At 40.5% G+C, this 72,089-nt stretch overlaps 2 protein-coding genes across 3 annotated transcripts; one reads left to right on the forward strand and one right to left on the reverse strand.

Moving 5' to 3' along the window:
• Positions 1-574: 574 nt before the first annotated feature.
• LOC139203203 (guanine nucleotide-binding protein G(q) subunit alpha) lies at positions 575-26,580 on the reverse strand. 2 transcript variants are annotated; one of them, XM_070832885.1, is made up of 7 exons: positions 26,409-26,580; positions 9,979-10,163; positions 9,331-9,485; positions 8,080-8,208; positions 4,002-4,131; positions 1,393-1,546; positions 575-765 (listed from the first exon to the last, which is right to left on the reverse strand). In XM_070832885.1, exons 1-7 carry the CDS (start codon positions 26,542-26,544, stop codon positions 575-577), a joined length of 1,080 nt encoding a protein of 359 aa, XP_070688986.1. In that variant the 5' UTR covers positions 26,545-26,580. The 2 variants fall into 2 exon arrangements, with proteins under 2 accessions (XP_070688986.1, XP_070688987.1); XM_070832886.1 differs by lacking the exon at positions 8,080-8,208 and adding an exon at positions 8,789-8,917.
• Positions 26,581-34,540: 7,960 nt separating this feature from the next.
• On the forward strand, positions 34,541-47,978 carry LOC139203290 (guanine nucleotide-binding protein subunit alpha-14-like). Its single transcript, XM_070832985.1, has 8 exons — positions 34,541-34,828; positions 35,111-35,272; positions 37,651-37,835; positions 38,188-38,342; positions 40,407-40,535; positions 41,596-41,725; positions 42,984-43,137; positions 45,742-47,978. The coding sequence occupies exons 2-8, from the start codon at positions 35,122-35,124 to the stop codon at positions 45,945-45,947; spliced, it is 1,110 nt and encodes a 369-aa protein (XP_070689086.1). The 5' UTR covers positions 34,541-34,828; positions 35,111-35,121; the 3' UTR covers positions 45,948-47,978.
• The last annotated feature ends 24,111 nt before the right edge of the window (positions 47,979-72,089 follow it).

Here is a 72,089-nt window from a genome sequence, read left to right on the forward strand (position 1 = left end):
GCATGGGTTAAATAAGAAGAACGGGAGAGAGCCCTTTGTCCATTAAAGTGTAGTCTACCCAGAGGAGGCCCTCTACCCACCTCAAACACACAAGCACAGGAGATAATGTAGTGTAAAGAAAGGAAAAATGTGAGCCTCGCCCAGGGCCACGTGAGGACCAGGACAAGGCCGGGAGCAAACCAAAGCCCCAAGAGAGGAGGACAAATGGAGGGAGTGTTTCATGTGAGTGTGTTTCATGTGTGTTTGTACAAGAGGAGCAATTATTAGAACCACAAAACAGGTAACGATTCTTTTTAAAAAAATGGGCCAACCAGCAACCGAGAGCTAACTGGACAACAGGAGTAGAATGTGGATACTGTTGGTCTGGTGAAGTGTGAAGCGATGTTTAACTCTTTGAGCAGCAGTGTGTTTCATGCAGATGTGTGTGTATCTCTAGAAATGGATGCTGAATTGTGTGTGTGTGTGTGTGTGTGTGTGTGTGTGTGTGTACACGTGTGTGTGGGGCTGCAGGTCTCTTTTTTTTGCTCTCTCTCCCTCCCTCCTTCCCTCCTTCCTTCTCTTTCCGCTTCTCTCTTCACACCAGGTTGTATTCTTTGAGGTTGAGCTGCAGGATGGTGTCTTTGACGGCTGCAAAGACGAAGCGGATGTTCTCTGTGTCGGTGGCGCATGTGAAATGGGAGTAGATGATCTTGTCACTGTCTGGGTTCAAGTCCACAAACATCTTCAAGATGAACTCCCGACCCGCTTGGGCGTCCCGCTGGGGACCTGGGAGAAAATAGAAGAACATAATTATTTGCTTTGATGGAGCATCAACAACATTTATGGCTCGTTTGTATCATTTTATCAGCACCTAATTTCAGCACCTCTCTGTATGGGTTAAAATATGAGCATAACGTCAGTTAAATAGAAAAACTTGAGTCAAAAATATAGAGAGTGCCATGTTAAGTAAAGTTATCAAGCTGCATTGTAGTAAAGCATCACAACCACAGGGCGTCACTGTTCAATCAAAAATGTAGGTAAAAGGTTTGTGTCCAGATAAGGATATAGTGGCTGGGGGGGGCACACTCCCTGTACAAATAATGTTACGGATACTACTGATATGCAGCAACTTTCACTATAAAAATAGCAAACAGCTTTTCTAATGTTAACAATGGCGAAGAGCTTTTAAAAATGATCAGTTATTGGCTAAAAGTAGACTCAAAAAACTAAGAAAAAAGAAAAAACCCGACACAGCATGATCAATGGCTCTACTTGTCACCTCATTAATAGTTAAATAAATCCTCGAGCTGAATTCACTGCTGAGGCCCGACACTACACAACCATTCAGGGACCACAGACTGTATAAAATGTATGTTGTCAGTAAGATGTCTAATAGAAGACCAATCAAATCACCGTCAAACTCTGGGAAGTAGTCAACCAGGTGAGAATACATGATCTTCTCCTCCAGCAGGTCCTTCTTGTTGAGGAAGAGGATGACGGAGGAGTTTTGGAACCAGGGATATGTGATGATGGTCCTGAACAGAGCTTTACTCTCCTCCATACGATTCTAACAAGCCACAAACAAATGAACACAAGGTTAGGACGGATTCAGAAGACTCAATTAACTCTTGACTGTGAATATTAGGAACAAAAGTTTTACTATTTCTGGCCTATGCACAGATATTACTACTACTACTACTACTACTACTACTACTACTAGTACTACTACTGCTGCTGCCGCTGTTAAAAATAAAAATTGCAAAGCTAGACAATTGAAATTCAGGATTATCTATCTAAGTATCAAAAAGTTTTTAGACTAATATTCAATCACCAGCCCCTACACTGTGTAAAGCAGATAAACAGATCTGTCCAATAGAACAGTGATTTCCAGTGCATTTAACTTCCCTTTGGATAATATTTTTGTCACTTTCTGTTTTGGGTGGAAGGGTACAGGGATCTCAGGATTTGCCAAAACAGGACTTATTTCAAAAATAAACTGAAATAAAACAATCCAGTTGGCAGCAAAAATACTATCAGGGATAATAAAAATGCAGCCAAATAAAACATATATTCAGTTTCTCTTCAAACACAAATATACAGGAATAAAAGAGCAGTTAGTAAGTGTTTATTTACCTAAATCTGTAATAAGATGTTACTTTCTTATTATATGGTTGCTAACATTGCTAGCATAGCTTAGCTGTGATCAACAGGCAGTCAGTGAAGGCGGGTGCAGTCAAAAAGAAAAAAAAAAAAAAAAAGCATTGTCATCGTCATACTTGGACGCTGTGCGTTTACATGTCAAGTGCTTTTTCTAACACAAAACATTAGTTTAATAATAGTGATGGACTGTAGCTGGATGGCATCATGGTGTGAAAGCTGGAATGTGGCTGCTGTCAAACGTGACTTTTCTTCCTCTTTCTGATCTAGACTCCTTGCCAGCATTACTCCTACAGTTCAGTCTTGGCAAGTCATAATATGATCTGGACCAGACTTAACCCGATGATATCAAAGATGTTTGAAAACAATCTCGTCAGGCTCTGATTGGTCTGAAGGGTCAAAGTCTGTGTCTAGAGCCTGTCAGCACGACTGGATAATCTCTGCAGACCGTGATGCCCTAAACACTGCCTATCCTCGTCTCAGCTGTCAACCATTTAGAAACAGAGCTCAGTAACAGCATCAAAATTGTCTTTTGTGGCCCACCACCTGTGACCATGAACACATCACAAGCACGAAAAGCAAATAAACAGCTACCTGCAAAAATGAAAACATATTCCTGTCCTTGTGTGTTCAATAAGGCCCCACACCTGAGCAGGGCCGGTGAAGATAAAGCACAGCATATGTGCGTCGTTAACAAACAAACTGTTGACCATGAAGCTGTAGTGATGTGCAGCAGATATAGTGAGTAAAGCTGGCAGCTGGGTCTGGTTTATGAAACGCAGCTGTCATGTGACCAGGTCAGAGAAAGGGTTCGTTGTCAGGAGAGGAGCAGAGGGCATGCTGGGCCTGATCACATTAGCTTTATTAGTGATAATTCTATCTGAACACAGGAGAGACAGAGTCGACAACATGGATGAGCAAAATATCTGTGGAGCAAAGAGACAGAGGACCTCTTTTATGTTTGTTGTGAGAGCTTCATCAATATCACAACGGTCTGTGTCTGTGTGTGTGTGCATGACTCCAAATGACATTCATTTTCTCCAGTCTAAAAAATATATATTTCTACATAACTTTGACATATGGTGGCTCAACAGAATACATAAATCATAAAATTACAATTTTGTTATGTTAACGTTGCTTTAAACCTGCATCAATTGATTTTTCGACCATGCAGGGGCCACGCGACAAAGCTGTGAACACAATCCCTGACATATGACCTTATAAAGGTGATATGATGAACATGGAAGTAAACGGTTTATTAGGCATATAGCAGGCGTTTGAAGTTGTGTCTATGACTATGACTAATTTAAGCCCAATATTCACTCTGCGATTAACTATTGTGGTTTCCAGCGTCTCCTAAGAGAAATATCTGGCTCCTTAGCTGCTAAATGCTCCATTATGTTCCCCGGCTCATCGCCAACTTTATCGGTCTGTCTGTTTGGTGTCAAGCAGGTATCGCTAGTGTACAGGGGGTTTATCTGAGTTTTTTTCACTGAAAACAACTGCCTGCTGTGGGAAATGAGATTGATGAGAACGGTGAGAGTGAACCAAAACAATGAGCCGAGACCCTGAGCTGAGGGAAACTGTTGAGTCGGGTGATTATATTCTGAGGGATCGTCACCATGAGTGGTGCCTTTCACATCACTTCATTTGATCCACTGTCAGTGTAAAAACATTGGGTAGTGCAGCTTTAGCCATAAATATGTTCAGGTGAACTACATTTCATTTTGCCATTAATGGGAATTTAAGTTTGTCTTGTGGTGACATTTTTAGGACGAGATTTGAAGCCTCATTATGAATATTTAGTAATAAAATGTTGTGTGCATTCAAAAATTCGGAAGACCACGACTTTTTCTGCGTCTCACCTCGTTGTCGGACTCCACCAGGACCTGGTCGTACTCGCTGAGCGCCACCAGAAACATGATGGAGGTGACGTTCTCAAAGCAGTGGATCCACTTCCTCCTCTCTGACCTCTGACCCCCCACATCCACCATCCTGATTGGAAAGTGATGGGATGAGATGGAGGGCAAAAAGAATCGCATAAGAGAAAAAAGAAAATACAGTTAGCTTTTAACCTTCATTCTTTAGTTGTTTGACCTAATAACCCAAAACAAACAAGTTAATTCAATTACACTTAATGCATTACATTTAATTTAAATCATTTAAAATTCCATAACAGAGGAAACCCTGAAGTGATCTGGCTGAGGACAAGCCACCAGCCAAGGATCTGGGTCACTTCAGGGCAGGAATGTGATTTTCAAGTAGAAAATGTATCAGTGCAAAGAGGCATTCGTCTTGTAAATGGTCACCTAATTTTTCTTTTTCATTTAAACCAACTTTTGTATCCAGTGGTGGCAAATCAACTTATTTCAAGGCCAGTGAGTTCTGACCATTACTACTTCTTCAACTAATGAGTCTAGTGCAGTTCAAGCTGAACGCCCCTTTTGCACCGAGAATATAAAGAGAAGAAACGTGAACCAAGAATCTGCAGCCTGAATCACAGAGAGGACAGAGCAAACCTTCCCTCCGGTGAACCAAAATAACTACAAGGGAGTGTATGTGTGTGTACAAACAATCCCATCCTTCTTTCCCTTATCAGCAAAGTATGCAGAAGAGTCAATGTGGGAGACAGAAAGTGGTACAAAACATTTACTCGTTTAGAAGTGCCTATGTGATAACGGCAGTAAATGTGAGGGATATGGGAGGAGTACTGGAGTGGTTGAAGGAAACGAGAAAAACTTGAATATTTGAATATCGACTTCTTGGATAAGCTTGTTTTCTGATTCCCCCCATTCTAACTTATTTGTTTATTTGCATTTGTTTGGAAGAGTTTTCTCCTCAAATTAGTATTTAAGGAATGTAAAGGTATATTAATTAAAACAAATTAGACTGAAGACCTAATGCTGCTAGAAAAGAGGCAGAAAGGAGAGATTGTTTTATCTGTCCATTTAAACTAACTAAAATGCTACCAAAAATGATCAATGACAATCTGAATGACATTGGGTGAAATTTCCTGGAATAGCAACTTAAACTGACTTAACTGACGGGGCGCAGTGAAAAGCCAAACTGTGAAACTTTGATCGCACATCATAAAGGTGAACTAGGTGAGTCTGCCAGGAGGAGGGACGGCATTGATAAATGGAGTCCTCCAGAAGAGTCAGCCTAAAATAAAACTCTTTCACATCAGACGGCCTCCTTTTTTCCCCTAGCAAGGATGAGTGACCTACTTAGTAAGATAAGCTCTCCTATGCTGGATAAGCCAACTGAAATGACATTTTCTGTGACTTCAAAAGCCAATTAAAAGAGAGGGAAGCAGGCCTAATGAACATGTTTGTCTATGAAAGGCTTCCTTGTTGCAGCTACATCCCCATCAACTGCAAGCAGAGGCAGTATAGTCCCACATGTTCATGTTAGTACACACGGCTTTGAGGCTGGGGAACTTAACATCCTGCATCAAGTATCCTACATGTTCAGTTACAGGAATATGACAACACGTTCTCATAAACCATTAAATTAATGTTCTTCTTCCAATAAAACCTAACACCTCACATTTATTCCCACTTCATATTTATATTTTTGGTCTCCTGACACAAAACTGATCATTGAGAGCATGTGGTGATTCACCATCAGCAGCACAGCCAAGCAGAGTAGAGCCTATCGGCTAGCTGCAGCAGAGCTGCTGGGAACCTCTTCAGCACAACCTCATTGCAAGCAGAGTTATTTCTAGCCTTGCCAAGCGTAGGAGGGGGCTGACATGATGGCTTCCTATTGATTTGCACTCTTCTGTAATCGCTCTTGTTCCCTGGGTCCATTTCTATCTTCTCTCTTTTTTGCAAACGAATGAAGAAGGGAAGCAGCTCTATGTTTTGGTGGCAGGTCCTAAGACTGTCTCTGTGCCAAGTCTTGAAGGCTGTGTCTCTGGGCTGAGCAGCAAAAGTGAGAAGGAGTGCATGTAAGACTACTACCTTAATGAGCCTCTCACTTTCTAAATACATACAAACTTCTTAAGAGTAGAGCTTGGGCACTATGATGAGGCATCCATATAGTTCTCAATTACTCATTCTTCTAGTCCTGTTTTTATTTTACCAAACTGGGGACTGCAGTTAAAGTTAAAGTTATAGATGCATGTAGATGCCAGGACTGCATCTAACAATTATTGTGACCATTAATTATTCTGCTGATTAAATGTTTGGTCAACAAATTGTGAAATTGTGATGGACATTTTTCACTATTTTCCTACAGTTTTTTTAGTCAGTCTACAATCATATAAGACTAAAAGTAGCACATTCTGATACTGCAGATGTAACTAGTGAATGTATTTTTGCTTGAAAAAAATAAAAATAAAATAAAAATCGCTATATTATAACATCCAAGATTTTCATGAAATTAAATCCCAACTGTTACCATTTATTTGTCTACATTTTCTCTGCAATACTGATTCATTGCATTCACATTCAGTAACTGCCTCCATCTGTAATGGTTTGTCCTCTTAGTGATGGAGTCTACCATTCCCGCATGGGATTCAGGTCAGTCTGCCTATGTATGACGAATTCACAGGAAACGATGCATGCATGTGATCCAGCACAATTTTCTCTCAAGGGTGAAGTCTGAAATGCGAACTAAACCAAAAATCGATGCGCTTTCACATTAAAACGTTGAGCTGTCGCAACACGTTGTGACTGGGATTGTTTATAAAAGTAGTTTTTCCAGCGAATGAGAATAAATTTTTGCAATGGAGTAATGGAACAAGGATAAGCAGTGAGCTGTTGGATCAAGAGTTGCAGGCGACAGGATGTACATGTCCAACTCCTCAGCGAGGAGTAACTGACTCCTTTTACTGTGTCCTGGTGTTGTCTGGAAAACTACTCATACCATGCACTGCATGAAATCAGACCACGGTCACTCATAGCATGATGGAAAAATCCCAATTACTGATTTCTTCATGGAAACAGCATTAGTTTGTTTGATGGCACTGTAAACAGACAGACCATTTGGTCATGTGTCATATTTCTGACAGAGTAGCTGCTCAAGGAGTGTTTGCTGTAGTATTAAACCACACTTGCTGTTACCATGGTAACCATGGATACCCCCAAATCGACCATTTGTTCCATATCATAGTATACATGTTAGAAAATGACTGCTGAAAATATATGAAAATGGTGTAACTACACAATCCAGTACTACATTGTTCAGTTCTGAGTTCAGGATATTTTAGGCGAGGCTCAAATGATGGCCCGATGACATACTGGAACATACTTGCAGAGCATGACTCCTCTGCAAGTACTACATAGTACACAGTCTCAGCGTCGGAGGCCTCAGGAAAGTAGTGAACAGCGGCCGGCGACACTAACATAGCGTTACCAGTGTAGCCTCCTCATTGCTGTGAACCCCACTTCGATAACCAATGTATCGATGGCTTGTGCCAACTGCTCTATTGCTGCAGACGGATCTCTCTTGGAAAGATGTGTCCATGAGTTAAAGCAGCATCTTTGTTGGCACTATATTAGATATCATGGGCACTTCAGATAGCTTTAGCACCATTGCTAAGGCTGTTAGCAGGCCTACCAGCACAGTTGGCAGCTGCTAAAGTCACGCCTCCCAACTGCGAGCCGTTCATTCAAATTAGACTGTGTAGTTAACACTTTTATTATGGTGTGACAAACTCAAAACACGTACTTCTGATTGGTTTAAAATTAATTTTCTGTTCATCAACTAATTGATCAACTTCTCGGAAGTTGATCACAACAATGTACTCCAGGTAAGTGAATGGATTTGGGACAAACTTGTATTCAGACAAAATGGGAACATAAAACTTCTTTTAGTTGCAATATAAACATGTTGAATCAGACTTAATGTGGCCTTTTAGGTTTTAAAATGAAAGCAAATCACTAGTAAGGAACAATAGTGGGGTTAGTAAAAGTAGTAGTATAGTTCTCATTCTACCTGAAAATGATGCTTTGCAAGTCGAAAGGGTACTCTATGATCCCAGTTGTTGGGATTCGAACCCTAAGCACGTCCTGTTGGGTTGGCAGATAGGACGATTCAGCAATACGATCCAAATCACTTAGATAGCTAGAGACAGGAAGGACAACAAAAGACAGAGAGAGGGAGGAAAGAGAAAGTGAAGCATAACAGCAGATACAGCACACCCTCTCCAAAAGCAAGTGGATCGGTCCAGATGTAACCACAGAAAACCATTCCAAAGAGTCATGAGGGGATACGGTGACATTTTGTACCTCTACCCCCATATTTTCTCTTAGAAATTTAGCTTCAACCTTGATGGCAGCTCCCAAAGACAAAACATTCGTCAATTTCTTACTCTTCTCCCCCTCAAAAGTGCTTATTGTGAAGGTTTGGGGAAGCAGGAACTTGATTCCAAAAAGATGATTTAACACTCAAGAGGCCAACTTTGACTGCCTGGGTGAAAAATAAGAATGACTGCCTCTCTAGTGAGGCTTGACTAGAAGAGGGTTGGGGCCTGTTCTCGAGTCAGTCTTTGAGAGTGTACCATCAGGGATGTGTTAAAGTGCTGAGGCCTGCTGTGCAGCACAGGGTAAATGGAGATAGCGGCATCGACGGTTTCCAACTGGCTGGCCAACTGTCGAGCAGCTAGCCAACCAGTGACGTCATTGGCAGCACTTGACACCAGTACCTGAAGATAATATTCTCCAGGTCAAATGGGTACTCAATGATGCCGGTGGTGGGCACACGAACCCGCAGCACATCCTGCTGAGTGGGCACGTACCCCAATGATGCTATTCGTTCTAAATCGCTAAGGTAACTGTGGAAGGGGAGGGAACACACATGTAGGCTCAAAGAGCAGACACATAAAATTACACTCAAAACATTCATGCATAAGCTTTAATTTTCTGACTAGGGGCAAGACTAGTCTAAAATTGAATAATAAAATTAGCCCTGATATTAATAGCAGTCGTTTATAAACCTGCCAACATTTCCTCGACTCTCCCCTTCTGCCTGAACATCCTTTCCTTCTTCTGGTCCAATGCATATTAACAAAGGTAGAAAGCTGCTAAAAAAAAGGTCTACTAACATGTTGCATCTGAATTCATTACTCAGGTCTATACAATGGAAACTGTTGTTTAGTAATTTCATCACATGTTGCACAGTGATACTGCTCCTCCACATTACGTCAATTAACTGTCACTCTTGCAGATTGATAGATGGTAGACGTACTATTTGGTCGAGTCAGAGAGCTGGTACTCCCTCCTGCGATCATAGGCCTCCTGGATGCCAGGGTCAGCCCACAGCATCTTTATCGCATTGATGTACGGCTGATCAAATGATGAAATCTTCTCCACGTCCACCTCACGCACCACCTGGGCATTATTCTGGGAGAACAAAAGCCACAGCAAAAGCACACTTTTAACAACATGTGACATGAGTCAGTCTATTAAATGAGGCCACAGTTCAATCATTTTATTCTACTTTATCTCACCTTGCTGCTAGATTTATGATATAATGAATGTGGCTTGCATGAGATTAACTGGACACGTGTTGGACTGAGCAACCAAGCACTTGGATTACTGGCCACGCCGACAACTGGGGACAGGCATTTCTTAAGCAATTGAATGAAAATTCACACTAAGACAGTGAGTGGCTATAACATTATCAAACTCATGATAATTAGTTGTATTAAAAAAAAAAACAACAAAAAAAACATGTTCGTGTAATCCGTATTCCATGTAATCTTGACCAGCACAGCTCTGTCAGAAATTCAGGTGTATTATGTTAATAGCCTCAAATGTAGCCCTGAGGATGTGGATCCACATCTCCAATCTATCCAATGACAACAATATTTTCACTCACACCGGATGTACACACCTTGTTCTGTTCATACTTGTATGGGATCTTGAGGGTCTCAGTTGCACGGATCATGGCCTGCATTGAGGTGAAAATGTTCTGGTAGACCAGTTTGGTGAAGCCCTTCTTATCCTCATCTGTGTAGCCTGACCCATGGATTATTCTCATCTGCTTGATGAAGGTGCTCTTGCCACTCTCTCCAGTGCCTGAAAGGAAGACAGGGTGACACATGAGGTTAGCCAACACCTGAAAAACGGTCTTCAATGGATACAGGTTATTGCTGACAGTGTGATAGTTTTCTTCCCACCCTTGACATGGCCCCAGAACATAATATAAAATCATAGTATCCTACAGCGCTGACCTATAACTGACTTACGACTTATATAACTTCTTACGTGCAGACAAATGGAGAAAATTGAATAAAGTGTAATGTGAAACCTGCTAAATGAGGCAAACAGTGTCAGCAGGACAAGTGTGAGAGTAATGCATTAAAACATTTGTTTGAAAAATGGATCAATACCACAACAAAGAATAACTGTAATCCATCCACCCTTGTCTAAAAAAAAAAAAAAAATCAATTATAAATACAATTGATAGTATAATGTAGTAGCTGTATCACATTAATGTAGTCAGCCAATGTATTTCTGCTGCTCTAAGAGCAAACCCGACAGTAAAATAAACACAACTTATGGGTGCTTAACTGTTCTCAACAGCCGGAGTCAACAAAGCACCACTCTAACTTGGTCAAACTGTAGCCTTTTTATATAACTCATATTTCAGTGGTAATAAACTTGCCTGTCTTTGCAACAGGCTGACCTTGTTTGTCCACCTACACCCTGGTGCTGATATACAAGGCGTTGAAGGAATAAGCACTATTATGCCCCAAGGCAATGGTCAAGACCTCAGTGCCAACTCAGTCTCTGTGTTTTACCCATACAGGCGGTGTAGCTGAGCCAGCCATTCTTATCAAATTATCTTTTCATTCCATTAATAACAGTAAAATCTCCCCATCCTCTGTATGTGTATTCAAACACATGAGAAATATAACTGCTGCATAACTCTTTGGAAGAGACTCTAGATAAGAATTTAAACTTAAAGTTTAAAATGCATATGGACAAATATTTCTGGACCTAAGCACAGTCTAGCCATTGTCTTTTGTCATTTTGATTCTAGTGTCCTGAGACATGCAATGTAACCATTGTTTTCGCTGTTGTTCCCACAGAGGCTCCGCTGACAGTCCGGGTAAGTGGAGCAGGCCAGAGTAACCACATGAGGGCTGCACGGCTCACCTCAGCTCAACAATGAGCTGGGCAAACTGAGTTCACTCCTCCAGTTTTGTATGACAGTGACCATGCATATGCACACATGTATAAACAGAGAAAGACCCAGTCAAAGAGGAAACTTACGCACACGTGCTGACATAGAAATGCACAGAACCTCATGGATCCCTCTCACACACACCAACTCCACAGCAGGTTCTGTATCTTCATATGGAAATATTCAGTGAGCAAACTACCACTCTAGTCTCAGGAGACACCGGAGTCAGGATGGGAGCATCGGGCTTGTATACTGTGTTCATCAACCAAAGAGGCATTCAAAAGGCAGGTAGCAGTCTAACCCAAACCCAACCTCTTCCTTTCACTATGTAGCACTCTCTCCAGAGCTGTCGTCTTCTTTTCAACCCCATTCAGCCACCTATTTTCTTTCTCTACAAGCCTGCTCAAGCTCTCCACCACTCATCTCTCCATCGCACTTCTCACGGCATTCAAGTCTGAGTCACTGCAGTTTCAGCTAAACATACTCTCTGGTTTCTGTTCTACTGATCTCAACTAGTGCTGCAACTGACTTTTTTTCTTTAGAGATTAATCAATGGATTCATTTCAAATTGCTGTCACACAAAACAAATCATATTTGATTTACATATGACAAGATGTAACCAGTAGTGTCTGGTAGTTTTTATGGCCACTGAAACACAGCACAAAACACAGCATGGATACAAATGCCAAAATAAAAACTTCTATTATGCTGTAATACTTTCTGTTTCTGTTGCATTTAAAGTGTTTGCCTGTTTGTTCTTCCTTGAATGAACAGAGCGTCAATAAATTTCTCCCACAGGGCAAAAGACTGTAGCCCGAAGACACAATTTGTCATGTCTGAACATATTTCATGCAAATGATGAGTTAATTTGCACAAAAGCAAACACTACTATCTGCATCTGCGTAGCTATGTTAATTATGTCTTCCACTGTGTCTAAACAGGAGAGCGTCCCCAGCAGAAAAAGTAATGTTTCTGTGTGTACAGCAAAAAAAGTGGAATACTATCAGAATTTTTTATTGATTTCTGATGATATTTAGTGTTTTTGACAGATGTTAGACTTAACTATCCACTTCTCCAGTGGTGACAGATGGCCTGTGACCTGCACAATAATCATATAGGCATTCAGAAATATCCTGAGGAACAGGATACAGTAATCCAAGCATGATAATGAGAAAACTTACACATCACCACATTTTGAGGGGGGGAGATTTTCTACTTGTATGTTGCCTTTACAAACAGATATCACATGCATAAAGTAGTGACATTTAGTTTTCCATTTACCAGTTCGCAATATTTGCTTCTTCCCAGAAGACTTCCTACCTTACATAGTCCCCATACAGAGAACTACTACTTTGTGTAATTTACATCCTGCCTTCTAGTGTGGATCTGGATGTGATCATGCAACCAATATGATCACAGAACAAAGTATTTCTTCCAAATTCCTTAAAATTTACTTTCAGAAACAAATTTTAACCCGTTGAAACAAGGCAAGTCTAGACACAGCTCTGGAGAAAGAGAAGAAATAAAACTTGCTTTTTGGTTTTCTTGTTCATTAGAAACCTTTTCCTTTATAAAAACTTAAAGAAAAAACCCAACAGAGAACCGTTTGTGTAACCCCATCACTCAATCACTCACTGAGGAAGAGACGTTTGTGTTTTATAAGCCTGGCCATGCTTTGCTGCGGTCCAGCCAAAAAAGGGAGACAAATGGTACTCTACAGCCTCCTTGGACCCATTATTAGGAGTTACATGTGAAAGGAAAGCTGCACACCAGGAATTTGGAAAACCATATTGGGAAAAAAAACAAAAAAAGAAAAGAAAACAAACAAGGGTGACACTGATAATATTTACAGCCACGTTGTCTAAGTAGGTCTGTGGTGACTGATTAGATAATGGAACATGCTTTGTGTTGTAAAGTACAGCTGGTATTCCCAAGGCAAAGCTGAAATGTCTTCCAAAGGATGATGAGAGTCAAGTTTGACTGGCGCTGACTGAAGAGCAAAGTTGAGTGTACAGTGAAGGAGTGCCCTGAGCGCTGCCGGCCCTCTAACCAGACAGGATCTTTCACTGTGGAAAGCAGGTCAGGCAACATTGGAGTTTCCCCTTCAGACAGAGTATGTCTTTGAGAGTGGGACATAAATAGCAATTGTCAAGACACAGCACTAGAAAGTTCACATTCTCATTGACCAAAGAGCTGAACAGAAGGGAGCGGTGTTACTGGGATGTGAGGGAAGAGAAAATACTGAGAGTGAATTTTCATTGCTTTGCTTTTCCTCACTTACGGAGCACAGAGAGGCAGGTTTAAAACCAACAAATAGAGACATGAAAAGAGTGGACAAGGCATGGGATAGATGCATTAGCTTTGCCGGTTAATTGTGTGTGTGTGTGTGCATGTCTGTGTGTGTGTGTGTGTGTTCATGAGCATCTGAATTTTGCAAACACACAACCAGAGGAGAGGGGCATGTCTTGCAGGCATGATCAGCTTAATTCAACAGATCCCATTGTTCTCCTGCCGAACTGGAAAACCCAGCAGAAGCATTTCTCACGGACAAGCTACTGTACATTCACTGGAGCTACTCCTGAGGGGTAATGCTAGTTCCCATGGCAACTCCTGTACTGGACTCATAAATACATGGCAGAAAACACCAGCTGATAGGCCCAGCTGATAGGCTTCGTCTCCACAGAGCCTAGTTAAACATGCAACTTCAGCGTGCATTTCTTAATCCCACAACGTCCCTGGCCAGTACTCTACTCTCAGCCCGTGGGAATTAAAAAGTTATGGACACAAATACTGGACACACAGAATAGCAGACTGCATAAACTACATGTACCTACTTAACTAGCAAATGAGTGCATTTATACCACTTTGAGTTATATATATAGTATTTGAGTACACCCATATATAATATTGTATGTGGGCATTAGCAATAATATATATATATATATAAATATAAACTAGTTTTGAAAAAATACTCCACAGCTTAGGTGGAGGTAATTTCTCTTTTAAAGGGTACTAGTATTGCATGTCCATAAAGGTGGGGGAAAAAAAAAAAAGAGTGGTCAAAATCAAAGCAGCAGAGGCTGAAGATCTCTCAATCTACACTGGGTAGTAAAAGTTGAGTTCCAGAAACTCTAGATGCTACATTTTCCTTAATGCAGCTCATCTGCAACAACATCTTTTCATTAGACCCTTCATGCCTGGTAAAATCCCACATCCTTTAAACTCAATGCCTCCCAGAATTAAATGCAGGCGCTCTGTTACTAATTTGTAGTGTCCAAATTGAAATAATCCCCTAGAGCAAAACTAACAATTATCTGACAAATCAATATAATAATCTGCAGAATTATCAATGATAGAAATAACTGATAGTTGGAGCTCTAAAAACAACCATCATTATAATGTAAAAGCTGTGGCGGTGTGATGAATTCATTTACAAGACAAATCAATTTACAAAGCATCTACATATACAAAGAATAAGAAAGTAGCCAAAAGGTCACGTAAAACAAAATCCACATGAATTTGTATGTACATATAAGATGATAAATTAAAAGCTTCTCAACAGTAGGGTGCTGAGACCCATGCAGGCTTACCAGAGACCTTGAGCAATTTTGAAATTCCCAACACAGCAAAGCTGGAGGGGGCAGGGCGAGGAGAAGCCCAATAATCACACAGCGGTGACCATTAACCGAGGCCGAACCGTGTCACTCTGCCCGCATCGTGCACTGACCAGGGTATTAGTCATTCTGCTAAATAACCATTAACTACAAAGAACAGGAAAAATAGCTGAAACGGATCCATTTCATCTGGTCGGGAGCACTGGAGGCCACGACAGACATTTCAGCAGTGGTTTACATGAAGAGTAATAACTTCAAGCAGATTTTGGCATCCACGTTGAAAGGGAAAGAACAAGAAAGAGTCAAAGAGACATGAGGGAAAGGAAGGAGGTGCAAAGTGTGACAGAGTGGAAGAGAAAGGCGCTCTAAGTAAATGATTCCTTAAAACTTCCCCAAGCACATCAAACAGGAAGCCATGTCCACTTGAGCTCAGTGTTGGGGAAAGGTTTTGCTGAAGGCCTGTCTGACTGTACAGGAACTGAATGACTGAATGACTGTCTAGTGGCCCTTTTCACCCACAGGAAACTCTCCAAGAACATTTTTAGAACCTTAACCTGCATTTTGAACACAGGACCAGAGTCCTGGAGTCATACTCTCTGCATCCCAAAAAGTCCTTGCTCCATACCTAGTTCTGTTGGACCAGGAACTACTGATGGACAAACACAAGTTTAACAACTGCTACAACTTGTTTATAGCATTTATTCAGATGGCAAGTGGTGAATAACTGTATTAATGTTAGGCAGTGGTGGAAAGTGAGCTTATAAAATGAGCTCATATGATGCACTGACATAACTTAAAACTACCCAAAGGTCTAAAGTAGTTAAAATCAGCTTTGACCAACTGCAACACTGAAGAAAAAACTGTAATAATACTACAATTATAATTAAATATAACACCATCTAAAACATGAATCAAAAATCTCTCAAGAGTGCAGTCACAATATTTCAACCCAGCTCAACAAAGACCAGAACATACAGTATAATTCACACCAATATCATATTGAAAGCATTAGTGCACTGGATGAAAGCATCTGCATTCCTTAGGTTTCTTGACTAATCTATTCCAGTTGTCACTTGTCGGCAGGTTGGAGTCAATGATATTAGATCATTAAAGCACGATAAGGAGCGACAGTGAGAAAAATTCAGCAGACCCTTACTAAAATGTGGAAAGATGTTTTGCCTTTGTGCAGTTCAAGAATCTTTTCTAATTCTGCTGGTCTTCCTTATTTAAACATCAGACTAGCACAGCAAGGTATCAAAAAAACCCAATGTGAATGCCCTATGAAACAAAGCCGTAGTTAATCCATTGACTGTCTAATTTGACTAATCTTTGTAGATCTTAACATGTGGTAACTAGTGTCACCATAATACTTGGATTGCCATGCTGGCGGATGCTCCAGTGTACAGCTGCTATGGATACAGTAAGTCCTGCTTGCTTGAGAGGAGGGTGTGTGTAAAAGAGATAAAAATTGTTTCATATTCATTTCCCATGTCACTGTCACGAGATGGAAGCACTTCACCCCCCCAATCATCCTCCCACTAGTTACATGCATAGCTAAAAGGCAGCAGGGACAAGACCACATGGGACATGTGAAAGAAAAGGAAATTAATATTAGGTGGAGGGCAGGAATCCTCATCAGAAAGGAATGGGGTAAAAATGGCGGCACTCCTTTTCATAACATAATTTCCGCTACAGCTGTACTTATAGTAAAAAAGGCTTGATACTGTCAGCCAACGTGTCATTTGTGTCAAAATTGACCTTAAAATGAAATACACATCCATCTCCTAGCTCAAAATGAAGCGGATGGTCTAGTGGGCACCAGGTGCTGACTGGACACCTGCCAAGGCCGGGCCATTCCTCCAGCTAACGGTCCATGTTATGGCATTTACAGCCACATCCTCATCTACTCACTTCAAAGATTATCTGAATGAGCCGAGTCCCTCTTGTGCTATTCCAGTTTTGAGAAAATCCCTGGCATACTTTTCCTTCTAAAAGGACTTAGATGTCAATTTAATCACTCTGCCTATTTTGGCTCCCATTTAATCAAAAGGCTAGTTGTACTGGAACAGTGGTATTTCCCACTGGACAGAGGTTTTGCAGTTTGCAACTAATTGTGATCCGTCCTCAACTTCCTTCTTCCTAGTCCGAGGCTTGGTTGGGAACTTGTCCACTGCTGATCTGTTGCTGTGTAAACATACAAAAGAGCTTTTTGTCTCTTTAGGTATCCAGACCTGTTTGATTTTCATGCACACGCACACACGCACTCACGCAAATACACACAAGCACTAGGCTGATAAAAGACGTGTTACAACTTCAAGATATGTCATCTACATGCTATTAAGATCAAGACATTAGCAATTCAACAAATTGAAAAAAAGCCAACAATTCAGTCTTTCATAACTGTACCAGCAATCTATTTTTTCTTGACTGTAATAATAAACATTCGTCTTATGTTGTGTTTCAACCCTCTACTACAGAGCATACAGACATAAATCAAGACATTAATCGATATGAGAAGATTTTAATGGACCCAAACGTGTCAGTACTAACAAACCAGACAGGTGGTGACACGAGTAGCACTGGGCAGTCTTTCACAGGCCCGCCACATAACTGCTGAAACTCTGGGTGTGTCAACATCAGTTTGCTCAACCAACAGAGCCGCCAGACAAATAGTGCAGAACTACAAACACCTACCTGTCTTGCCTTCGTACCACACTGTGAAACTCAATTTTTCATCTACCAGGCCACAGAAGTTTGGGGCCGCATAGGTATACCGCTGAAATACTACATACAATACTACTATACTTTCAATGTACATACGCAAAATGACTAACAACTAACAACTCCGTCTTACATGTCAGAGACCTAATGGATCATAGACTCTATTCTGGCTGGCTGTGACATTAGGCTACAGTCACAATACAAATGGGGCAACAATTCTAAATTCTAAATAAAAATATAAAATAAACCCTGCTGTGTCAATCACGATTGGGTATATAAAAATATTATTATATAGTCTTTATGAAAGGTAGAATTTATTGCAAGACTGTTCTATTAAACTGTGTTAGTTTCAGCTACGTGTAGCTAATAGACTGGCCAGTGTGTACCTGTGTTCCAGGTAAACCATGCAATGTATTGAATAGGGTTCTCATCACGAGTTTTACACTGAACAGGCAGAGTCATTACATTGGTGACTGAATCACTGCTCATATTGCAGCAGTTGCTTGAGGAGCTTGTTTAGTCAAACATTGCATTAACTTGTTTTGCCAGCTAGATGCCAATCTTGCACAAGCATTGCACGGTGTAGAAAGAGCAGTAATGTCACACTGAGATAAACTCGACACACTTCCCGAGAGGAGACTTGAGTGAAAACTACTAATTTAAACCCAGACATATGCTGGATTAGCCATGTGAAAGAGGGCAACTGTCATTGTGTGCTTTTGTAGAGGCAGTGATGTACTGAATGTGTAGAGCAGAATCTCTCACACACCTTTCAAAATATAAATTGAAGTGCACAGTCCTATGTAGTTAGAGTCTGAAGCAATGGCACTGTAATACGACAGATACCAAGGCTGTAGTGAACATTTTTCTTCATTCATTTGGTAACGTTATCTAATGTTTACTCCGTGGGTTGTTGTTACTTTTTCCTATTCAAGCTAACAGATGCTAGCTTGTCAAGTTAGCACAGTAACATTAACTCTCGAGATTCCTGAAGTCATAAACTGCCTGATCACGCAGCCGTTTACTTTTTCTGTCTGTGTGAGTTAAATTATCTTCGGCTCAAACAACAACAAATTAGCGGCGTTTTGGAAGCTGGTTTTTATTGGGATTCAGTTTCAGAGCATCATCAATGGAGATGCAACATTTATGATAATTGAAGGTGCCAGGATTGTTCTCACTGGCTTAGAAATAATTAATAGATGTGTGGTCAATATTGCGATTGGCGATTTATGATACGATAAATACAAATATAAATCTAACTTATCTGCATTTAGTCACAGTAACGAATCACACAAATTTAAGTGTAGAAATATAACAGAGAACAAAGCCGAATGGTAAAGTAGATATGCTGATAAATAAGATCTCAACAACACTTTGAATCTTGTTCATAAGGAGTTATACTCTTGAACATTTCGGTCAGTGACCCCTGTCGAGTGGCATTTGGCCTACTTGACACACTGATAGTCAGGTCACATCCTTATGGTACTTGTTTAAATACTGGAAAAGATTTGTAGTGTTGTAGCTACAAAGGCAGACCACAAATGGCTGTCAATGCTTCCTGTGCCACACGTCATATTGGGTCAAGAAATAAATATATGACTTTGCTGGAATTTATTGAGCGGTGCAATGAAAATGTATTCAGTATCCCACTCATAGCTGTGACGTACAGCCAGCCTTGCTGGTTGAAAGGGTTTAATCTAATTTTTAGATGCAATTTACTGCTAAGTGAAACAGAACATAAAGTGTATGTGGTTTTCTTGGTGAATAGAAAAGTTTTTTTCAATATGAACCAATGTGCATTTGGCTAAATTAACTGGCGGTTAGTTGGTACAGTCACACCAGAGTGCCAGGTCAGGCTGTAAGAGTCTAGCAATTTGAGATTTCTGGAAAAGCTCATGGGGGTGATGATTAGCATTATCAGCCTTGGCTGAGAGTCATGTCTGTTAGACATACAGCTGTGGGAGTAAGGATACAGAAAAGCATCTGCCAACTCTTCCTTCAGCAGTGCTAGTGCCTATGAGGATAACTGGGATGACACAGGGCAGCTCTATGATGGCCCACAATGCTCCTGTACACACACACACAAGTCTCTTTTGGGTCATTTTATCCTCTCTGTGTGTGGGTTGTTCATCTGTACTGTCTGCAGTTTTGTTATTCCTACAAAAACCCCGCCATGCCTGCCGTTACCTTGGCAGCAGCTAACAGGGATCCAAATAAATATGGCTAACACAGGGCTTATTTGCTTGGCTTAGTGTAAGACTTACTAACAGAAGCCATAATAGGCGTAGGTAGGCTCCATGCATGAGACATCCTTGGGTGTTGCCAAAAAACAAACACTCATTAACCCAGATACTACCAACCTGTTTGAGCGGTGTGCACATTGACAGACAAAGTGTGTGCTCAGTGTATGTACGTACATATACAGTATCCTGACTCCCATTTCAATTATGAGTTCAGGTAAATATCGTGTGCTGCCCAGGGCTTTCGCTCGTTCAGGTGTACAGAATGTCCTACTGATGTTGTGGATTTGAACCAGGTTCATAACTGCTGGCAACCACTCACTCTCTCTCTCTCTCTCTCTCTCTCTCTCTCTTCATTACGTAGCTTTCACATGATAAGCGCTGTGTTTAACACCCACACAGGCAGCAACTACACACAGTAGAACCAAGGTAACTGTTTGGAAAGGTGAATGACAAAAGTAGAGCAAAAGGTCAAACTATGTTAGCTCTGAATTTAAAGTCTTATGTTGTGTATAAGACATACTATTGCTGCTGAGTTGAGCATCAACATTACCTCCTTAAATATATATAGATGTATGTAATGGACTTAAGGCTCTTTGATGAACAAAGTTAAAAAAACAACAAAAAACCCCAACTTATTTATGTGTAGGTTGGGGAAAAAAAAAATAAAATTCAATCCAAATTAAGCAAACTATTGAACTGGTTGTCACAATGAATTTTTGTATAAAAATGTCTATAATCAGTTTTGTCTTGGCTGGTTAACGTAGTTGAGCATTTAGCAGCTAAAGAGCCAAATATTTTACACAACTACAAATGAATGCTGATGTTGCCCTGCATCTGCTGGATGTTTAAATAGGCAACCATTTACTAACAATTTTGCCATATCAGCTTTTTAACGTGATATGTCAGTGTTGTGTTTTCTACATGCCAGGATTAAAATCTTTTGGAATCTTTTAAAAAATTATGATACTGCACTCAACAGCAACAAAATGTTTTTGATCCTCTGAAGAATATCCTCCATCATAATGATGATATTTAGACAGAGAGGCACCTTGTTTCCATTGTCTTGTTTATATTAGCTGTAGTTTGTGAAAACATTATGAAAGGTAAATCGACTGCTTGTATAGCACTTTTCTAGACTTTTCAACCAGTTTTCAACAGTGCTGTAACACTACATTCACCCATTCATACACTGATGGGAGGTTGCCAACCCTGTCATCAGGAGGAAACTAATCACACACACCAAAGCTGTACTTCAAGAGCAATTAGGCGTTCAGTGTCTTGCTCAAGGACACTTCAATGTTCAACATGCCTTGATTAACTGTTTAGTTTTCATTCATTTGCACGAACCTTCTTTAAAAGGTGGTGACAGCCCAAGTGTGTATGCTCATACAGTAAATAATGACATGGATGTGTTGTTTCAGCCAAGCACTTTCAGTTTCATTGTTTTACCCACTCTGAACAAAAAGTATGTCAAAAGTATTGATTATGGAGTCAAACACCCCCACCTGATTGTGACTGAGCCATCTATTGATACTCTGATGATGCCAATTTAGCTAAATGTAAAAAAAAAAAAAAAAAAAAAAAATGGGGCGCAAACGTCATTCCCCATGGGTCATAGGAATTGTAGATCCAAAACTTGAGCATTATTGTACCCCAAACATAAGTAAGCTATAAGCTTATAAATCCATGAGCTGTATGACTAGCTGTGTAATGGTGCAACAGTAGTGTGCATCTGACAATTTCACTTTGTGAGGATACCAATGTGAAAAATCAACATCAGCAGTTTGACTCAGTTACACGAATTAATAGTCATTCGTACATTTTTCATTTTGAAAAAAGGTCCCATTGACTGAAGAAAGCTCACAAACTGGTGTTGTTACTGCAGCTCCCTGGGCTCCAGCTGTACACATTTAATTACTTGTGACTTTCATTAGCTACAGAGCAGGCAGCAGAGCACTCCTCTGACCCTGCCTCTTCCTCAGCTTGCATGTCTGCCATGCACTAGCTAACCACACCACTGAGGAAGGAAAGCAAGCCTGTAGCTGATAACCAGCCGGAGTAATTGCCTCCGCTTAAAACATCAGACAAAACCACCAATGCCCCTCACAGGTCGCAGATAAGTACTTCACATTCACATCAAACCAAACTTCAGACTTCTACAACCATTTAAACAAGAGGTTATGAGTTTTATCTGCAATTTAGAACAGTGCAACCAACAAAAGTGAGTCAGTGCTATACCAAGGTTGAATAACTCCAGCTAAAACTGAAAATATATGATTAGAGTTGCAATGTGTCTGCTCTACCTTAACTTCACTATGTTACCCCCCCCCCTCCAAAATCAGTGATAAAAATATGAAATCCAATGGTTAATTTCAAAGTCACAAGCCACTGCAGATAAAAGATTTAAGACAAGATATATGTGCAGGCAAAAACATAATAAAAAGCTACACTATGCGTGAAGGTCTATAAAAAGGATCAAAGAAGTTCATAATAGGTTCCAAATGAAGTGAGACAACCAGAGTGCACTATAACTCACAATGTAGATAGAGAGTACTCAGATCCTTTTCACACAAGCTTAAATAATGTGACAGCAGACTCCCACCTCAAAGCTGAAACAAAAATGGCTCCTGCAATTTGTACTTTAACATCAAAAAATTTGGGTTGCCAGGACGGAAAATGGATGTCATCCAAATCAATCTCTTTCAATGAGTCACCATCCCAGCATCTCATCTGTGAGCAGGACAATAACAAACACTTTTATATTTCTAATCAATGTTTGGCAATATGTTGGCCAACTGAACCAACAGATGCCTTTTGTGTGTAGCCAACTCACAAGCAAGGCCATTTTATAAGTAGAAAAGAGCTTTAATAGCACGTAGTGTTCAGGCACACTGAGACGTCATATTCCACAAAAATAGACAGTCAAGTTGTATGATATCCCTTATTTTCTATTGGTTACACAGCTTAGTTTAGATATGTCTGGTTTATCATACACATACTGACAGTGACTAACAGTGGTCTTGGTGACATGGGAACTGGTGGTTAGCAACATCCATAAGGCATTCGCACTTATTTGCTTGCCAAATATGGTTAGTGGCATCTAGAGACCGGCAGATAAATTGGTTTCTGATTGTTTGATTTCTCAAATATCAATAATTGTTGTAGTCTAAAAAAATCCAGTATCCGTAAGGCTGTAGCAGTATCTAACAATACTCTAAACAAAAGGCCCCATTTTCAATCTATATATGTGATTTAATACACTTTTGTTTACCCTCAGCCACAAATACTGTAGTGAGCCAGATCACAAATCTGACTGCATCTGTTCCTGGCTAAATACAAACTACAGCTGGTCTCACGGCAGCACAGAGGGTGCTGGTAATGCACCTGAAACTGCTTGGTAATGGCTAAAAACTCCAAAAGAAGAAATACTTGTCAACTTTGGCAGTTTCTACATTCAACTTTAATTGTTTTGTCCCCAAGAGAAATGTGACTCACAGTTAAAACAGACTTAAATAAAGTCTAATAGTTACATCAGATACATTACATAATACATACATAATACATAAGTAAAAGGCATACTTTAAAAAAAACAAAAAAAAAAAAAAAACCTTTGCAGCTCACATTTCCACTTCTAATTAAACCAAAAGCAGTTTTCCTAAGGAGCTGGCAACTAATCAAAAGCTTAAACGCACAGACGAAATTAGGGCTGCATCAATGCAACTTTTACAGTCCCGATACCTGTGCTTTGGGTATTGTCCCAGTGCTGATCTGACACCAGTGTTTAATCAATAAGCTGTATGCCTCACTCAACATCAAGCTTGACTTAAACACTGCTGTTCTAACTTTGTAAAACAAAATGTAACAAAATAAATTCAGATGTAAATTTAATTATTAAGAACAATAAATAATGATGCACCAGCAACTTGGTAAAATCTGCTTCGGTGTGTTCTTGTGCTGCTTTTTGAACCATTTTTTGTGTTTTAGCCATGTTGGCTTGTGGAGCCCGTGTAGGTCTGACAGTCACAACATTATGGCTTATAGCCTGGCATTAGACGGCGGCATCAGGAGCTGTTCTCCCTGTCTGTAGCCAGGCTACACTGGTGGCCGTTTGGTTGGTAGTTGTGATTACGGGAAGCTCCATCTGTTGGTCCGGTGTAGCCACAGTGGTCTTGGCAGCCACACGACTAATTTACCACCAAGGATTCAACTTTATTTGTCATACCAACACACATTTACACATGGGGAGGTACGAAAGTACGTTCTCAGGTCCCGGTTTAAGCCACGATAAATATATAGAATAAAATATAGAAAATACAGGTCCTATATAAAATAGAAGTACAAAGAGAATTTTTATAAAATAAAAATGTACACATCTATTAACATAGTTTACCAGCACACTGCTGGTGCATGACGCAAGTACGCGCTTATAGATGTAAACATAGAATTGAATAGATGGGCCCATGGATCGCTCCCACAGTTACCCGTTCCAATCCAGCTATTTGAGTCAATATTGGCCTGATAGCCGATACGAGAATCAGTATCGGTGCATCCCTACACGAAAAGCATTCATGGATTACAAGAAAGAAAGTTTTGCTTGTACTCACTGACTCACTCACGCCACTTCCTCACACACAGATCATACAGCACTGATCAGCAATCAGATAATGGTACAACAGCTCGTTGTGCTGCCTGTATGACCAAATGTTTGGAAATCGCTGCGTTCTTTCTGATGTTTTACTAGGAGAAGGAGAACGACGGCAAATTTCTGTTTCATGTCAGCTTCCACATTAGGCTTACTGACGTAGTTTAAGTTGAAGGGAGTAAAGATTGCACATGCATCTTGAGGAGACAGGTGGATTTACTTCTTCTCAACATCTGGCTAGATTGCTAACACTACCTTGCGAGACATCCAATCAACACGAACTATGGAGATCGTCCTGTCCTGTCTCCCCTGAAGATTAGTCCATGTCCCACTGGCATCCATTTAACACCGTTTTGTGGATAATTAATGGATTTTTCTGAAAAGCTATTATGGTTATCGTTTCCTCATATTATTTTACAGTATGCAACAAATACAGTTCCTCTGACATTTTGAGAAAACTTATTGAAATTTACTTATTTCTTAAAACTGCTTTTGTTTTCAATGTTGGAGGTTGTTGCAGCTACAGTATGGGTGAGACCATCCTTAAAAAAAAAAAACAAAAGTGTGAATTCAGTCACTTGAGACAACAAAACAAAAGGTTGCTGAAGTGCCCTAGCAGCATGATAGTGAATCCCTGTTAGTTCTAGTGGAGCCATTATACAACTAACCTTAAACTTGGATTTAACTGTAGTGTGGAATAAACAAAAGAGCAGCCCTCTCCATCAATATAACATTACATTAAAACACACAATGGCTCTGCTGCTCTTCTCTAAACATGAAAATTAGTCTGGATGGCACGGCTTATTCTCTGGAGAACAGTTACTTCCCAGAGAGGGCCACCTCAGCGAAGGCCTTTTCTAGACCAGACAGTAAGAGAACGCTGTCTCCTTTGTAGCAGACTTAATTAAAACCCAACTTCTTTTCATTATTTAAGCCACATTTTACAAGCAGATAAAATGACGGTACTGTGGTAGACGACTACAGGAAGGGTATAAACAAGAGGGGGCTGTTGACAGCTGATTGTGAAAAGCTTCACTCAAACTCATGCTTGATTATCTATTTCTCAATAACTCCTATGCTTTTGGCTTCCTACTAAACAGAGCACAACACTTTTAAATTCAGAAGATAACCATGTATATTTCTATGACTTTAAGCAGATGAGCTGATTTATAGTAAGTGACTACAAATGTTAAAACCCTATTTCTAATGAAGTTGTGTGTCCCATCTGTTTAAAAACTACAACTATGTGTGTTTAGGGAGTTGTAGCAAAAGGACACCATAATCAAAATGAAGCCTGAAAACTGCACACGGCTACATGCTAGTGAAGGACAGTCATCCGGTGGTGAAGACAATCCTGCCTCTGTTATCTTGTGAGTGGTCTTCAAACTTGACATGTTCACAACCTTGTCATCAACCTGACAGTCAATGTCAGGGGGCTTTCAGATTAGCCTGCGACACAAGCTGTGATCTAATCATTAGCTGGGGAGTCGTTTCCCCGTCTTTTCCTGTGAACTTCTGTGGCCCAAGATGGTAGCTTTGAAGGAACAGTCCGGACATGACATGTTGCTGTACATGTAATTTAGTCAAAGCAATACTCTTGCTGTAATTCCTGGGCCAATGGCTGCTCTCAGCTCTCCCACTACTAGCTAACATTAGACTGGAAACACCATCTTAATATTGATTTGCATATCACATTGCAGACAAATCCTGTGGTAACCAAGTTAATGTGGGTTGCGCAGTTGTGGTTGCAGTGTTTTGCATGTGAAACCTTTACAACAGAGTCAAACCAATGACCTGATTTGTGTGTGTGTGTGTGTGTGTGTGTGTGTGTGTCAGGAGGTAGAGATAAAGTGCAAGTGCCCAGCCATGCCAATGTGAGGCAGTCTATGAACCTTTTAGATGATGCAGGCTTACCCAGCAGAAGCAGCTTCAGCTCCCGTCTTGCATCTCTCTTGTCTCGCCGGAGTTGTTTCTCGATCTCAGCGTTGATTCGTTTGGACTCCTTCGCCTCCTCACTCAGGCAACAAGCCATCATGGAGTCTAAAGTCATCACCGCATGAGCTGAAAAGCCCGTCTGACAGGGGTCGCCGGGCTACACCTCACACAAAGTACCAAACAAATGAACTCCCCTTCTGAGCAGCAGTCTGTTTTCAAAGTTATATCCAGGCGCTGATAACCGAGCTTGCTGCTGAATCTGGCCCTCCTTCTTGGGGGTAAAGCTGCTGTCAATTGTCAAATACTTGACAGCTTAGTCAAAGTCTTGTGTAAAACCTCAAGCTACAGAATCTGACAGCTGGTCACAGAAATCTTGCAATGCATGTCCGCAGATATCTAAAGATGACTACTCAGTGTGCAAAAACCATTACACTTGGTGGAGAAGAGGTGAAATTAGTTTCTGTGACGTTAATTCGCTGACTAGCTTTGCTAGCTAAACGCTGCTAACGTTAACCTGTAACCAAGCTAACGTGACTAGTTGATGAATTTTTTGTGAGCCAGTACTTTCTAATCGCGTCCCCGCGCAGCTGGTGAGCCCGTAAGCTTAATACACATGAAAAAAAAAAAAATCAGCTTCAAACTACCAACTTCGGTCCCAGAGACAGTGGGACACTACAGGCTGCCGCTGCCACATTTGTACGATCCCTCCGCTGGTTGCCCGGCCGAGTACAAGCCTAGCCGCCCCGACACCAACACCGTCCGCCCGCGCAGTGACAATGAGCGCCCGTCAGACTGTCCATCTACTGAGCCAACACACAGGATACCCAGCTGTACCAAGCACACGACGAACCAGACATCAAACTAGCGCCTTTACAGCTGCGCTGACAGCAGTGATCCTCTCCCTCAGCGAGGCGCCCAGTGACCAGTGCAGCTAAATGGGCAGGCTAATTGTTAGCTAGCTCGGTTAGCTCAGCTAGCCATCCCTGGAATTGCAGCCAACTGGCTAAAAACCAGAAAACTCGGCCTGACAGAGGATCTTCATTGTATCAGACTAGTGCTCTCCAAAAGACCACACCAGGACCGAACACCTCTAAATGAGAAAGCGTCTATCTGGCAGTCAAATGGACCCTCGTTAGTCCGTGCATTTTATCGCTCCTGGTATTTTTTCCTGGTGGTGGCTGCTCTTCGTCACCCACTCCTCCTCAGCCCCGGTGTGGCGCTACTGCTGCTGCTGCTGCTGCTGCTGACGTCGCTCGGGATATAATTGATTGACAGGGGAGCGGAGCCATTAGAAACAGAGCTGGTGGGCGTTATAGGCGGGACCTTTCCCGGACGGTTAAGTTTCCAAGTTTGGTTGAGAGGGAGTCTTCCTGTGGGAGGCGTGCCGGAGCCAGACTGACATTTGGCTGGACGGGCGACGCCCATCTGCTGTCAAACACCAGCACGTCCATGCATTCATCCAGACCGCCACAGCTGGACTTCACCTCTGAACATCTGTCTGCAGGCCGCGGTGGAAAGAAAATACTTGCATTTACTTTAATACTGAAATACTAAATCAGTGTGCATTTTTATGGCACTAGTTGGTCTACTTTACTTATTAATTTGTCTCCTGCAAATTAATTTAAAGGGTAATATTGTAGTTTTTACCGCACTACATTTATCTGACTGTCAGCTGTAGTTAGTAGTTACTTTTCAGATTGAGATTTCTCATTAAAAATACTTTATTTATTATAAGCATATAAAATACAAGGCACTGTCAATGATTAAACCAGTGGGTTTCAACTTTCTTGGCTTGTGACTCCTTACAAAAAGGCAGCGTCTGGTTTGGACACCATGTCGTGTTTCAGATGTCTTTGAATTGTCAGCAGTTCATATAAATAACTGTTCGAAGCCCAAAGAGATACAATTATCCAGCAAAGATTATGGAAAATTTCTGACAATTAATAAAAATTTGTGTTTTTCTTTTTTTATGCTCCTGCCCCAATAATCATCACAAAACCCCTCAGATTTGTCTTGTGATGCTTTGGGAGGGACCCAAACCTTTAGGTGGAGGTTAAAGGGCCTAAAGTACTTAAAACCAACCTCCTCCACCAGCTACAACAATGAAATGCTACATACACATTTTTGCATCAATATTAAAAACCCAATTATGTAATATGAAACTTTATGTCACATGCTGGGAATGTTTTTCTGTGGAAGGTGTCATTTTAGTTTTGATACTTCCGTACTTTTAATCAAATAGGATTTTGACTGCAGGAGTGTTTTACATTGTTGTACAACTTCTTTTATTTAAGTTAAAAGATCTGAGTATTTCTTCCATCACTGTCTGCAGCTTGATGCAATATCTCATGTCCAAATGGTACTAAAATTAACAGAGTACACTGCAAAAATGTCAAACGCACATTATTCCACCACAGGCTGAGCCCTGGCTTCCTCCCAACCAAGAACACTTTGTCAACGAACAGAACAGGTAGCCTCACAGATACTGTCAATATTTGAGGTGGCTGTCCTTCCTTCTGGAATGGATGACAGGATAAGTGTCTTGTGTTTCCCAACAAACCTGGTATTGTAAAACAGTATCATATTTACTTTGTAATGTGACACAAACGACACGGGATTAAATCAAAGAAACAGTTGTTTTCTCTCTTATCAGATGGTCATGACTGAGTGGTTCACCTCGGTAGCCAGTTTCAATCAGCTGAATATTTATAACTTAATTTCTGGTTTATAGAGAATCTGGTTTTGATTCTACTCATTTGTCTTTGTATATATTTGAAAAAATATTTATTTGTGAAGTTTTGTACATAAAGATAGTTTAAGTTATAAATGTGAGTTCACAGTGGTGGAAGAAGGATTCAGTTCCTTTTGTAAAGGTGGTAATACCTCACTACATTTAGTAAAATTACTCAGGAAAGTGTACTCTAAGTATCAAAAGTAAAAATATTGGTGCATTCAGAGTAATATATCAATAATTGGATTGTATCATACAGTATATTCTGTATTATTGGTGGATCCATCCTTGGAATATGATTGGCCTCCCTCGATGCAGGACAGAAACTTTGGGTTTCTTACTAAGTCGTTCTTACTGTTGTGTTTGTGTGGATAAGCCCTTATCCCAGTTTTAAGAACCGTGGTTATGCCACCTGGAGACCAGGATACTGCAGCATGTAAACACCAAACATCTTTGTCAGCGGCTGAGATGGTGAGAAACACAAGAAAGACACAAATGCACACAGACGATCACAAACCTGGATACTGTTAGAATCATGTGTACGGGCACATGACCAGCCCGGTTTCTGATCTTCCATGTAAACATCACATCCTGAACATGATTAAAACCAGGATAAGGCTCAAAACTGTGATGCTATATGGTTCAGTGGTAGCTCTATTGTGACCACTCGTTACGGCTCTTATCAACACCGTTAAGGCACGCAGAGTCTGAACTTGGTTCGCTCATATCAGATATGACAGATGTGTGACCAACACACCACAGGAGTTCAGGAATATTGTAGCTTCAATACAAGAGAGAGCAAAAGAAAGAAAGAGAGAGATCGCCCTCAGCTAGCCACTGCTGATGTTGTGCCACTCATACTGCGATTACAACCAGTGCACAATACAAAATACTATATCATAATACAGCCCAGGCTTCCTCTGTTGATCAGAGGGAGTGGAAAACACATTACGACGTAACACGAAACTTTTTGAGGCATCCATACACCTCAAAAGTCCTGGAGCTGTCACTGAATACTGGATCACCATCACTGATTCTTTGACATAAAGCAGAGTGAATGAGCTGGCAGGCAATACTGTTGAGCCAAGTGACATCTGGTGGACACGTGATGTAGCTGCAAGAGTGACGCTCATTAAAACACATTGAGAGTTTTAAATACTTTGCATAAATACAAGGACTCTCTGTGTTTGACCTTGATCATCCTTTCATGTGTCCGATTAAGAAATTCCTAAACTTGATATGCGGAGTCTTACTGTAGGAGAAGCAACTTCCAAATAAATGCCAAGAGGCCAAAATCCAAAATTGCATTCAAATCTTCACTCACTGACCATTATTTAAGTCTATGGGCTGTGGCTATAGGCAATCAAATCAATTCAACTGCCCTTAAAGTCCTTTCAGTAATTCAATAAATTGATAAGAAACATGTAAAAAGTTTGGCCAAAGTGACTGGTAGTCTAAACGCCTGATGCTTAAATGTCAAATGAAACCCGTCCTTGGTATGTTCGCTATGATCACGAAAATCTTCAGTCGTGACTCATGAGTTTACAGCCTGACCTGCTCACACCTCGGCTGGATTTAACTCAGGCTGCAACTCATGAGCCCACAGACGTGACTTGCAACTTTATTCATTCACTTTGACCTCTGAGCCGCATCACTCAACAGAAAAATGTCAAAAACAAAAACCACGACAAGAAGAAGAAAAAACATTTTGCTACACAAATTTATATGAATTGTTGTCAAACTTCTCATGTCATATGTAGACATATCATATGCAACCTGAGGGATAATAAGACATCATCTTATTTCTATTTAAAGCAGTGACAAGACAAAAAAAGATCAAGACCAATCACTGGTCAATCACTCCAGGTGGAACTAAAACACATGGGAAGTGCAGAGACTTCAGCGTGGGGAGTTTTCAAATTGCTTAAAAAGAATGGTGTTTTGTGGTCGACATTTAAAAGTAATTTCATGAGCAGTTTTAGATTTTTCCTGCATTCTTAGTGTATTTCTCCAAACAACAAAGCTTTGAACTGTCGTGCTTCAGTGATTACCGTCACTGAACAACAGTTTGCACAAGTTAATTCACTGTTAGAGGTGGAGTTCACATGAGAGGAGCCAGACTGCTCCATGGTCTCAAATACGTCTCACTGTCTGATGGCAGCTGGCGGATTAATTCGTCGACCGTGCTGCTGTTTGCTGTGGCTGCCAGTGAGGATTCATCCACAAGATCTCAGATTCACTTCTGGAGTCAGGTGAGCACATTACATGTCCGACTTCCTGTAAGTGGGCGGATGAGGCAGACGCTCTCCTCTTACTGTCAGTCCACACCCACTTGCTTTGCAGGATTCCCCACGTTCTTTCTTTCTTTCTCCCACCTTAGAGAGAAGACAAAAAAAAAAACAATAGCTACTAACAGTTTTCTCATGTGACTTTTTTTAGTATGACTTATTTTCATAAAAATTTAAACACAGCACACACACTTTACTCAACAGAAATATTAGATCTATTATTCATATAAACTGACTTTCTAGAAACCAAATATAAACGTTGGCATACTCTATTCTTAACTTAAGTCAGTATCAAACCTTTACACACTTACAATCAAACACCACGTCCATACACACCTGTCTTGCTCTTTCACCTGGCCTTGTTCCCATGGCAATGCAGAGCTCAGGTGATCTCTATATCTGAGACCATGAGAGCCTGAACAAACTGGTTCTGCTGGAAGAGACAAAAGATTGACATCCAAATAGCAGCTGAGGCGGACTGACAAAATACCTGCTGTGCACTTCATCTCCGTTTGGAAAACACTTGCAAGGTGCTTCATAAACTGACACACGTGACGCTCTGATGTTCCCGTGTGATTCCTGCAGCCTCTGATGCTGTTTGTACATCACACATGACTTCACACAGACTTTTTAACTTGTGTGCTGTGTGTGTTATGTTGTACCAATATGGGTTTTTTTCCATCACATGTAATGAGTAATTATCTAATTGTTTTATATTGTTGTCATGCGTTTGCGTAACCCGAGAAACGTTTTGTATTTTAAATTATATAACAGCTACTTAAATTCCCAAATGTACACTAACAACTAATCTGATCATGTGTTATGAGCTGGAATCTGTTTTTTTTTTTTTCGTGTTTTCAATGTAAAGTCGCAACTTTAAGCGTGAAATAAATAAATAATAGTTCAGGCAAACTTCGGTGTGTCCGTGATTTCACTTCGGCTCAGCTGAAACATGAAGCAGGGGAGTCAGTGCAGCCGCCGAAACAAACAGCCGAAACTCTATCCGCAGCGCAGCGCACTCATTCACGGAGCCGTCAGACCAGACTGAGTTACAGAGCATACACTTCCGGTACCAGCTTTTCAAAGTAATGCTCTTACAAAACAGCAAAAACAGGCAGCTCTACTGAGATAATCTCTTGTTTGACATCTCTTCACTGATAACTACTTTAGTTTTTTCCTTTATTTTACTATACTTGCACAAAGACACACACACATACATATATAAGGAAGAGATTTAGTAGAAACCATATGGAAATATACAACAACAAAACACCAACATCAACAGTGATAAATAAGCCAGACAGTTAGCGTCTGCCATTTGACTTGTTAGACTTTTTGCTCTTTTTGAGATAATTTCTCTGTCAGTAACATAAAAATCCGACAGACTTCCACTAAAGGTTCCAATGATTCTTCCACGTTATTTGAATTTTAGTTTTAAAAAAAATGACATCATGCTCAGAAGTTCATTGTCTGAGTCTCAGAAATCAGAGTTTTCATGTCACACATCAAACACAGCATGAACTGTACCTGGTAAAAGTCCTGCAACACTTGGACTTATATTTAGACTAATATATTAAAAGTGCTGTCAGCACATGCAGCAGTTTTGGCTGCACTTACAACATTGTGTACTCTGTCGTTCGTGCTATGCATGAACTCAGCTGTAAGACTCGTGACCAGCTTATTTACTCTGGAACAAAGTACCCGAGGAGTGGTCAGTATCAACAATGAATCACACTCAGTGGGGTAGAAATCTTCTGCTGCTGCACCACCCTGTACGGATTCAACTTCTTACGTATGTTGCATCTTTGCTTACAATCAATGCAACGAAATGCAATCAGTCACGTCATAGCTGGTGCTTTGTCTTTTTACAGCTGATGGAAAACATTTAGTTTCACTTGCTTTGATGCAAAAGGCTGAGGATTGCAGTAATGCTTGTGTTTTAGCAGGAACAACAAAGATATAGAGTGCAATACAGAGACCAAATAATGGTAGTTGATGAAAATGAAAATAACCGTCAATCAGCTCTTTGTTTCAATACCGTTTCCTTCTTTTGTAGTCAATAAAGATTATCAGTTATCATCGGAATACTAATACATTACATTACAGTACATTATTATTTAACCCTTTCATGCATGAATTATTATAACCTCAGCCAGGATTTTTTTACTAAGTATTTTTATTCATCTTTATGCATGAAAAACAAGATTTGAACTTTTTAAATTTTATAAAGATATATTTACATGTCCAGTAGTTGAAATATAGTTAGTGATGCATGATGTACACTTCAGTGGACATGTGATTAATCATAATTTCCATCCAATATAAAATCAATACTTGGAAAATGTAGTAATTGCATGACTCCTTAGATGTTACTTGATGTCACCATAGTTTTTTGTTACCTGCAAGGGTTTCTTTTTATAGAAGGTTTGTTCAGAAAAAAATTAGCAACTTGGTGTTTCTGTCTGTCTGTCGGATGCAGTAGCTTCACTGTAGCGGCTGATGTGCAACTACGCCATCAAAACTCATGCATATACAAGAAAACAGCTTTTGAAGAGCTGCACACTGTAGTGACCTCTATGTATAAAAGGGTTAAAACAGTGTATTTTCCCTTTACATTCAAAGGTGTGCTTGCATGCAGTGAAGTAATTCAGATCCCTTTATTGAAAATAGTAATAGCATATCGTAACAATGCTGTTACAAGCAAAAGTGAATTATTCAGTGTTTCCTATTCTAGTATTTTATGCAAAATGTATTTTAAGCATCAAGAGTGTGTTATATTGTTATGTGTGATACGAGTGGATTATTTATTACCAACGTATGTTGAGATTAGGGTTAGTATCTTATATACTTTTGGGTTAGTTTAATTACATAGAATTGCATCATATTTTACTAATGTATCATATGTTTTGTATATAAAATCTTGATCTGTGAGCCACAGCCGTTGCACTAGAGTAAAATTAGAGTAAAAGTTGTTTCCAGTATATTAACCAAAGATCTATGCTGAAGAGCGTAATCACGCTCTTATTTTGTAGGCACGGTGGTCTAACTTCCGGCGCTGCTGCGGTCTTTTGCCGCTCTCTTGCCGCAGCGTCGCCCTGAGCGCATTCCTGTCGCGAGTATTTTCTGCGGACCACAGCGGCTGCACATTCCTCTGTAGGCGCGGTGGACTTTCCCGAGCTGCAGGTTGTTTCGTGTGAGCTGGAGAAAAAAAAAAGTGTTTTTATCTCCGCATCAGCGGTGAAATGACGCCTTTGGTGGTGGTAGCTGTTAGCCACTAGCCGCAGGTGGAGCGGACGGAGGACACGGTGGGAAATGGACCGCGGCGAGCGATCGGAGGTACTACCTGCTCGTTTTCTGGGAGTGTGACAGGCTGACTGCAGGTAAGGAGCCGTACTGCTGGCTGAGTAGACCAAAGAAACCTTACACCGATAACACACAGAGCTCCCGACACACTGGAAAAGCGTGAAACATCATTTAAAGTCAACCTGTGACCTGGTGTAATTTCAGAGTAAGATTTCCGGGGGTGCGTTAGAGACGGTGTAGAAAGTAGAAAGTAAAGAATTAATGGGCATCAAATGGAGACTGGGCTACTTGACAACGGCCTTATTGTCAGTCCTTATCGGCTCATTACGGCTGATTATTCATTAACAGTTTCATTTCAGTGCTTTTGGCCATGCCTTGCTGCTGGCAGTGGTGCCGCCGCACCTGCCTGTGCTGTCTGTCCGAGGAGGAGAAGAGGACCATCGCAGTGGACAAGGAGATCAAGAGGATCCTCAAGCAGCAGAAGAAGAAGGAGAGGAGGGAAATTAAAATCCTCCTGCTGGGTCAGTGCCTACACACACACACACACACACACGTTAGTTCACCTTTTATGTGCTTGATGGCAGCTTCAGAGCACAATGATGGCAAATATTTTTATAAGGCAAATAAAGTGAAATAAACTGACATGAGGTGAAATCTGAGGAGCACAGTGCACAGAAATTAAAACTGCTCTGCCAGTTTGAGAGCCCGCAGCCAAGAGAGAGTGAGAGAGAGAGAGAGATGTGAAGCATGTGTCACAGAGTAACTATCTAAAGAACGGTAGAGATTGGGACTGGCTATACCTGAAAACCACCACACCACCTCAGGGACGGGAGACGGACAGCCCAGAAGCCCACAGGCCCACAGACCTGACTGGCAGCAGCGGTGCTTTCATGCCTTAATGGAGACAGACAGACCCGGCTGTCAGGCAGAGAATATTAATGGGCGGTAAAGTTGGAGTAAAGAGACATAGTGCTAAAATCAGAGCTGGAACTATTAGTTGGTTAATTTAGAAACTGTGTCGGCAGCTTGTTTAATCACACACACACATGTGATGTTTCCTTGTCGTCTTACTTTGGGGTAATATGGTCAACATTATAGCCTCATTATGATCAGTGCAGGTTCTCAGTATCGATACAGAACAAAAGTATTCAAAATCACTTGGTGAAAAGTTGTTCAGATGTTCATCACATTGGATTATTTGGTCTAATAATGGAACTAAATCCTAGTTGACTTAAAAAAAAGGAGAACAAAAAAAACGCAAAGAAAGGCTACAATTTAAGAATATTTTCATCATTGATTATTTATACGGTTTGTTCATTAGTTGGACGACCAAAAGTCAAAATGATTTTAAATTAAGGATGAAATAAAACACAGAGATGTGGCAAATTGTCACATTTTAAAAGCTGAAACCAGTGAGTATTTGGCTTTTTTTGTTTCTGATTAATAACTTTAATATTAATCGATTGTACAACTGGTTCCCTGCAGTGTTTTATTGTGTGATCGTGAAGGTGGGCGACTTCGCCTGAAATAAAGATCACCCACATCGTAAAAAGTAACGAAACATCTGATGAAAAACGAAAAACGCCCCCGTGTGTGTGATGAGTGTGTCATTTGTTTAGTTTGTTAACTGCAATCTAAAAGGATAAGAACTGAGATGCATCATGATCTTGGGGGCTTTACCACCTCTGCTGAATAATTTCCTGGGGGAAACCCTGCAGTGATACAGAAAGACAGTAAACAATAACAGAGAATTATTGCCCAGACTTATTTCCCCTGTCCCTGTGTAGAATGACAGAAAGCATATGTTTGTGTACGGGAACAGGGCCGTCATTAACACACCTTCAGCAGTTTCTTTCAGCACTGTTTGGCTTTGGAGGATAGGATGCTGTTATACTGAAAGCAGATGTCCGACCTCATTCTAAACATCCAAATGGCACCAGACTGTTTAACAACTGAATCACTTTAGGTGGTGTGTCCTCTCCGAACACGCAAACAGAGAGCTTGTTCTGAAGTACAGAAACACAGATAAAATAATGAAAAGCAGTATAATATGAGGCTAAATTTTTCTTTTCATCTCTAATGTGGTGACTTGTTTTGAAGTTGACTTTAATCTCTGAGGCTGCAAACAAACAGTGAAGAGAAAATGTGCATCTGATAGAGTGTCCGGTTCATCAGCATCAGTCAGTCACCCTGTCTTTTGTTGTGGTTTGCTGGATTTCCTTTAAAGGCTTTCAGCTTGTCATCCCCTTAACTGCACATGTAGCTGAGAAACAATGCTGTAATGTCTCTGTAAATTCTGCTTTTACCAGTTTGCATTTTACTGCAACTGTTCTTTGCTAAAGTTTGAAGAAGTCAACAAATCATTTTACTTAAATTTGACAAAATTGCTGCATAAATTTTGACTTATTACTTACAAATTTAGTCATAGCAGGAACCAGGTGGAACTAACAACAATGGTTTGTTTTGCTATTAATCAATTAATTAACATTTTTTGCTTTCCTTGTTACATCTCAAAATGTCCATTATGAACTGTCACCTGCATCAAGCTATTTTATATGTTTCAGTTATTTATCTGCTACTTTAAAGCTGCGTTGCTTTTTTTTTTTTTGCAGTGTCTAAAGAGTCTAAAATGTTTAGAGCTCCTCCAACCTTTCCTCATACCACACAGCCATTAGACACTGTGGAGAAAAATGTCAGTGAAGATATTTAAATCACCAATTGGGAGGAACCTGTAAAATGTGGAGTAATATAAACAAAGACAAAGGCCCAAATCAACAAACAGGCAGATTCAAACGAGGATCTTAATGCACTGAGGCAACGATGCTAACTTCTGAGCTGCCCCGTTCATAGAATCCTACTTTATATAATAATTTCTTATGTCTCCCACTTGATGCCTCAGGCACTGGGGAAAGCGGAAAAACCACCTTCATCCGACAGATGAGGATCATCCATGGACGAGGCTTCTCAGAGGACGAGAGGAGGGCCTTCACCAAATGCATCTTCCAGAACATCTTCACAGCCATTAAGGCCATGACAGGAGCCATGACCACGCTCAAAATCCCCTACTCCAACCCCGAGAACGAGGTAGACTCACTCACACATTAACTTGCGTCAGCATAAACACTCGTGGATGTGCACACACTCGCTCACAAACACAGACGTTGACACAGGTGTGCGGGCATCGGGGCGAGTGCTCTCACCGGAGACATGGGATTATTCCCACATTAAACAAGAGGCTACAAACGGGGACAGAAACACACACACAGCATGTTATAGTCTATAAATAGAAGCGGGCAGTATCACCATCAACACACACAATCCTTGAGTAGGGCTGATAACACAGACAACCTGAAACAGGATGTCTTCTCTCTGGGTTAAAAGACTTACAATTGTCAGAGATTCAGTACAGCACAAAACTCCCTAAACTGTCTTCCAGATCTACGCCAAGTGGCTGCAGGATGTAAACACAGTGCAGATCACCCAGCTGGAGCGGGGCTACGTCGACGCAATCCGCCGCCTCTGGGCAGACTCGGGCATCCGGGCCTGTTACAGCCGCCGCTGCGAGTACCAGCTCCTGGACTCCACAGAGTAGTGAGTAGCTGCGTCGCAGCGGACGTCAAAGCTTTTCACACTGTGTCACTGCCTGAGTCATGGCTGGGAATCACAGATGGCATCACATGATGAAACTCTCACAGTCAGCTGCCAAAGATGATATCATGATACAAGAATCTATGATAGATACGGTGTGCAGGAGAGGACGCCTCAACATCAACAGGAATAGTCTACTATCCACTATATATCTATTTAGTAATCATTGTGATTGAATCTGCTGATTTTATTTTTTCATTATATCAAAAGTTCAAAACACAAGGGTATATCATTTAATATGATATTAGGATTGGGTTAGATTCCAGTTTTGCTGGTGCAGTCTGGTGTACAAGCTTAGATTTAATGCTAGCTAGTATTGCATCAGTAATAAACAATATGACAAGGTGATTAACATAATATAATGTTTGTTTAGGCTATAAACAGTTCACCTTGTTGCATTGGCCTCTGCGGCTAAACATAAAGATCAGCTGACACAGCTGCTAACTTTCACTGTATTCAGGACCCTGCTGATTGCCTCCTGTGGGCCTAATTCCTGGTTCGCTCTAAAATCCGACGTCATTTCTTTATTTTGATCTTGAACTTTAGAGGAAGAGCGTTTAAGCGAAGTGGTTGTTACTTTGTCCTGAGTGTGGTGCCTCCGCACTCTCGTTGTGGACTCTCACACGTTCAGAGTCACGACCAACACCTAATGGTAAAATCCAGCATTGCCAGTCCGGTCTGGTTTTAGGCATAATACCAAACCGGTTTGAAACTGGTTACGTTGGCCCAAGCCTAGATGATGTAAGACAAAAGCAACAAGTTCTCCAAAACAAATTAATTTTTTTTGTCATTTGTGGACAGCTATCTGGAGGCTAGTTAGTAGTGAGGAATAATACTGTTCAACACAAACTACAACATGTGCCCTCATTCTAATATCAAACAGGCATAAAACAAATGAAACCGTACTAGTAAACCAGTGAAATAGTGCAGTGCTGCCGTACTAATGTGACAGTTTCACGAGAGAATAAGTGGCAACATATTACTGTATTGTTTGTTTATGCCACATCTGACCTTTGTACCAAAATTCACACAGCAAAACATGGCTGTCTGAACTGGTCGCTTTAAGCTCCTCATACTGTTGATTCTTTATATAAAATAGTTTGGAGGACCGGAGAAGTTTTGTGTGCTTATTAGTCGTTCCTTATTTGTTCTCACTCTCTCACTATGTAAAAAACTTATTTTATTTTGTGATAAATCAGTTTAAGCTTTACTTAATTTTTTGTGATCTCAAGAAAACAATCTCTTTATGACATTATCTAAAAATAAAAGCTTATTTTTTTATTTATATGGTTGCATGTTTCTTACCTGTGTGAATATTTTCAGATTTTCAAACCAATCACATTATTAATGTGTTTGATTTTTGCCCTTGTTACTGTAGCAACTCTGTGCTTTGTATGTTGCACTGAGACCACTGGAGGGGGCTAGTTCTTCACACACTGCACCGTATTCGGACGGGTTTTAGCCACGCTGAAACCACCAGTTGATCAAAGTATATGAAGAGATATTAATCATCAACTGAAACCTTAATAAGTTATTGCCAGATTACCACAGAGTTGCAGTGTCTTTTTACTCAACATGAAAAGATTTTCGGTGCTAGTCTCACGCTCCAAGTATCTGATGTGCCACAGAACAAAGGCTCGGCTCAGCCTGCCTCTGTTTTCTCTCTTTTCTATTGCTGTTCTGTTCTGTGTTTACACAGCAGCTCAATCATCATGGTGTGTGCATGATAAGAGACAGGCAGTCAACATTAGCTAATGACAGCTTGTATCAACACTAGCCATAAAACCGTCGTCTGTACACAGCCTGATATGCACTCACTCCACTCCCTTCTTGTATTTTTAATCACTTGTTTTTTATCATTGCTAGTCCATCATATATCTTGTGACACTTCAGTTTGTCTTACATGGTCGTGGCCGGATGTGATGGAAACAGAGGCAAAGTGTTTTACTAGAGGTCAAAAACTTTTTAGCACCGTTGTAAAACTTTTTTTTTTCTTTGCTCTTTCAGCTACATGAGTAACCTGGACCGGATCTCTGCCCCAGACTACATCCCCACTGAACAGGACGTGCTGCGAGTTCGATTCCCCACCACGGGCATCCACGACTATTCCTTCACCCTCAAGACCATCACACTAAGGTGACGACTTTTCCAGATTACCAACCTGTCAGAGCGACGAATCTAATACCGACACTATTCACTGCACTGTGAAAAAAAAAAAGAAATACTGTTGACTCTTGCAGAGGCTTTGTCTGCTCACGCCTGTTTGGACGCAGTAGGATCACATTTCTGATGGCGTCTGTACAAAGCCCCTGCCGGGAAGTGAGGTGTCACTCTCTGGGTTTATTTTGAACATGTGCTGGTGTTGTTTCTTTCCAGAAGGGGCCCTGACTACAGCTAAGCAGAATGTTCACTTAAAGGGGAACATCAGGGGGAGGTAGAGCTCAAATTTAAAACAACCTAAACTAAGGAAAAGCTTCATCTTCAGTTTTTGATGGCAAAATAAAATACTGACTCCTCCAAATTTATAAATTATGTTTAAAAAAGGAACTCTTTTATCGCACAAGCATTTTTCAGCATCTTTTGCAGGATTTATACCAAGCAGTGGAAAATGAAGTAAAAGTGAAAACGTATGCCACTTTAGAAATGTGACCGTCTGTACATTTACAGACAATAAAAAAAAATATCCAAAAACGAAGACAACTGACGGGAATAATTTCAGATTTTGAGAGCTTCATTGTTTGCAACAGAATGAATAAATCACAAATAAAAAACAATAACTATATTATATTGGAGAAAATACTAGTCAAATAGTCAATGTTGATTTGTTTTCCAATTTTTATACACCAGAAAATTTAAGAATTTTGTCAATAACCAATGATTATAAGGTTAAAGCTCTGACTCTTAGTTTTAATTTGAGTGTGTTTTCATCCTTATCAGATGAAGAGAAATCAAAGCAATGTAACCTCATAGTTTTAGGATTTGGGTCTATTGCAGTTCAGAGCCCAAAGAATAGAAAGTCATAATAATATATATGATAATAATCTGAATACTTGCTCTGCATGTTAGTTATGTATGCTCATTTGAACAGCATTCACAACTACTGGTGAATAAATATAAAGACTTTTGAAATTGCTCCCCAAGCTGCTTTTTGCCCTCTTTAACTCTTCGTTCCCTCCTCTTTCTTGGTCCCTGGCAGGATTGTGGATGTGGGCGGTCAGAAGTCGGAGCGTCGGAAGTGGATTCACTGTTTTGAAAACGTCACCTCACTCATCTTCCTGGCCTCCCTCAGCGAGTACGACCAGGTCCTGGAGGAGAGAGAAACCATTGTAAGAGCGCTGTGTGTGTGTGTGTGTGTGTGTGTGTGTGTGTGTGTGTGTGTGTGTGTGTGTGTGTCCTCTGGCTCTCCCTCTGTCTGAAGCAGAAGGTGGACTAAATAATAGAAACAACCTCATGACAAAAGGAAACAAACTGTGACATCTGAACTGAAGGCACATCAGTTACACTATGTTTGTGGTTTTAGTTCATCTATTGATTTATCATCCATCTGAACTAAGAACCTTTACTTAAGTCAAACTAATAATACTAGAGTATAAAAATACTCCACAATTAGTTGTAGTCCTTCATTCAGAATTTTACTTAAGTACAATATTTTTAGTCAAATGTAGTAAAAGCACTCATTATGCAGAATGGCCCCTTTTTAGAGAGCATCCTCTGATTTCAGTTTCTACAATGTGAGGACTTTTTCCTGTTTTATAAATTATTATTATTATATGTATTAAATAATTATAAGGATAAAAATAATTATTTCGGCCGTATGTTGTTAGATTATCATTACTGCTGCATTAACATAAAAACAGCTTTTGACCTATATAATTCATTGAGGTGGATCTAATTCTAACTGCTTTGTTACGATTCAGTAATTTAATCTTTAACAATCACTTTTCATTAACTGATGAGATGTTTTGTCATTAAAATCGGAATCTTCTAATTAACTACTAACCGTAGCTGTTTGAATAAATAGTTGGATAAAAAGTCAAATATTTATCCCTGAAATTTAGTGGATAAGGACAAAGTATAAAACAATAATGATACTTCAGTGAAGTACAACAATAATCTGTGTATCTTTTCTTGTGTATCTGATCCGAACTGTGTCTCTGCGTCACGCTCACTGCAGTCATTTCATCCATCCACCAGCAGATTTCACTCTTACACAAGAAAACTCTCCCTCTCTCCTCTCTCTCTCTCTCTCTCCTCAGCCTCTCCAGCTCTCTCTTGCCTTCTGTCCGTTCCTCCATCCAATCTCGTCACTGAGCTGTTTATCTCTGCCAGCCACTTTTTAGTCTGCCAACATATTCATTAACCTCCACAGTGGCCCGTGCGCTCCAGAGCCCCCATAAACTCCCCCTTCCTCTCTGCTTCATCCTCAGGCATCCATCTTGCATCTCGTATTTTTTCATCTATAAGTAAAAATATCTCTAAAACTAATTTATGTGCTTTTATTTACAATAAAATCCACCTACAATCCCCCCGATATTGAGCTGAAGTGCTGCATCCTCCAGTATCTGACCCTGTCTCCTCATTCAGAACCGTATGCACGAGAGTCTGGCTCTGTTCTACACCACCATCCACTCTCCTTGGTTCCTCAACACCTCCATCATCCTCTTCCTCAACAAAACTGACATCCTAGCGGACAAAGTCCTGACCTCTGACCTGCAGAAATACTTCCCCAGCTTCACAGGTAAGCTGTGCATCCGTGCATGCATTTGCTTTCATTTATGATAAGTTAATATTAAACTAATAGCAATTGTTGGATTGACAAGATCAGTCTTGAAATCATTAGTTGATTGAACAAATATAAAATGTTCCACGTTCTTAAATGTTGAGTGTTTTTTATTGTGAATTGAAAACAGTTTGGTGGGTCGCTGCACCACTTTACAGACTTTCCTTAAAATTTTGTATTTTGATGTGTCCTAATGATTTTAGTGATCCCCTAATTTTTCCTCTGATGCCACCAATATGTTGACATTTTAGTTTTTTAGTGAAATGTACCAATAGTTAAAGGATAGATCGCCATGAATGGTGGTACAGACATTCAAATCTCTGTCACAATGAATTGTTATAACTTCCCTTAACATTTCTTCCCTCTCCAAAAGAAGATACATTTCTTTATAACCAAATACCTGCAAAACTAAAGACATTCCCATTAGCCATAGCTGTACTTTGCTTTGACTGCTAATTAGCAAATGTTATACATTCTTACACTCTAAAATAAGATAGTGAGCATTGAAAACTATATCTGCTAAACTTCAGCATTGTTAGCATTGCCTTTGTGAGCATGTTGCCATGCTAGTATAGCATTCAGCCCAAAGCACCATTGTGCCTAAGTACAACCTCACAGAGCTGCTAGCGACGCTGTAGACCTGTGCTTGACATTTTAAAGGCTGAACAATCAATCTATTATTCAAAACAATGATCAGTAGATTAATGAATGAGGAAAATACTCTATACCTGTAATAGAGCTGATTTGATGAAACAAGTTTGTGTCCACCCTTGTTGAGGCATGTGTGAATGATGAGTGTGTATGATGAGTGTGCATGATGAGTGTGTGCCGGTGAGGCTGCAGTTTTGTGAGTTTAGTAGTTTTGTCATCACAGTGTGGACAGAATCATGTCTGAGTCCAAAAAGGGGTTGTGATGATGTTTTCCCTGAGGCTGTTTGGCTCGCAGCTATCTCATCACATGTGGAATCTCATCCCAGTGGAAATAGTCCCCACAATGTGACTGATTTATTCCCCTACAACATGCGTAATGCTGGCACAGTTGCAAACGAGTCACTTCCAGGTACTTGGTGTGCTTAATGATGTAGCTGCAGCCTGAAGCTCCGCTGGTGTGCAAGGCTTTGCCCTAACAGTCCCCACACCCCCACGACCCCCCACCACCACTGCCGCCACCCTTTCTCCCTCTGTTACCCATGGCAACCACAGATAGATACTGTGCTTCCCGCAAGCCTCGCACCCCCCACAAACCTCTGGGTGTATGTCTGCAAGGTGCGAATTAGTGACTGCGAGCAATTATTTGTGTGTGTGTGTGTATCTGCAGTGCGCTCACTGTATTTTACCATCAGCATTAGCAGAGTAAAATAATGACTCATACACGGTCAAGCTCCTTGATGTCAATTTAACCTTAACGACAACTCCGAGCTGTTCCCGCCGCTGGCTGCTATTTGCTGCTAATGCTGCTGTTTCTGTGTGGAGACGCCGTGGCTCTTCTTATCGCATTTGAAGTCTGCTGTTGTTAAGTAGCCCTGAGGTATCATGTTGACATAGTGAGAAACTTGGTGAATTTGGACTAGCACTGAAATGATGATATTAAATAATCAGCCGAGTGACACAAAACTAATTCCTAACAAGCACCGCTTCCAGCTTTTCAAATGTAGGACTTGCAGCTTTCTTCTGTTATAATGTACGGCTGCAGTAAACAATTCTTTTAATTCCATTAACCTGTGCTTTTTCTCTCATACTGTAAAATAAAAGAAAATAGTGACAAATTACCCTAAAAATTTCCCACAGCCCAAGGAAATCTATGTCAATAACTCATTCCATTCAACCACCAGTCCAAAACTACAAAAGTTTTGATTTAGTATTATATATATCAGAAGAAAAGCATCATAGCCTGAAACTTGAGAAGCTGGCACCATAAACAATTTGGCAATTTGTGCTTGAAAAATTACTGAAAAGATCAGATAGAATTGGTCGAAACTTAATGATGTGGCCCTGGGACCTTGGGATGAGCATTTAGCACCACTTTTTGACAGCACAATTATTAAATTATTAATTCCAGGAAAGATGACCTTAATGGATAAACCTAAATCATTAGTTGCAGCCCTAATAAAACTGGACCGTCTGTTGTGGCTCCTTTTGCCTTTGGTGTAATTGTGTTATGATGCTCCAAATGAACTTCATGAGAACTAGCTGTAATCATATTTTCATTCAATTTGCACTTGTGAGCTGTAATCACTGTTTATCCAACAAAATTACACCAGCTGGGAAATTATAAAGCAGAACTTTTTCGCAGGTGATAATATTGGTGAGAATTTACATGAGTGAAGAGGGACTATGTTTCCTTATTTCAGCCTCACTTGTGCTTTTGGTTGACGATACTGTTGCCTTACAACAAAATCTCTCCAAGGACTTTGTTTCAGGTGCCAATCACACAGGAGTACTTGACTTACTTTGTTTGCTATAATTGAATTGAATTGTAGTTTCAATCATCACCAAGTCCTGCTAACCCTATTTTATCTTATGTCTTTTTGTCCACTTTCATCCCTCTCACCTCTGTAACAGGTAAGAGGCAGGATGCCGAGGACGCCAAGAACTACATCCGCAAACTGTACGAGCAGCAGGCCATCAACCGGGACAAGAGGGAGGAGTGGAAGGCTCTTTACCCGCACTTCACATGCGCCACAGACACCAGCAACATCCGCAGGGTCTTCAGCGATGTCAAGGACACGGTGCTGCTCAAGTCTCTCAGGGACTATGGCGTCATCTGAACTTTTCGTGGTGAAGAACAGAAGGAAAGCGGCGGTTCTTGTCGTTGTCTGAACTATTTACTTGTATGAGTGAAGGCTACTGAAGGCTAAAATGTTGCTTCTTTTTCCACGTTAAAAATCACCCGTTCGTCATGCTTCTGTCTACCCCTCCTCCTCCTCCTCCTCCTCCTCCTCCTCATCCGGTCTTAATGAAGAAGCAGGTGACAGACAAGCTTGCACTCTTCTCTCACCTTCACCACCATGTGTACCCACTCTGCCCCCCCCCTCCACGTTTAGGGAGACTGGGAGGCACAACAAGACTGAGTGACTGAAGTGCCGCGCTGCCATTAATGAAGTAATGAGTTTTACGAGTGGAAACGGGGTCATGCTTGGGCACACCACCCCGTCACACACATTTTAAATGCTTTATTTGAATCCACCAGGGCCATTCAGACAGTTTCCGAACATGGCAATACATGAGTGTCAATCCGCAACACCTTTCATTATTAGACAGTGGATTTTCTCTCTGTGATTAATGTCACAACAGAAAATCCCTATTGATCAGTGCAATCTCACACATATCTCATCTCACACAACATATTATCTGTGTTCAACACATTGTTCAGCACTGTTCATCATATATCACGTGCAGAGAGACTGTCTATCTGCCTCTTGAAAATTGATGTTTCTAGTCTCTGTTTTGCTTCGGTTATGGCACAATATTTTTTGTTTATTTTAAATGTATTTTCCGCTCATTTCTTCATCAAACACCAATTAAATTGTAGTGAAAAACAGCTGAGCACTGGCTAAAGAGGCAGGTATGATGTTTTTCCTAAGTTGGTGATTAGGCGATCCAACTGTTGCTTTGCTGAAGTGCTCTTTTACAAGGTCCGTTAGCAGTCTCCAGGATGTTTGTCGCTCATGCTTTACTGGTTGGAGGGAAAAGATGTGCACAGGAAGGATGAGATTTATATGGTTTACAAAACAGTAAAAAAAAGAGCAGCTTAAAAGGTGATAGTGTCAATGTTTTGTCTAGAGCTCGTTCCCGCTGAACCCAAGTGCCTAAAGAATTCAGTTGAAGCTGATTTGTAAGTGCTTAAATGTCTTTTTTTTCAGTGTCAAAAATACAATTGTTCATAGTCGCTGAAATGTGCCTGTTTTGTACTTTTCAACATTTCGTTTCCATACAGCAATAAAGCCAACAGCGGCTTTCTAACTTGAAGTTTCCAGATCGCTAATGTTGAAAGTCTTCTGAGCTGGGTCACAGACGTGTGGTCTTCAACCATCTCCAGTCAATTTTCCTGCTGGCTCAACGCAATTAGTACACGTCATTAGAATCAATACCTTAAATCTGAGCACAAATCACAGTTGGGGGGCTGACAAGTTTTAAAAGGTCACAAGTGAAGGAGCCAAGTCCTGTTTGTCCTGTGAGCAAACAGGCGATCTGCTGGGTAAAGGGTAAAGAATATTAATATGAGGTGGCAGTGTGAACTCTCTGTGCATCCTATTTATATCAGTGTGTGGAGAGGGGAATTTTATAATACCGATTAGGAGCTTGAGCTCTATCCCCGTGTGCGTCAGTGAGTGTCGAGTGTGTGTTAAGTGGAAAATGACATTGAAATTCATTCAATTAACTGACCTTGATGGTTGAAGCTAACATTAGCTCACAGCGTGTCTGTTATGTGGTTGCGGCTGCTCTTTTGTTAATTGTATGTAATGTGTTTTGATCTCTACACACTGCTTCACTTTGCATTCAGACGTGGTAGCTATATTGTTGAATCTTTTTGATGCCTTCAAGCACAAATGTATAGTTTTTCTCGACATTTACTGATGACTACTATACCTTCGATTGATTTTTAACTGCTGCATTTTTTTTTTATATTGTTTACCAACAGCACATAAACTGTGACTATAGAGTGTGTTAGCTAGTGAACTACTTTTTGTGAGACCTCCTCTAATATGGTGACAGTGAGTTGTTTTGTGTAGACTGGGTGGAGGAAATGGGCAAATATTGTTTTTTTAGTTAATATTAAAAACACACTTTTGAACACACACTCCTCTGTTTGCCTTTGTTTGTCTTCCCTGCCAGATGATGTGGCCAGAGAGTCTGTGTCCTGTCTATGTGTGTGATGTGTTTTGCACGGTGAGGCTTCGTCACCAAGACAAATGTGGTCTCACAGGCTGCAATCACACGCTCACTGTGACTCACAGACAAAACACTGCAGGATTTGCATAGGATTGACACATGCTTTTTTTTTTTTCACATTCACACGTAAAGCATTCATTTCCATAAACTACTGCGTGTGTGTCCCTGAGGTGCAGACTGAGATTTCCTCTGTACAAACAACTGTCATGTTTAGAAGGGAGAAAACTTTTGCTATGTTCAGAGTCTGAAAATGCAGATTTTGACAGTTGAGGGCAGTTCAGGCTGTACACAGTCAGATGATAGTTGTTTAAGCTGTCTTATTCCTCCTTCCTGCTGGCAGAAGCGGAGTAGTTCCTCATTAGTGAGTGACAAATCGCTTCTCCAAACAAAATTCAGTCACGGTTTTCTTACAGAGGGAATCCAAGCCACTGTGACGAGCCACCAACAGTAAAAGTACACTCTGAACACGATGCATGACTTTACATAACAAATATCATACAGATAGACGGATAGTGATGCATGTCCCTGAGTAGTTTAACTGTAATACACACAAATGATTGTGCACACACATACAGTGGTGTGAAAAAGTATTTGCCCCCTTACAGATTTCTTCTGCTTTTGCTTTATTGTCACACTTACATGTTTCAGATCATCAAACCAATTTCAATATCAGACAAAGATAACCTGAGTAAACACAAAAAGCAGTTTTTAAATGATGATTTCATTTATTAAGGGAAAAAAAGCTATCCAAACCAACCTGGCCCTATGTGAAAAAGTAATTGCCCCCTAAACCTAATAACTGGTTGTGCCACCCTTGGCGGCAACAACTGCAACCAAGCATTTGCAGTAACTGGCGATGAGTCTTTCACATCGCTGTGGGGGAATTTTGGCCCACTCTTCTTTGCAGAATTGTCTTAATTCAGCCACATTGGAGGGTTTTCGAGCATGAACGGCCTGTTTAAGGTCATGCCACAGCATCTCAATTGGATTTAAGTCCGGACTTTGACCAGGCCACTCCAAAACCTTCATTTTGTTTTTTTTGAGCTATTCAGAGGTGGACTTGCTGTTGTGCTTCGGATCATTGTCCTGCTGCATAACCCAAGTGCGCTTGTGCTTAAGGTCATGAACTGATGGCCGGACATTCTCCTTGTGTGTGAAAAAAATTGGTTTGATGATCTGAAACATGTAAGTGTGACAAAAAAGCAAAAGCAGAAGAAATCTGTAAGGGGGCAAATACTTTTTCACACCACTGTACACTGTGGCTGGTAGTGGCTGTCAGAGCAGAGTGTGAGCCTGTGGCCCTGTGGACTGTCAGTGTCATCCAGACGACTTGACATTCTCAAGTGTGTGTGTGTGTGTGTGTGTGTGTGTGTGTGTGTGTGTGTGTGTGTGTGGAGAGTGGAAAGGGGAGTGTGGGTGTACATGTGCTTGTACATCTGTGCGTACAAGAATGCATGTGTCAGTATGTCTGCAACTGTGTGTACACTTGTGCCTATCTCTGTGAGTGTGTGTGTGTGTGTGTGTGTGTGTACATCTGTGCCTGTATGTGTGTGTGTGTGTGAAGCTCCCAGATGGTGACAGGGCCACGACAGTCCTTCTGTTTCAGGCTCACAGCTCTGCCTGCCATTAGGGTGCCTTGTTACCCTGATCTCATCACTCATCAACTCCTGAAGTCCCATCCATCTTCAACCATCAACATCACTGCAGTCTATTAACCATAAAAATGCACACACACAAAAAAAAACATGCACAAATTAAAACGAATGACTAAAAATAAGGGAATAAAATAAGTGAAAACCCATCCTCCATCCTGCAGAGGACATCAGTGCAGCTCCTGTTGTTTCTGGCTTGGAAGTGTTCACGTATTGCTAGAAGATGGTCACCTCCACTGTTCGCTTTTCTGCGCCCCAGTTTAAAATGCTTAATTAATTTTCTTGCTTTGTTGCACATCATTAGCAGTTTGTTAACCATTAAGTGAAACCAGGTACAAACAAGAAGAGTGTATTGCATTCTGTCATGTGTCTTGTTATTCTTAATACTGGATTCTATTTACTGCAAGTGACGGAGGCTAAACATCCAATTTGCTAAATTCCTACTATCTCTAACTCAGCTCAGTGTTACGACGCTGAGGTTGACCTGAGCGAGTTTTCCCGCACGACCTATAAACAATAGACGGTTTCCTGCTGAGGATGTGTGGGCAGCAGTTGGGTGGAAAAGCTTATATATGGACAATTTATGTTTTTAGAAAGGAAGCAACTTGCTGGAATCCTTTAGAGGTGAATCTGTATGCAGCACTCATACTGACATTTTCAAAACATTTTTAATTCATATCACATGTTGCACAATAGGCAACTCTAGCCAGCTGCCGTAATGAAGGGAGAGAGGAAGTGCAGCTATAGCAGTGGTAACAGTAACACTGACGACACCAAGTTTGCTCTTGCAGGTAGCGAAAAATTAACTGTGGGTCTCAGAGAATTAAGGGAAGGAACACAAGTAACTTTAGCATAAAAAGTCATTTCTGGGTATTTGAAACATTTGTACTAATGATCTGCTGGTTAATACTAAAATATAGCAAACACAAGGGTGTATATGGAGGAGTACAAAAATACAGATGACTGCAGCTTAAACAGGCAAAACCTCACTAATAACAAACTTTGTCTATGCAGGATTCGATAAGTAATAATTAGCTGCAGTGGATTATTATTATAGTTGACATCATCTGTTTTGTGATTAGTGGTGTTTGTGACATTTAATGGAACAAGTCAGGATCTGTATCATCTGTCACCAAGTTACACTGACATTCAGACTGATCATCAAAATATTGGTCACAGATAAATAAACGCAGTAACAGTGATTTTAGATAAAACAACTGGTCTAAAAACGCATTTCTTGTGCAAAACTAACCACCACCTCCAAATCCAGCACCCTGGTAGATGCTACCAGCTAAATATGTAGTCTAACAGGGATTTTTCCATCCTAGGATAGTGAACATTTTCTATGCACTATTTTTGTGATTCTTGGAGTTTAAGGAACATCATAACCTTTCGAGCATTTTAGTTTTTCTTTGCATCTCACATGTTGTCATAACCCTAACCTGCAAGACTAAGAAGAACTCGCTCTAGAGCAGCGGTCCCCAACCTTTTTTGAGCCACGGACCGGCCTTCAAGGTGTGGGGGATAAATACGACGAAATAAAATGATACGACCGGCATAAAAACAAATATAAGTGCATAAAAATACAACTCACCATTACGCTGAATTAGTGGGAGCCCTGAGCTTGTTTCTCCGCAACGAGCCGGTCCCACCTGGGGGTGATGGGAGACACCGGAAGTGCTCCTTATGTCCAGTCTGTTCCGTAACTTTGTTTTGGTCGCTGTCACTGCAGAAAACCCCGCTTCACAAAGATGGGATGTTGGAAAGGGAAGCAGGGTTTTCAGTGCTTTTGTGGCGACCTCAGGAAGCAGTTTTGAAGGCGTCATTGCCTCGTTTGCTAGCTCGTCGCCTCATATTATGCAGAGCGGGATTGGCGCGTTAGAATCACCTGTGGCAATAAGTCCGTATTTTAAGTAGGACTACTGATACTGTCTTTTAAATGCAGCTTTCTTTTTCTTGGAAGTCGTAGGCTCTTCTTCTTCTGTCTCCTCATGGGGCCTGTTCCCCTTTCCAAAGACGTTTGTTTTTTACTCATTGTTGCTAGCTTGAGGGCTTACCTGGGGTAACATATCACGTGACCGAGACGAGCGTCTTCACCTGTCTTCACCTGTGTCAAGGAGCACAGACGCACAGACGGATGTAATTGGGAGAGAATCCGGTCATTTTTCAAAATAAAACATTTTTCAGACTCTGAACATCAATAAAATGTATATATTTTTTTTTTCTGTGCGTCCCGGTGCCAAATGACCCACGTACCGGTACCGGACCGCTGCTCTAGAGCATAGAGCATAAAACATAGAGTTTCTGTTGGTCTCTTTTGTTGTGCACAGTTTGTTGCTCTTTTTCATCTCACTGTGTTTTAAAGCAAAGAAAAAGTTACTGTAGTTTAATTTCCACCCGGAAAAAGCCACTGACTTGACTGACTTGAATCCTCTGCACAGGCTCTCAGAATGGGCTATAGTAGAAGTGTAGCATGAAGAGACCCAGTTTAGCACGCCTGACATTTAAGATGATTGATTCCTCCAGGAGTATGTGTGTGTGTCTCCCAAAAAATTGGCTATGCTGAAGAAGATGAGCGGATTTGACAACAGGTGCAGAGCCGGACCTTAGTGGCCTTTACTGATAATGAGGGATTTGTTTATGTAAATCTCATAACAACATACCCACATAGGGATACTCCCTCGGATACCAACACTGCTGCTGGTCTGACCAACTCCCCACGTGTCAGCTGAACCCGCGCTTACATGTGCTCAGCTCTCAGTGGGTGCTGAGCGAAGGGTGACAAGTCCAGCAGCATGTGTGATCTCCTGTGCAGAAGCAGATCTGAGATTATTGTAGCGCAGGTTCGCCGGTGGGCTTTTTAAAACCTATTTTGCTGCCTGGTTTGTGGGTATGGACTGCCTGTTGCTGATAAGAGCTGGTCAAAGCTTTTCCATCTCCACAAAGGTCCCCCAAAGCAGACTCACACCTGCTGTGCACTTATCAAACATACGCTCCACATGTGCAGATCCACACACAGATTCTGCAGCAGCTGCAATCACAACAATAACCTGTCAAGATTAGTGTGTAAAAATAGCTGCAATAATGTAAACACACGTAGAACACAATGAAACCCCATATAAAGCCCTGCTGCAAAGTGAGGCTTATGATGTTCAGAAAAGATTTAACTACATGGTGACTGCAGAAGCTGTTGTGATGTTGAATTGGATTGCATCACTACATAGATGCTGTTATTGTGTATCCGTACCTTTTCACCATGGCGTGTTTTTCAACAGATCTTTTCAAAGCCATTGCAACGCATGGGCACAAAGAAAAAAAGGTGCTTATCAGCACAAGAAATGAATCAATTTGCCAGCATGAATCACCACTTGGCTTCCCAACACAGCTCCTGCATTTGCAGTGACAGCTGGCCCTTTTTGTGGCCCGTTTCTCCCTTGCTGTGTGCGGTTTCACACACATCGCTCAAGTCAGAGGGGGCAAGAGACTGTCTGAATACAGAGCATCGATAAATCCTGCAAGAGCTTGACCTGGTCTAACAAGGAGTCTCTGAGTGTCACTAAGAACTGAAAAACATTTAAAAAGCAAGAGTTAATTGCTCAGTAATAAAATCCAAAGTAATGTTGCTGTGTACCTCTGTTTGTGTTACATTACTGTTATGTTTATGGGTTAGTTGTTTGTTGTTTGTCTCATCACAGGTAAAAATTCAGCTGCAGATAATGATATGATGGTGACAAATGGATGACTAATAAGACGATGAATAAGCAGAAAAATCTCTCCTCTGGTGTTTTTCTCTGCTCAGCAATGCCTGGCTCTGACTGCATCTTGTGAATTCATGGGTTTTGAGACACTGCCGTAGGGCTTTGGTTTATTAATGTGGACAAGGGAGCACCACAAAATGTTCCCAATTAAAATGAAGATGAATTGCAGCAGCGGGTTCCCTGTTGTGGCTCTGCTTTTGTCCCTAAATCTCTCCCATACAGACAGGTCATCAAGCAGTAAAGGCTCCTCTGGTCCCACGACATCACAGCCTGAACACAACACACCCCACCCTGAGAGTTCTGTATACTGTGCACCAGAGCCACAACGCTGTGCAGGGTGAAGGAGGAGGAGGAGGAGGAGGAGGCTCAGACAGGCTGAGCTCAGGACAATTTGGTGTGATAGAATCACTCAACATGTGTCATTCAAGTTATAGTGTCTTAAAGATGTGCTGCACTGTGAAAACTTGTATTCCCAAACATTTTCAGGAACAGCCTCCATTTCCTTGTGATTTCCATAAAACTAAAGGTGTCAAAAGACTTCTTCTTTAGGTAGAGGAGATTGGAGCCAGCTTGCAAGTTCTAACAAAGTTTAATCTTACATGTAAGAGGAGCGTTTAACAGTGCAACAACATCATGGAGGTTACAGAGTAAAAGGCTCAACCAGTGAGCATGTACAGTTGGTTTTTATAATGGGAGATGTGGGTGTAGCTCTCACACATCGTGAGATCATCTACTGGCGTGAGAATTTCTTCTTGTCCTTGTAGATATGAGGCTTCACACCGTTGCAGAGCACACCCTCGATTGCCACTCCGTCTGGCAATTCACAAGAATGTCCTCGGATGGGAATTCTCATAACAAAAGGAAAAGAATGTTCGGAACTTGCAGAGGAATAAAGAATCTATTGAATTAAATCAAAACCAAAATCCCCAAAGATTAAATATTTCTGATGTTGGTATTGCTGCATAACTTCATACTAGTTTCCTGGAAAGTCCATTGTAATTTGAATTGCCAGGAAAATAAAGACACAATTCAATCGGTGCACTTCTACTTCATTATTTCCAATCAATACCTAAAGTCTTTCGGTGCCCAGCAGGTTGTTTGCAAAAATGTAAAATGTGTCTACAAGCATCTTAAAAAGCTAAATCATTTGGTAGTAAGTAAATGTTATTTACATAGCACCTTTCTAGATGTCACAAAGTTCGCCACAATAAAACCCAAAAGAAAGACACAATAAAGACACAACATAAAACTGATTATATTTAGCATGGCAACCTCTAAAAATGTATTACTCAGCTGGTGATATTAATACTTACCTTTATCTGCATTGCACTTTTCAAAACAGAATTACAAAGTGCTCCATGGAGGTAGAAAGAAGCAATTTAAAACACCAAATAATTTGGATGATACAAAGAAAGAAGTGTTTTGATCCGTACAAATTGTCCCAAATTAATCAGATGACTCAGACACAGACTGGGCACAGAAAGAAAATCTAATGTAGAAAATGTAGGAAGGAAAGTTTATTTAATAGAGTCTTAGTAGAGTAGAGTAGAGTTGGTATGGGGACAAGAGCTCACAGTTGCGAGTAGAGCAGTCTTCACAGGCCCAAAACAGATCCAAGCCCTAATAGAAATGGGAAACTGTTTCTATAATATGTTTGGACCCAATAATTAAACAAAATGTAGTAATAAAAAAACCCACCAAACTAGCCCTACACCAAATAACCATCAGTGACAAAGGCCGACTGTTGCTAAAAGCTGCACTTGAACACACTGCAGAGACTACAGTTCACCACCTACATGAGAGGCCCAACATTGGCCAATGGTGTGTCACACACACACACACACACACACACACACACACACACACACACACAGCAATGACAGTGAACAGGTTTCGACTGAAAAATCTGATCAACACCTTCCCACTGGGTTATGTGGAGGTGTGGACATGTTTATTTGTGCTTTTGAACAGAACTGTTGTGAAACAATCAGAAAATAATGTTTCATTTTTCACTTGATGACTGCTACTCTCACTCATTTGCTGTGAAAAAAAGAACCTACTTATTCTGCCTTTAAATGGATGATTAAGACAATTGTAGCATTTCTCTCATGATCAGCGCAGATTACGAGTCTTCTTGGATCCACTCAGGTATCACAGTTAATGATAAACAGACCCAGGACCGACCCAGACCTAGGTGATAAAATTTAGAATAAAATGTAGACCCAAACCCCTGAGCTTCCTGGGTCGGGTCTTGGATCCTTGGGTCCAGTTAGCCTTGTGAAGACCTCTACTATGGAGTGCTTTGCAAGTAAAATCTTGAAATCTTGTCTAAAACCAACTGAAAACCAAATCAAAGTGGGTCAAACCTCCTGATTCATGCTATAGCATGAATAATAATAATAGTTTGTCTATTTGCTATGTGACTTGTGAGTCGATATTCTTCCTGTTTTATTTGAATCCTTTTCAACACGATTCAGTAATTCTCAAGAATTAAAAAGGAGAAATAGGGGGATTATCAGGAAAAATAAGTATAATTTTGCTTAGTGTGAATGTTTCTCCCTGTAGCTTGATCCTCTTAAGATTCATACAAAACTTTAGGTGCTATTTCACTCTTTCTTTTATTTTCATATTGGAAAGTCTGACGCGATAATCTGGTGATTTCTGAAGTGATTTCATCATTGTCACTCAGCCATCAGATGTCCCTAACAGCTCAAACATGTACGCTGTATTTTCACATAATGGACAATAAAGTTCTGTTCTGCCGCTGTGATGTCTTTGTGCATCACAAAGAGCCTTTTGTGTCTTTTCCTTCCTCTTTTCTTTGTCACTCTGCGTGGTGCCACTATGATAACTTCATCTAATAGAGCACAAAGCAAAAGGAAGAGAGAGACTGCCGATCATTTGCGCTTGTCTCCCTTGGCGCTTAATGTTACAGCAGGAGACACACAGACATATACTGTTACCATTCTGTAAACACGGAAATGTATCTAAAGCCCCCCCCCCCCACGCAAATACTTCAAGTTTCAAAAAGTTTCCAAAAAGTTTTACAGTCTGCCAGACACTCAGTGAGATATACGCTGCTTATCCCATTATTGTCCCTGACCACTGACACCACATCAAATGGAAAAGTACACACACGTGTATCTGTAGCCGGCGCTGGGGCTGGCGAGATACGAGATCCACATCAGGTCAGCAGCTTGGTGTTTCTAAGCGGAGAGGTTTTGTCTCAGTGGCTCGCTCCTCTCCCTGAGGGAATACACTGTGTGGTCTGGTCTGGTCTGCTTTAGAGCAGCAGTTCAGTCTGTGAAACGCTTTAAAAGCTCCTAATTGTAGTAATCTGAAGGGAGCAGTGCCGTTTGTCAGGAATGATGGTGGGAGAGAGCGTGTGTACACCATAGAGTGTATGGCTTAGACAGAAATTAGTTTAGAGGTCATTTTAGAGGTCATTTTATGTTTAATTTGTGAATGCACTGTAATTTCTTGATGATATACAAACAAAGTCTTCTTAGCTCATCATGTTTAGTTTTCATGTACTCTCTCCTTTTAATTCAATTCAATTCAATTCAATTTTATTTGTATAGCCCAATATCACAACAGAGTGTCTCATAGTGCTTTACAAAGTTCACTGAAATAAACAAGTGTTTTATCGGACAATTGGCTGTTCGCACAGCTCTGCCCCCCACAGTGACTGGTTTTGCACCGCACATGTGCAGTTTACACCGACAACGGTGGCAAATAAAGCATCAAAATGATGTGAAACTTATCTAAGTAACCTTAATTATCTCTGAAATAACAGGGTCCTGTATCAAAACAAAGATTTCTAGGTGGCGACTCTTGATTGTCCCAGTTAAAATGAGAACTGTGGTCTCAAATATGAGTTGATGATGACTTCATGACTACAAATATGGCATCGAGGTAAAACACTGAGGATAATGCTGGAGATACTACACTGTGGATGTGCTGGTTCTTAACAGGTCTTCTATAACAAAACCTGGAACTCTCACAAAACAATTTGGTTTGTAAATAATCTGCTCCTTCTCCTTGGGAGTAACACTCGGTTGCCACTGTATGGGCAGTAAGGTATGTAGCTGATGTCAATACTTTACTTATACTTGTGATCTTGTGATGTTCATAACATCAACTGACATTTTCTAGCCAACTCAGATTTTTGTCCTTCATTTGCTCAGCGATTTTGAATTAATGTTACAGTGCTTAAATAACGAAAGCCATGGGTTCTGTTTGTTAGTGTGTGTCTTGCTATGGAGAATTTCTCTGATTTGTTACATGTTGTATGTTGTGTGCATATTTAGAACTCAAATAATGTTTATCATATGCAGAACTCCATGAATCAGTGAAAATACTGTGTTGTATATTTCATTCATTGTCAAGGTCTGAAGATGAATTGGCTCTAGGAGAGATTATTAATGTGAATATTGTTTTAAAAGAGGGTTGGTTGGAGATTTGAATACAGGAGACACAGCTGAGGTGTGTCACAGTTTTGCAGCATTTGTTAATTTCTGAATTCCATTTGTGGCTTGTACATGGAATTTGTTGTTGAACTTTTTCTAATAAATAATGGAGCAGCTCATGCCCTAGACTGCAGCGGTACATTTATGCGCAGCACAGAATTGAGTGTGGAATTTCATTAATTTAAAAAAATGGGTCTCACTTGACAGTAAGTATATTAAACATCTACATTAAAAATATCTCTCTGATGTTGCATCAAAATATTGGCATTGATTCTTGTTCTGATAAATATTATGGTATGCATCTACAGTACATACGTTGTGAGCTTGTACTCTCTACAAAAACAAATATGAAATAATTACATGTAAGGTTTTCATTTGCATTTCAGTAGATGTACAGTGGTGTGAAAAAGTATTTGCCCCCTTACAGATTTCTTCTGCTTTTGCTTTTTTGTCACACTTACATGTTTCAGATCATCAAACCAATTTTAATATCAGACAAAGATGACCTGAGTAAACACAAAAAGCAGTTTTTAAATGATGATTTCATTTATTAAGGGAAAAAAGCTATCCAAACCAACCTGGCCCTATGTGAAAAAGTAATTGCCCCCTAAACCTAATAACTGATTGTGCCACCCTTGGCGGGAACAACTGCAACCAAGCGTTTGCAATAACTGACGATGAGTCTTTCACATCGCTGTGGGGGAATTTTGGCCCACTCTTCTTTGCAGAATTGTCTTAATTCAGCCACATTGGAGGGTTTTCGAGCATGAACGGCCTGTTTAAGGTTATGCCACAGCATCTTAAGTCCGGACTTTGACCAGGCCACTCCAAAACCTTCATTTGTTTTTTTTGAGCTATTCGGAGGTGGACTTGCTGTTGTGCTTCGGATCATTGTCCTGCTGCATAACCCAAGTGCACTTGTGCTTAAGGTCACGAACTGATGGCCGGACATTCTCCTTCAGGATTTTCTGGTAGAAAGCAGAATTCATGGTTCCATCAATTACGGCAAGTTGTCCAGGTCCTGAAGCAGCAAAGCAGCCCCAGACCATCACACTACCACCACCATGTTTGACTGTCCGTATGATGTTCTTTCTCCGAAATGCTGTGTTAGTTTTACGCCAGAAGTAACGGGACGCACACCTTCCAAAAAGTTCCACTTTTGTCTCGTCAGTCCTACTTTAAGTGATTTAAGTGATTTCTTGACTCTACAGCTCTGGCAGTAATCAGGCCTGGGTGTGGCTAGTGAGATTGAACTCAGCTTTCAAAAATGTGGTTAATCACAGTTAATTCATGATTTAACAAGGAGGGGGCAATTACTTTTTCACATAGGGCCAGGTTGGTTTGGATAGCTATTTTCCCTTAATAAATGAAATCATCATTTAAAAACAGCTTTTTGTGTTTACTCAGGTTATCTTTGTCTGATATTAAAATTTGTTTGATGATCTGAAACATGTAAGTGTGACAATAAAGAAGACAATACAGAAGAAATCTGTAAGGGGGCAAATACTTTTTCACACCACTGTAAATGTTTTTCTGGTCATGCTAACGATTGCTGCTCACATTAGCGAAAACACTATTTGATTCCTGATGATGATTTTGTTTTTGAAAAGATCACTCTCCATGCCGTGTACTGCTCTAACCACAGCTCCATGTGCACCACTTCATATTATGGAGATGATTGACAGGCCTGCTGTGCCTAGTTACAGTTGCTATGCTATGATTGGACAATTGCTGTCAATTGATAATGTAATTACTTTTAAGTTTCTGCCAGGAAGTTTTCTTTTTGCTTGTGTTCCCCTGCTGCAAGCTCACATTTCAGCTGTTGAGGGATACTTGGATTACGGATTTCAAGCATCCTCTGCTAATTAATTATCATACCATACTGTCATGTGTGAAACCAGTGGCTGCCTGGCATGCCTTGGAACAGGATCAGCAGTCATGTTGAGTGGATGCTAATTTGAGACTAAAAGATGCAATAAGACAGGTAAAGCTGTGAAAAACTGCAGAAGAAAGAAAACATGGCAGTGGGCGGATTTTACACTTAAGATCACAGTAAAAATGTGTCTGTGTGTGTGTTCTTGTACAGCATGTGTGTTCTCCTGTAAAACAGTTCATGCAAAGCTGTTGAGGACAAGTGAAACCTCACCACGTGTTAGAGCTGCACAGGCTCCTATAGACGTAATTATAGCATTCAGCGGTGAAGATAGAAAATGTAGATAACACCATCTCACTGAGAGAACTCTTGTACAATTACAGCCCGCGGATAATGTGACACTTTTTCAGTGAACCAGTTTCATGTACGTAAATTGGGCTGCACTAGATGCACACTGCACCTTGATGATAGCATTTCATTTACGTACATTTTTTAAAGGAAACATTCTGCAACCAGTAACAACATGTTTTCACTGTAATGTTTAACTTTCAGTATTTTTGTAACCTAATTACTATCAAGTTTTTATAATTACTTGTAATTATGCACTCACACAGACAGTTTGCATCCTCTCACTTGGCATCATATTAATTTGTAGTACAATTAAGTCATTGCCATTGGGCTTTTAGCTGATGTTCTTTTCTAACAGCTGGTTTGGCTTAAATTCTCATAAGCATCCAGTGCTTTGATTTTTTTATGCATGTTTGGTCCAGTGGTCGCACAATTCCTGATTAGGGGAGATCGCCTCAGCAGTAGGTAGCTTTGTGCTGTGCACATTATAATGTATGTATAATGTATACATACAATGTATAGTGTATGTAAGTAACAGTGAGTTGCGTCATTCAAGGTCAGAAGATGCAGAAATCCATTTTTACTGTCAAAATTCATGACTTCTCAGAACTAAATCTGAGTAATGTTTTATTAGGGAAGCATATCACAAATAATGTATAATACCTTTCATGTCCTGCCAACCTCCTTCTTAAATCCTGTCTAATATCTATTCCCAGAGCAAATCTGACAAGTAGAAAAGAGAAGTTCAACATTTTGAGAAATACGGTTATTTGCTGAGAGTAACATGAAAAGATCAGCATCACTCTCTTATCTGTCGGCAAATATGAAGTTACAGGCAGGAGACAGTTAGCTTAGCTTCACAGACTGAGAGCCCAGCGGTGTATGAAAAGGGTTGGTTTGGTGAGATTAGTGCTTGTAGATCTGCAAAGGGGCCAGGTCCAGAGTGGATGGCTGGTTCAAATGCAGGACTTTCACACAGGAGACCACTGTTTGTTTCCCGTGTGACATCAAAAGTCATTGTTAAGTTATTTTTACTTGCGACATGTATATAACTTCCATAACTTCAGGTAGTTTTGGTGCCTGCTCATCAACGAAACAGCGACCATATTTTCTCAGCAAGCTTTATTTTGAGAAGTGTAACCAGATGTTGCATATTTATCATTTCTAACTTGGCTCTTAAACGAGAATGTGCAGCCTTGATGCTTAGGCAAGTCAAACAGCATTGAATAACACGCGAAAAGCTTGAGGTGAAACACATGAAATATCCTTTGAAAGCCATTTTATTTCAATGAGATCAGGTTGGAAAACCGATGGAAACAGCTTGCCTGGCTGGACGAAGGTTTAAAAGAAAGTACACTTATCAGCACCTTTAAATGTTTCAAAGATAATTGTTTTATGTCCTTTCCAGAGGGCTACTTGTGCGACAATTTCCTGGCCAAGAACAGTGACTTCCTGGAGTCTTGCCATTTCAATGAGTTTGTTTGGTACCCAGTGGAGACACACACATATAAACAACCACAATTTTGTCATTTGGTTTTTGTACAGATTAAACAAACAAGACAAGATATATCAACGTGGTTTGGATGTTTTGATGAGAGCCATGTCAGCGACACAGCAAATAAGTTTTTTTTATTTTTTATGTTGAACTCTATCTTTAGATATGTATTGTTTAAAGTGGTGAGAACTTCCTAAGCTCTCTTCAGTCACTTCCCCTCAGATATGTGGTTAAGTGACCTATGGGCCAAACTGCCAGATATCACCATGGACCTTTAAAGACTGAAACAAGGCAAAGACAGCAAAGCTCGAACCCGATGAATTAGTCAGTGAGTCAGTTACTCATCCAGTATGTGTTATTTCTGCAAGCCAGCCGCAGTGTGTGACCACTTATTTAGTCTCAAAGCTACGGGGAATTTGCAGGAGTTCTGTGATTCCTTCCAGAGGAGAGTAATGAGAATCACAGAGACAGATGGTGTGTATGAGATGGTCGATGTTTCTAGCAGCCAGAGAGAATGTGAGCGCCATGAACTTTGGATCCCCAGGTAACAATTTTCATGAGCATCACATTATTGCACTGTGCTAAGGCACACTGTTGGGCTCCTCTTGCAGAAGAAAGTGAAGAAGATTAATCAAGTCACCAGAATGTACACTGCAACGATAATGCATGCACTTTTTAAAATGTTTTAATGTTTGTGTATGTTTGCATGGATGAGTATTTTGTGACATAGTAGATTTTTGGCATTTATGCGGCTCCTTCAGCTTCCTGTTCATCTGGTTCAACTGGTCATCTAACCAGATATCTAACATGTTTACATCAACGTCTATTACGTGCACTGTTGTACATTAGAGCCCCTTAATTACTCATAAATGTAAATGTATCTAATATCTCAAAATATTATGCTGAATTGACAAAGCTCAATTTCCTATTAAAAAGGGAGAATTTAAAATACTATACTCTAACAATATAATATTTATATAAAATGATATTTTATAAAATAGCCACTAATAGTAGAGAGACTTACCTACTATTCCTACCAGTCCTACCAGCTCGCTGACTGTGATGGGAAAAATGAAGCCCTGAAATAGTGACAGGATCGTTTAGCACCTTTACGACCTTTTCTTTTAGCGAACAAATCTCTTGATAAAGTCAGACTACTCTCCCATGAGCAAACACAAAAACAAACCTAAGATTTCCCTGAGGTTTTCTTGTGAAGGTCAGATTATCCTCATGACTTCCAAAGTAAATTATTGTATCAAACCAGAAAGCAAAACTGATACAAACTATAAAATCTCTCTACGTACACAGTAGTACAGGAAAGTACGGTTTCACCTGGTCTTTCCAGCTCTGAGGATGGGTTCCTAATCTTAGCTGCACGTCAGCCTTCAGAATAATAAATTGCACCCACACACAGCTTTTGTTCTTGTCCTTTGTCTCAATCCACAGCTGAAGGAGGAAGTGGGAAAGGCGCTATGGAATGATGGAGCTCTGGACTGATGGAGCTCTGGACTGGTGCGGCTTCACCAGTCAGCGCATGAGTACAGCACACTAAATGATGCGTCATTACAGCAATTCCATAATGGCGATCTAATTGGGCCCAGGCGGCAGGGCGGCAGCATTTCATGTCAATCATTTCTTTTTTGGGGGCTCTCTCTTTCTTTCTGTCCTTCCTGCCCTCCCTCCGCCGATTTCCCTTACAGTCTTCTAAACCTGTCTATCTCCCCTGGAGTTTTCATCTTTCTGTCTGCCTCCATCTCTGCTTTTGTCTGTCCTTTGGTTTCTCGGCATCCTCCACTTTCTCACCCTTTCTGCTTTCGTGAATGAGGAAGAGATACACGAGAGGCAGATTCAAGGAAGAACAATGAACGTGTTTCTCAGTGCAGGGGAGTCAGGCAAAGCATTGTGCTTGTCATAAAAGAATCTGTACAGGTAGAGCCCCCTGGTAATGCAGGGAAAGAGTTAGTAGGAGATCGGAAAATGTGCACAATGACAATTACAAAGCTTCATTCATACTGGCCTCCTACACAGGGTGATGAATACACACTCACACAGAGGTGAGTCAAATGCTAGAAACCATAGCTGAGTTACACAAAAGCCTCTCAAACTGAGTCAAGCTATTCTCCACCTGTGTCAGTGAAGAGAAAAGCATCTCTGATATTATTATACCATTATAACCATTGTGGAACTGAGATGAAAATATTTTGTACATATACAGTAGATTGAAAACTAAATTAAGAGTTTGGATAATGCTAACGCTGGGGTAGGCAGAGGTTTTTTTTTGTGTGTAGACGCGCAAAAATTCAATGATAACCTTTCAGTATATTATTGTTCAAGTGGTCTGAGAGAAAACTAGACTTCTTCCGTTTGCTCCGTTTTCAGGCTTCAGAAAATCGAGCCCAGACATTTCGGCCAATCACAGGTCATTTCAGAGACATGGCGTTCTCCTATTGGCTGTTTCTACAGATGCAGATGTGAGCGTGCATGTCCTTTCACTGACTCATCACTCAATAATAGAAAAAAATAAGTCCGTAACAGTCAGGTAACCATTCAACACTCACAGTAACATCTACTGGCAGTTCCTGGGGGTACTCCAGTGATTTAGTGTTACACGTTAGAGAGAGCACAAGAGGGAGATTTAAAAAAAAAAAGAATGGTCGAAACTGAAGAACTGTAAATTAGATTTTATTGCTTTTCATTTTGTCATTTTTAGTGTCTTTGTGATGGGTTTTTTAAGCAGTCGACTTTTACCGTTTTTCATTCAACACCGATTGTTGAATTCTCAGAACACATGTGAGCCTTTCCATACAACATTTTGCTTCTCAGCCAGTTAATAGATCTATAATTAGATATCGATCTCCTTGTGTCGCATGAGGTTACATGAACATAGCACAACACATGTTTGGGGTAAGACATATCCTCACTTCCAACTCTATCCAAACATCTTCTCAATACTCTATACAATACAGATATACAATACATTCCCATGCATTTATATTGTATCAGTCATATTTGGACATTTCCACCTTGAGCTCTGTTTCCCATTTATGAATCCAACATACTGATTCTCAGATCCTAGCATAGATAAAACTCTACAAAATAATGAATACTACATTTCCCATGTTGCAACCAATAGGATCTTTCATGCCCTACTGGTGAACACCAGCGTCTTTCCAACTCCACACTTTGTGTTTGTAACACATACACAACGTTTGTTAAGCTCCTCCAGAGCAGCAGACACATTACACAACTGTTTTCACAAACTGAGTAATATGTAAAAGTAAAAGTAAAATGTAAAGACACCCAACCTGCATGTCTCTGACTTCCACACAGATACAGGGAGAACATACACACTCCACAGGTTCTGGACTCAGACCCAGTATAATACAGCACAGCATGAACTACTGCTCCACTGTGCCAGCAACAATAAAGAAGCCATTGATGAGGAAGAATTAACACAAATACTAGGTACAAAAGTATAATTTGTGGGTTTATAATAAGTCCAATTTTTATTTTCAACATGGTTTTAACTCTAAAAAGCGCTGCTGTGCTATTCCAAACGTGTTAACAAACACCAGCTTTGTATTACCACTTTTCTACTATGAGCAAATACTCGTCATATCAAAGATTTCTACGAACAAAAACTGTGGAAAGATTCCGAGTTGTAGTACTTACTTTAGTCCTTGTGTTTTTATGTTCAGTGGCAGCAGAATCTGGAATATGTTGCCTTTGCTGTTGGTTTGTTGGTACTTTTAATAATCTTTGCATCAATAACGGCAGTAGAAATAGGTCTTTGACTTTGGATGTGTAATACTGCACATTTGTTTGTGATTCAATGTCCTTAATCTCATAATGTCAAAAAAACAAGTCAACAAGTTTGTTTGTAGTGCCCCCAGTCAGTATTGAAATGAAGGAAGGAACCAAGATAATAAACAACAAATGAAACCATTACACTAAGGAAAAAACTTTATATTTTAATTAGAAAGTAACCTGTAGTCCTTTTGTATCTTTGAGAGCATCTCAAAAACACAAGACAGATGTTCACTGTAATTTCAGCAGACATGGCGGCTCTGCTCCAAAATGGGCCCACCTCCTCCAGAGCTCACAGCAGTTAAACTGGATTTTGTGTTGGTGCAGTTTTCTGTGAGGGTGCAGCAGCTTTTTCTTTGTCTGCTCAGTCATGGTGTTTATCACTGTGCTTAATTACCAGTTCTTTGTCTCTGTAGTTTTAAAAAGTCTGTCACTGCTTTAAAAATGTAAAACACAGTTCAATGTAGTGTTAGCAGATTTCTCCTGAGAAACAGCTCTGCACTCCTAGAACAAGACCAGGCTGAGAGTCAGTGAGACAGTGTCTTTATTATTAATTCCTGGATATCAAATGTTCATCATTTTAGTGGTCCAAGTAACATTTAGTAATAGCATATCACATGACACAGTTATTCTATATTTGAGAGAAAAAATATATAAATTTGAATTTTTCAATTCATATCTTAATGTTTTATATGAGATAAGAGATCTTATATGAAGCAAATGATACTCAATAACAGTAAATGGTAAATGGAGTTTATTAGTGTGTCAGTACATTAAATAGTTTATAGAACATGCAACACAAAATTTCTGCCATGTTCAGCCTCATATTTGTTGTTTGGTTCTTGCAATACTCACCTATTCACTTTGATAGAGCAACGGCCAATGGGGAAAATCCAACCCAACGATGGTGTAACTCATCACTTACTCAGTCATTTAGTAAGTTGGGGACAGACTCTCACAAGGTGTGCTGGCCAACAACTTGGCTTTCTATTATACATTATTGGAGATGTACAGTTTGGGGTTTGCGTGGCACTGGGAGGTGTGTGTTCAGGGAGAACAGCCCCTGGTAGAGTTTCCCAAAGCAAAGTGGTTCCAGGGAGGGGCCACTGTCACCTCTCTGGTGGGGAAGGAACTGTGGATGGTGCGGGTAGTTGAGTGGTACCAACTAGATATGGTTGGTCATCTCTACAAATGGCGGCGGATTTGGAGCCAAACTCCCAGGCTGAAGAAGGAGGCCTTTTGCTCTTGGTCGGCCCAGGGGTCTCCTGATGCAGCAGACTGGTACCGGGAGCCCAGCAGACCGTTATAGTGAGGGAGTTTGTGATTCACCAGTCGATCCACATTCAAACCCTCACTGTTGGTCATGAGCTCTTGACTGAAAAAATGCAATCACAGATCCAAACGGCTGACATAAGTTTCCGCCACAGGGTGTCCGGGCTCAGACTCAGAGACAGGATGTGGAGCTTAGACATTCAACCGTCATGTTGAAAGGAGCCAGTTGAAGTGGTTTGGACATCTGGCTATGATTCATTTGCTGGAGTGATTATATATCTCATCTGGCCTGGAAACGCCCTGGGATCCCCCAGCTGGAAAGCTTAGCGTGCTGCCTCCATGACCCCATCCCAGACAATATTTGTATTCGCTGAACAGACAGCAATGAGGAGGATGGAGGAACATTACAGATCAATACTTTAACAAAGGTGCTACATGTCTGTATATTTTAGAATGTAACTATAAACGGAGGTGCCTCTGTCTATCCTTATGTCTGTGTGTGTGTGTTTTGCTGTTATTAACAACTGTTCATTCAATCTACTACACACTTGGTGTATGGCCCAAGTAAGTGCATGTGATTGAATGTGAAATGTGAAAGATACCATTAAAAAAGACATTTAGTGGATCTTCACCTCTCCAGTATTCTTGCTCTTCTCTAAATCAGATGTGAGTCCATATCTCGAGAAGTGGTCGTCTGATTGACTTCACACGTGGTGGGTATCGTGGTGAGGATTCAAGTGCAGTGATGAGTGTGAAGTCGATCGAATGGTTCTCTACAACACTGCAAGCCGCAATACTGGGAGCCAAGCAATCCTCCTGTCTGTCCATTTGTTTCCGAATGGGCTTCGAACAGCTACACCCCAAACAGACACTGCAATAGTTTTATCAGTTCTGATGGTGTTCAGTCATAAAGAAAAACAATAAAGTGAAAGAAATGAACTCAACAGCCTTTTGTCATTAATTGATTCATTTCAAATGTACTGTGATGACACTTGCTGAGTCGTGATGTGATGGGATGTCATATCGGTTTGAAGCGCTCAGGCAGACTGAGTGTCACAGACACATGTAAGAACAATTATACCTGCAAGCAGCAGCAACCAGGCTCCAGTGTAGCAATTTAGTCAAAAACAGAACAAACAACATCTGAAAGCTTTAACCTTCTTTTGAAATTCATCACATCAAAGATATCAAGCTTATCCAATTGATAATTGATACAAAATTCATTTTTGTCAAAATTTCATGATAAATTGCTTTGTATTTTTTTTTACATTGGACAAAAATTGTAAGAGTAGCATTTACATTTAAATAGTTTTGAATGCATCGACTGAATACATAAAAGTTTGACACAAATGAGCTCTTATGTAATTTAAGGAGAACCAGTGAGATTATATCCTTTCTTGCTCCTCATAAATGAAAAGAAATTCATGATCCCTGCTCCACAGGGGAACTGAAAATATTTCATTCACTGATTCAGAGGCTCCCTGCTCAGTGGTATGGTGCAGGGTATAATTACAGAGATAGATGAATATAAGGGTGTAATCACCTCTAAGGAAAGTTCACTGCAACCGAGCCCCACAAAAGAGTGTGTATATGTGACTGAATTAAGGGGCTGTGGCAGAGGGGCTGTAACCTGTGTGCATCAGTGTAGCTGCAGAGCTGGGTGGCCTATTTACATATTGTTTGGCTGTTTGATTAGTCGAGGTAGATGAGCCTGACCTTTTCTTTTTGTATTTGAGAGCTGTGATGATGACGCTGGAGAGGCTGTGACACATGAATACACACATGCAGACATATATTTACGTCAGGTAGATAAAATCACAGTCGCCAAAACAAATGTTTCAACGTAAAGCAATAGTGTGACATGGTGACAATGCGTTTTATTCACTTTATTCACAAGAGTTAGATAAGAAGATTGATAATAGAATCATGTCTGTACATTCAATATGAAGGTATCTCACACACAAACGGAAATGAAAAAACTTAAATTTAGGGTTTTATAGGAAGTTATGCGAACTGAGGCGAAGACATGTTTGTATGAGTGAAAATTTTGCGCTCATCCTGTGACTTTATACTGTAAATAAACGTACAAATAAGAGAGCCAGAAAGACATGGAGTTTCTAGATAGTTTTGACTCTGAGTCACACAAACACACTCCCTCACACACAGTCAGTGCATACATTCAGCAGCTAGCTACAGCTAACATACATACACGTCACAATACCAGCTGTATGAGGTGAATAAACACTGATCGCACAGATGTCCAGTGGTGAACTTCAGAAGAGTAAGCCGCTCTTAGTCACTGTAGAATCAAAGAAAAAACGTCAAGCGCTCCTCTACTTGATTGACAGGTTGAAACCAGCTGAAACCAGCAAGAGAGAAGCACTTAGAGACACGCAAGATGAAGACAGACAGAGATGGAGAGAGGAGTGTGATGTACGGAGGAACACTCACAGATTTCAGATCAGTGGGGAGTAGAGGGGGGTGGGGGTGGGTATTTAAACACACATTCAACCTTTCAAATAAGACATTATGGAGCACTTACCCATGCCAAACAACACTGTAATAACATTTTCCAGGCGGCTCTGGGTGACCTGCAGGGACGTGCCCATTACCTCTTGTGTATTGGTGTATCGACGTGTTTGAACTTGATCATAAGGCGTAACCAACATTCATGCATTTTACAATACGTCTTTATTTGAGCATAGTGTTTCCTTGCAATGTATACTTCCTATGTATTTCCCTTATATTTGGATAAAAAGAATCATACAGACTCCTTAAAATCATCCTTATCTTGAAAACAGCATGTATTTATCGGTGCAAGAGGGACAAACACTTGCATGTACCTGAAATGTACCTGCACATTAAAGCACACATACTTCATTGCTCAGTTCATTATTATGCTCATAAAACACCTCATAACTGCCCTTACTTTCTCAGCATCCTCTTATGTCTCCTCTGTGGGGTCAGCCAAACCCAACAATGGCACATTTTAATTAAGGACAGAGGGTAACCCGAGTCCTTGGCTGATAAATTATGACACAGTGGACCCTCTTTATTTCAGAAGTGTTGAATAATGAGCTTCAGGTCATGTTTTCGCTGCCACTGAATATCTAATGTTTTTGGGGTTACAGCTGTCGTCTCACCTGCGTTGCTGAAGCCCTCTGCAGCAAAGAGAGAAATCCCAGCCTACAGCACAGTGCTAATGAACACAGATATTTAGAGGCAGACACGAAGAATACAGAGGAAACTTAAGCTTAAGCTTAAGTCCAGAGACACTTAAGGGTGAAATGTAATCCCAAAAAAACCATGAGCGACCACAGAGGTACCTCTCTTATAGTGCAGTTGTTCTCCCTCTACCTTTGCCAGAGGACTCGCTCATCAGATAGTCCCTCTGTTTCCTCTCCTGTTCCCTATCAGCACTATCACAAACATCTGGGGGCCAATTAAAGCAGCAATTACGGCTGTGATTGGATCACTGAGCTTTGATGGAACAAGAAAAAGCACATGCCAACGTCAGTACTGTATTACTGTAATAATGTATGAGATTTATGTGATAAATGATGGATCATAAACTCTTATTATTCTTCAGGAACTGTTTGGTTTCATTAAAACTGCGACTGCTTGGATCCCAAAATGTTTTTGTTTTGTTGTTCTCTTTTAAAAACAATTACCTCTCTGTCCTGGGGGGATGAGATTTAAGAGCCTTTCACTGTTGATGATAATGGGGAATTTGCAGTTTTAGCAGAACATCCTATTCCGTCACTTGATGAGCGTTGCTGTCATCAAAACACTGCGGTTGCTGCAGCTGTTGGGGTCTAAAAAGTTGTGGATCAGTGAAATTCCCAAAAGGAGGCTTTTGCTATTTATCTCAGCAATGGTTTCCTCGGCGTATGCGATGCTGCCTGCTTTATCATAAACACATTTATTTTTTCATGTAAATTTTATTTTGCAATAAGACAGTGTTTGTTCTAAAGGCCTGTACAGCCACTGTGCTGGACTGTCGGCCTATTTCCAAAAAGGTGGAACTAAGTACATCGAACTGTTTGTTTGATCCAGTGAAAATAAATCCCACCAGGGCTAGAGTCACCGATCTTAACATTGATACCGATATATTTTATCATTAAAACCAGCCGATGCATGTATCATATAGGTGAGAGAAAATGATCTGGTAAACGTTGCTTTCACAATACTTAGTTAAGCATGTAATCACACATATGCTAAAACACAGGTTTTCTTTTTTTATGAATGATAAATAGCAAATATTTATTGGTTCTCCTCCATAGATGTATCAAAATAATAATAATAATGCATCATCTTCTCTGTGCTTATGAGTTGGTGACTTGCACCATAGACTGTATATCAGACTGTATACCATGATGTTGGCCATTGGTTTGTGGGCTGCTGTTTTGAAGCATTTCGAATTCAGCATTTTCAATATTGCCATCCTGGTAAAACGATCATCACCATATTGATCTTACCGCCAGAAATTAAATCCGATTGGCTGAGCTAACGCATGACCTGCCTCTGATTGGTCAATTACAAGGTAGTCCCACCCTAAAGCATGCCCTGCTTTATGGTCTATTTTACTCAAAATTGGACTATAATTTACAAAGTGAACATCACGCTGTATTGAAGAAGACTTGAAACTAGCGATTGAGACCATTAACGCATTAGGTAAATGTTTACCGAGGTAACAAATCAAGTGAAAAGTGGGGTCACTTTCTCATTGACTTCCATATAACTAGACTTCTTCTTGGAGCCGGTGGAGTCGCCCCCCGCTGGACAGAATGCAGGATTAAGACACATTTACTTTTCAGACACCAAAGCTGTGTCAACTTCTTATTTACAGTATATGACTTGCACACAACTGCGGCAGAAAAGGAAAAAGTGAGTGTACTAAGAGAAGTGCTCATGTGCTGAGAATGTGCTCTAACGTGACACATTAATACATGCTATTAATCTATCCTGCTCATTCTAGTATCAATGCTCACATCATGGCATCAGTACTTCACGCATTGATCCCTGATTTTCATCATTAAATTGAAAATTGAAAATGTGTGGTCTCTCAGCTGGCAACATGTAAAATATTTCGCACCTGAATTGTTTGAGAAACACTGCCCTGCACAGCTCCAAACCATAATGACATTAGGCTTTTAGAGATAACAAGATTTAACCCGCTCTCCTTCATCATCTGAGGTTTAATTAGACAGGTAATGGAGAGGAGAGCAGCTCCGGGCCCATCCTTCTTAATCAAAAGAGTCATAACAATGCAAATACTGACCCTTCGTTGACTTAGATGCTGGAAAGACTGATATCATTTTAACTTTTAAAGCAGGAAAGACA

This window comes from Pempheris klunzingeri, chromosome 6 (assembly GCF_042242105.1).
Source record: "Pempheris klunzingeri isolate RE-2024b chromosome 6, fPemKlu1.hap1, whole genome shotgun sequence".
In the NCBI taxonomy this organism is placed as follows: Eukaryota; Metazoa; Chordata; class Actinopteri; order Acropomatiformes; family Pempheridae; genus Pempheris; species Pempheris klunzingeri.

Excerpts from the sequence above, each read along its gene's own strand:
- LOC139203203 (XM_070832885.1), bottom strand. The coding sequence starts at position 26,544 with ATGACTTTAGACTCCATGATGGCTTGTTGCCTGAGTGAGGAGGCGAAG. Across the intron at positions 10,164-26,408 it reads GCTGAAGCTGCTTCTGCTGG|GCACTGGAGAGAGTGGCAAG; the intron begins GTAAGCCTGCAT and ends TCTTCCTTTCAG. Across the intron at positions 1,547-4,001 it reads TGGTGGAGTCCGACAACGAG|AATCGTATGGAGGAGAGTAA; the intron begins GTGAGACGCAGA and ends GTGGCTTGTTAG.
- LOC139203290 (XM_070832985.1), top strand. The coding sequence starts at position 35,122 with ATGCCTTGCTGCTGGCAGTGGTGCCGCCGCACCTGCCTGTGCTGTCTG. Across the intron at positions 38,343-40,406 it reads CTCCTGGACTCCACAGAGTA|CTACATGAGTAACCTGGACC; the intron begins GTGAGTAGCTGC and ends TTGCTCTTTCAG. Across the intron at positions 41,726-42,983 it reads TGGAGGAGAGAGAAACCATT|AACCGTATGCACGAGAGTCT; the intron begins GTAAGAGCGCTG and ends CTCCTCATTCAG.